Source organism: Gopherus evgoodei, chromosome 2 (assembly GCF_007399415.2).
Source record: "Gopherus evgoodei ecotype Sinaloan lineage chromosome 2, rGopEvg1_v1.p, whole genome shotgun sequence".
NCBI classification, from domain to species: Eukaryota; Metazoa; Chordata; order Testudines; family Testudinidae; genus Gopherus; species Gopherus evgoodei.
This window is the reverse complement of record NC_044323.1, coordinates 277626382-277698470: the sequence shown is the minus strand read 5'-3', so window position 1 is coordinate 277698470 and position 72089 is coordinate 277626382. Positions and strand designations below refer to the sequence as shown.

At 44.0% G+C, this 72089-nt stretch overlaps 1 protein-coding gene and 1 long non-coding RNA gene across 3 annotated transcripts; one reads left to right on the top strand and one right to left on the bottom strand.

Moving 5' to 3' along the window:
* Positions 1 to 13019: 13019 nt before the first annotated feature.
* LOC115647106 lies at positions 13020 to 61087 on the bottom strand. The gene is made up of 3 exons (XR_003999212.1): positions 60992 to 61087; positions 45096 to 45184; positions 13020 to 13642 (listed from the first exon to the last, which is right to left on the bottom strand). It is a non-coding gene; the product is annotated as an uncharacterized LOC115647106 (long non-coding RNA).
* On the top strand, positions 60339 to 68049 carry LRATD2 (LRAT domain containing 2). Of its 2 annotated transcripts, none has more exons than XM_030553822.1 (2): positions 60339 to 60547; positions 61465 to 68049. In XM_030553822.1, the coding sequence occupies exon 2, from the start codon at positions 61470 to 61472 to the stop codon at positions 62367 to 62369; it is 900 nt and encodes a 299-aa protein (XP_030409682.1). In that variant the 5' UTR covers positions 60339 to 60547; positions 61465 to 61469; the 3' UTR covers positions 62370 to 68049. The 2 variants fall into 2 exon arrangements, with proteins under 2 accessions (XP_030409682.1, XP_030409683.1); XM_030553823.1 differs by lacking the exon at positions 60339 to 60547 and adding an exon at positions 60619 to 60653.
* Positions 68050 to 72089: the final 4040 nt, after the last annotated feature.

Here is a 72089-nt window from a genome sequence, read left to right as displayed (position 1 = left end):
ATCAGAAACTGGTCCAATGCATCGTGATTATATCTGGGCAGAAATTTGATGGTGAAAACTGTACATTTGGTGATACTGAAACATTTTGTGAATTTGGCTTGGTTTTACCAAATTGCTTTTCTGAATTTTTTTTTAAAAAAATAAAGAAGTCCAAAAATTTCATGTCAGCATTTTTAAATGAAATGTTTCAATTTTTCAAGTTGAAATTACTTTTTGTTTTGAAATTCCTTCAATTTAATTTTTAAAAAATGCTAAATCTTTTTTTTAATAAAAGGTCAATGTCAAAATGAAACATTTTGTTTGGCCCCAAATTGAATATTTTTCAACTTTTCAATTTGCCAGAAGTTCTGAAGAATTTTGTTTTCAGATCAATCCCATACAACCATCCCCGTTTTTCAGAACTGCCAGAGAACATTTTCCATTATTCCCCCACCTCTAGTCATGATTGCAAATGCTGAGGGGCAATACATTCCATTCCAAAGGTTGCTTATTCAGCCACACTCCTGAGTCCTCAATCTAGTACAACTCTCAGTGAAGTCAACAGGACTTCTGACTGAGTGACAAGTGAGTAAAGAATTCAGGATTTGCCTCACTGCTCAAAGAGTTTGTCCTACATTTCGGTCAGAAGTTTGGAACAAAGTTGGTGCAAATTGGTGTAGCTGCATGGAAGTGAATGAGGTTGCACCAGTTTACACCTGCAATAATTTAACCCCAATCATCAAGTTAGATATAAAAGCAAACCCTTGAATAAAGAATATTTCCTGAACATGATACATTCCACTTCTATTTCAATAGCATTTCTGGATCTCAAGTATTTTGAAGGCTATAAAAATTATGTTGCGATAAAGAAGGAAGAAATGAGATTTATCACAATAGGGCTTAATATCCCTAAAGCCCAGATATAGTAACCTCACATCCCAAAGAACTGTACAAAACAATTCTGCATTATATTAGCTACTGTTGCATCCAGAACGATGATTATGTTGCTACTGGGAAATCTTTTCATTTGGATTTCTGTGACAGGTTGCTTGCTAACCTCTAGTAGTTAGAATTGTGAGTAGGTGGAAGCCAATTTGACTTGGCTGAGTGAGAAAACTTTTCCGTTTGTGTGTGTGTGTGTTTTGCTTATTGGCTAAAAAACCTTCTCTGATTTTCTTTTGGGCTGCTTTTATTTCTCTTTCACCCTTTAAGATCACTTTTCCAAAAGAATAGGTGCTCAGTTTTGGAGCTGACTAGTGTGGTGGAGTAGAGTAATTACAGAAAGAGAGAAAGCTTGTGCTCAGATACTGTTGTGACAAGGCCATATAGGCAGGGAGAATATTTTCTACCAGTAAAATTGCTGTTTGTTACATCAGCTTCAGGACACACTGCTTCCTAAGTGATCTATCTATGGCACTTATATGGCCCTCATCATCACAGTCTCTGAACACCTCAGAATCTTTAATGTATCGAGTCTCACAATATCCTTATGAGGAAAAGAAGTACCGGCGCCCCCATCTTACAGAGCAGGCAAAGAGACAGAGAAAGACAAGGTGATGCCCAAAGTCACAGAGAACATGGCTACACAGCAAGCAGCAGCCCACAGCAGCAAATCTCAGGGCCCGGGTCGACGGACTCAGGCTTTCAGGGCTCATGCTACAGCACTAAAAATTGCTGTGTAGATTCAGGCTCTGAAGCCTCAGGAGGGGGTGAGCTTCAAAGTCCAAGCTGAAAAGCTATTTTTAGCACTCTAGTGCGAACCCCACAAGCCCAAGTCTGTTGACATAGGCTTTGAGCCATGCTGCTGTGGGCTGCCACTGGCTGTGTACAGGTACCCACAGGAAGTCTATGTCAGGGCAGAGAATTGAAGGCAGGTCTCCTGATGCCTAGATGAATGGTCAAACAACTAGACCATCCTTCTTGTGCCCTAGTGCTTGACCTCCCCTGAGTGTAGACTGTTCTCATGTGCTAACTAAAGCAGTTTAATAACGCATATAATCAGGTAGGGCCAAATTGTGTCTGGCTCTGACATTGATACACAATATGTGAGGGAGCAGGGGAGTGCTAGGTGCCTTCTTTTCCATTAGGGACAGGTATCAGGGCAGTCCCTGTGCGACAAAGAAAGTCAAAAAGGACAAAAGAGGCAGGGCATAGCTTAGTCTTTTCATTCCCTACAACAGCTTGCATAGCGCAAATGGAGGATGCTGCCCAGAGTGGGATGTAGCAGCAAGGACGTAATCTGATGGGATAGTACAAAGGAGATGCAGTGTGGGACAGAATGTTCCCCAAATATACAGATCATTCACTACTTTCCTTTCAGATTAATGAATTTAACACCTACCGGGTCTGAAGACTGGTCCAATTGAAGATCTACCATTTTATTTTGCTGGCACATCTCTTTGGATGCTAAATGCCGGCTTATCGCTACTTCAAGCAGAAAGATCACAGGGCACAAGAGCATCACCTTCATTAAACCTGGATGCCCACACCTCACGTTACTCCAGGTAGTGGGTTGCTTCTCTGCTGCCTTTTGCAATAACATAAGCGCGACTTCTTTTTGACTTCTAAAAATTCTCTTTGGCAACTTTCTGATACTGATATAAAATGCCTCGTGCACACACATGCATTTGGCAGGTATTTATTCTCCTATCAGTTACTGAAGATGGATGGAGAAGTAAAAGCAAAACAATCACAGTTGATGGTGATAGATGATATGGTGGAAATAATGAACCAGGTGGGTAACACACTACATTCGTAAGGATCCAAGCTGCTTCTCACTAAGACTATACAGTGTGTAGCCATGACATCTCATACAGTGCCTGACATCCTCTTGTGGCATAGCTAAACCAGTAACACTGTGCAATCCCTTCCATTAAGGCAGAAGGCACTTTGAAAAGAAAATGGACTAGAAAGTGCATTATAACTTTGATAGCACTTGTTGTATGTGAACTTTTGACACGACTATCCCCTGCAGTCATTAACCACATGCCACATTCCTTTCCTTTTCCATCCAGATTTCAATCAATCTGTTCCACACAACCCGACTGTTATAAGAGCAAGTGAATTCAAGCACTGTAGATTTTGAGCAACAACTGCATGTTAGATATCACTTCCACATTTAGGCCTTCCGGGTGAGCATCATTCATTGACCACAGTTCAGCCATTCGTGTTCCGTCCGAGTGTTTGGGAGGATCTTAAAATGACCCGATCCGACTTTTCACAAAGAATCATGGTGGGTTAAAGAGGTGGCCAAAACACAATTTTAGCACCCTCAGTACGTGTCAGATCCGTAAAAGATTGAAGCTCCTATTTAAGCACCTAAACAGGCCTAGATTTTCAAACCTGCTCAACATCCAACAGCCCCATGGTGATACTTACAGCTAGATTTTCCATTTGGCGCTATTGGGAACATCTGGCCCCAGTGGTGGGAACTGAGTCCTTCTGAAAATTCCAGCTGTATAGTATCACTGAAAGGACTCAGGAGGAAGTCCTGAAGCCTGAAATGAAATTTAAGAAATAGGGGCACAGGGCTGCAACCTCCACTCATATGAGTCATCCTTCTTTATGCCACGAGTGTTACTGAAGTCAAAGACTAGTAATTATAGCTGACCAACAACTTCTGTCAATGTTTTTTGGAAACGTGGTTTCCATAAAATCAAATTTTCTGTTTCTGGTTTTTTTTAAAATTTCTGAGCTTTCCATGGGGAAATTGAAACAAAGCCTTTGTCCATGTTGGCTCAACCTGAATCAAACATTTTGGTTTGTCAAACTGAATCAAACATTTGGTTTTAAGTTCAGTCATCTTGATCTGTGTCTGCCTGAGCTACCCTGGTGCCTCCTGGGAGTTACAGTTTTGGTGCTTCAAGCCCCCCTCCTCCTCATGAACTGGGCTCCCTAATTGGACTACATCTCTCATGGTGGTACTCTGGCTCCCCTTTGGGTGCACTAACATGGTGCATCATGGAGTTGTGTGACCAACGTGCATTATGGGAGATCTAGTCCAGCTAGGGACCCGCCCATAGCAGACAATGAGGGCATGGGGCACTCCAGTTACAATTCAGGGGAACACAGATTAATGTTGAATCAAGCAGAAATGAAATGTTTCAGTTCAGTTCAGCAAACTGAAAAGAGACAGTTTGATTCGGGGATATTGAAATGTTTCATTTTGATTGGAAATATTGAAGCAAATATTTGGAATCAAAATATTTTGGACTATTCTGCTCATTTTGCAAAACAAATTCAATTTTTCAACTTTTCATCCTGAATAAACTTCAAAATTAGAATTTTCTGCTCAATAGAATTTTGACTAGCTGTGCTGGTATTGGTTATTGGACAGGGTATCTAGCTTTGCATATTTAAGCATGCACACATGCTACTTTAATTACTTTTGGAGCTCAGTTTACATACCCATTTACGGTACTTTGATTTTATAGCACTATATACAGGGCCCTACTAAATTTACAGTCCCTTTTGGTCAAGTTCACTGGCATAGGATTTAAAAAATTATAAATTTCATGATCTCAGCTATTTAAATCTGAAATTTCATGATGTTGTAATTGTTGGGGTCCTGACCTCAAAAGGAGTCATGGAGGGGTTGCAAGATTATTGTAGGGGGGTTGCAGTATTGCTACCATTACTTCTTCAGTGCTGCTGATGGCAGCACTGCCTTCAAGCCAGGCAGCTAGAGAGTGGTGGCTGCTGGCCAGGAGCCCAGCTCTGAAGGCAGAGCTACCATCAGCAGCAGCACAGAAGGAAGATGGCCTGGTATGGTATTGCCATCTTTACTTCTGCGTTGCTGCCTGCAGAGCTGGGCCCTCAGTCAACAACTGCCATTCTCCAGCCATCCAACTCTGAAGGCAGCACAGAAGTAAGGTGGCAATACCATGACCCCCCTAAAATAATCTTGTGATCCCCCTGCTCTCCCTTTTGGTTCAGGACTCCTAATTTGAGAACACTGGTCTCCCCATGAAATCTGTATAGTGTAGGGTAAAAGCACACACAAGACCAGATTTCACAGTCCAAGACATGTTTTTCATGGCCATGAATTTGGAGGGCTCTAATGATCTTACTTTGGAGGGTATTGTGATGCACTCTGGGATGAACATGGCAATGGCTTACCAGGGCACAACACCACCACTTAAAGGTTTAGAAAGGAAGTGGAAAATACTGTATGTAATTGAAACTTCTGGGGGGATTTACATAGGCAAGATGTTGGGGCATCTTGTGGCACTTACACGTATTTATTAGGAAGTAGGCTAGAAGGAGCATGGAGATAGAGATTTGGGGTGCTCTGAGACATACTCTGAATCTGGTTTAATCCTTTATGTTGCTGATGTAACTGCATTTTACTGAAAACTCAGACTCCTTGCTTCCTTCGGAGAACTCCAGTGAGAATCCATGTTAGAATGTAGTCAGGACACCAGGACTAGCACCTCTACTCTTAGAAAAACTGCCATGGGATGTCTAATGAGTATGAGGGGAGGATTTTGATTTGACTTCCTATTATTATAGGGGGCCAGCTCTTTGCAGCAGGGATTGTCTTTATTTTTGTGCATTATAGAGCAGCAAGCAAATAATAAATATTACTCATTATTGTGTTCTAAAAGAAGGCATCTCCAGAAGCAAATATCCTCTAAAACCAGGCTGGAGCACTGCTTCCGTGTTGACTCAAAGTCGAGCAGAACTCTTGCTGAATCACAGACAAACTTCCTGTAGCCCTTGGATTTCCCAGCAGGACTTTCTGTTCAGCTACTGCTGAACGTGCCCCTGCTTTGCTTTACGAGAAGTGATCACAGCCCAAGGTGTATGAATGTCCCTTTTTAAAATTGGCTGATAAACAGTTGAGTACTAATTCTTGTATTGTTCTTTATTCCCTATAGGACAGAAGGCATGAGCTAGAGGTGTAAACTTCAGTGTGAAGAACCCGACTGGAGACACACGTCCAAAGAATCAGTAACCATATGGGAAAAGTTTTCTACTGCAAGGGCTGTTATGCCCAGATGGTCATTAATCCCATGTGGCAAGATCATTACTACTCTTTATGTGCAGAAAAGAAATACTCATAGGTTATTTAGGCGTGATGGAGTTTCATTTGGTATGAATATTACTCAGTTAGATTGCATGACAACTACTCAGCATTAATCTGTCTTGAAATCAGAGGCTCATTTCAGCCCTGGTATCGGGTAGGGCAACTCTCAAGTCAAAGGAGTTGTACCTGCTCATATCTAGGGATGAATTTGTCCCATTGTGGTTAGTGTCTCCCTAAAGGAAACATTTCAGATAAAGCAATGGGAATCAGCTGTGTGCAATATTGAGGTCCTGGTGGAGACTCCTCTGAAATAAACCTGTCATGCAGACTGAGAGGCCAATCCACCCAGGGGACTGAAGGGAAAGAATTCTCTAGCAATAGCCAGTCAGAGTGAAAATGTTTGGGGGAAAATCAGTGCTGTAAATAGTGAAAGCATATAGAACCCAGGTTAAATGTGCTTTGTGCCTAATGCATCAGAGAATTACTCAAAAAGAACTCAGCTGTGAAAATATGGCCCCGGCATTCCTGCCAAGGTGAGTGAGTCCTGTTATGATCTGCGGGTAAATGCTAGTTGTACAACCTAAACCTGCTTGAGTGAATCTTTAATGCACATACAGTTCCCCACTTCCCCTCAAGATTTAAATAAGGGAAAGAATTCAGTATCTGAACATGAATTTGTTTCTTGGATTATCCAATTCTTTTTATTCCTTTCTTTGTAATAGCTGAGAGGCAGGACAAGCTATTCAAGCCCTCTTCCCCCTCCCAACCTGAACTGTTCTCCCAAGATGTGCAGCAGATAATAGGAAGCAGAATGCATATTTTTCATTCAAACTACCTTTAAACTTGGCAAGATTCAAGGTGTAAACAAAGGCAGGATACAGCCTGAAGAGTTGTAATGAAAAGTACCTAATGGGCTTCTGTGGGATGTGAATTAATCTGTTTCATGAGAGGAAAGGTGTTGGATAACTCAGTGAATATTCTAGCAGGGATTCATTTCACACCTACAAGAATTTACTATTCTGCATACTGCATTCGGTAGAAATACTCCCATTGGATTTTACCCTCTAATGTCTATATAATAAAGGTAATATATATTCTTAGCACATAAGCAATACATAGGAAACATTCGAAAAGACTGTCTTCCAGAGGAAATTCTTGATCTTATGGGATACACATTAGTTCCTACAATAAAAGAACACAAATCAAAACCAGCCACTCAACAGCGGACTGAATGATATCCTGGGCTTCTAATGACACCATACTATGAAAGGCATTAGAAAGATTGATTAGAGTTTAGTTAGTTGACACCACTGCCCGCTGTGTCCGTTGTTGTAATGAATCTACCCAGAAATATATCTTTGAGAGTGTGTGTGTGTGTGTGTGTTTTGCTGTAAGTTATGCATTGCAGGCTCTCTTATACTATAGTAAACAACGATTTGTAACTCTTCACACTTTCCATGCCACTGTGAACATGCTTCCAAAGTGTGGCTCCCAAAATGACTCATTTTCCGAAAGTCTGACAGTCGTTTCAATTAACATTTACCAAAGTATTTACAACAGGCACGCCTGTTTAGAAGAAAGCAAGATGAATCAAGCCTATCACCTAGGTGGTTTTCAAAAGCAATGCTAAATTAAATCATTGTCACAAGTTACCATTGAGGCTAAGAGCACAATATGATTAAAAATAAGGACTGGCTGATTGTATGGATAATGAGAGCATTCAGAGTTACAGTAGCAAGGATTTTAAAATAAAACCAAGGGCCAGATCCTCAGATGGTGCAAATCAGGTTAGTTCCATTGACTTCGGTAGAGCCAGGCTGATTTACACCAGCTGAGGATCTGGCCCCAAGAGTTTTGGAAGGAACATAACCCTCATGCTTTAGGGCATAAGACAATCTCTAATTACTGGGGGCTAGGAGGGGAGAGGTTATCTTATAACTGCCCACTGCAAGGTCCTTGCATCTTTTTTTGTGTACTGGCCACTGTGAGAATCAGGACACTGGGTTGGATGGATCCCTTGTCCAATCCAGTTTGGCATTTCCTGTGTCCCTTTATCTCACAGTGTGCATATCCGTAATAAAGCTGGTGACATTACACACATCATTATGATTTCCGTTAAAGGACACTATTATCTGAAGCATTTTTAGATGGTGTTAAATGTTGTGTATTTTCTAGCTTTGCGAATACATCTCACAATAAACCCATCATAGGATCTGCTTCTGATCCCATTGCAGCCAATGGCAAAACTCTTATTGACTTCCATTCAGGCAGGTTCCAGCTGGTTGAGGCAAAACATGTGTCTTGAAATAAACAATACAGTTTATTGTACAGTGTGAATGGAGATGAAGGTCATTGTTGTTTGTCTCCATTTCTTGTGTGTTACAAGCAGCGCAGTGCTCCCGGACTATCTACTCATATGATGCTGAGCTGTGTTGTAACTGAAGGGCAGGTTCTATGGGCTTGGCTACATCTGTCTTAATTTCCCTTTATGCAGAAATGGGGATAATACTGGCCTACCTCATTTCCTTGGACAAATTAGTTAGTTAATGTACGTTAGAGCACTTCAGCACCAGAAGTGCTACCAGTATTATTAGCTCTACGGGTGTGCTTATGCCATGGACGAGAGGAAGAATGGCTTTGTTGAATGATGCAGCAGGATAAATTAGCTGTTTAGCGCCGCTGGTTCTTCAAACGCTAGCCTTTTGAGCAAAGACACTTCGGTTCTGAGGTCATTAGGGGCCTATGAGCAGCCAGAAAGATGGATAAGAAAGTACTTCAGGGAGCTTTGGTGAGACAGGCTTTTCAATCTGTTTTTCACAGGACTTGTGGGATGCCATCTTGAGATATGCAAAGTGATGATAAATATCATGCAAAGGAAGCTAATCTGAACTGAGAAGGCTTGGCTGGATAAAAAGATGCACAAAATCCTAGTGCAGTGCCGACCAGTATACATTCGTTTGAGCCTTGGCGCTGCCTCCCTTTTCGCTAATGAGAAAGCATTTCTATTTAAATAGGAAACCAAGTGACTAGGTGCCCCAGTCCTTCTATCTCACCTGGAATCGAAGAACTCTGATTCTCCTTTTACTTACACCACATTCACACAGATGACACTCCACTTTCTTCAGTAGCGCTACTCCTGATTTACACCAGTGTGAGCGAGAGGAGAATTAGATCCAGGGCTTACCAGGGTGAAGAGCGAAATGGCTGTGAGAGCTTGTTCAGATTCTGCCAGGATATCAGCGATTCAGTGACTCTTTCCAGCACTTATTTCCTCCCTTGGTGAGAGCGCTGCGTGTGGATCTCACCTGCCCCATCCTCTCAGCAGCTCTGAAGAACAGTTCCAGCTCTCATGGACTCACTTTTTGGGCTGCTTTTCCTCATCAGGGGTGCAGCCCGTGGGGAGCTATCACCCAGCTGTGTGCAGCAGCACAGCTGCAGCGAGCGAACAGACGGGAACCTCTCTTGAACTGTCAAAGCGACAGCTACAGGAGTACTTTTAACACAAATAGACTTCTCCTGTGTGCTGCCAGGCAAGCTGTGCCTGGCCTATTGCCTTGAGTAGTCCCTGTATTTGAAATTCATGCTCAGGCAAGTATTCAGCCAAATCCTCTCTGAGTGTCTGGATTCCTTGTTTAATTATGAAATTTCTCAATGGCAAATCAAGCCACTTTTCTGGACCCAGAGGCTTAAAAATAAAGTTATGCCAGCAGAAGGAACATAGTGAGGGAAAGGGGCCTATACTCTTCTTGTTACTGGAGATTGCTGTATTCCACATTGCCATCAATATGCAGGCTTTCCTTTCCAACTCGCCTGTAGAAATGTGTCAACACTGCTGGCATATCCTTCTGCACAGCTTGATGTTGACAGTTGTGCACACAAATCTGTTCTGTTCTTATACCATGCCCATCAACATGGTATCTGAGCACCTAAGTCTACCTGATTTGTATCAGACAGGTGCCAGCTTTCACTGCACATGAAAATATACCAGTTTTTTAAAATAAATTAATAGATTTCAAGGCCAGAAGGAACCATTATAATCATCTAGTCTGGCCTCCTGTACAGCAAAAGCTGGAGAACTTCCCCAAAATAATTCCTAGAGCAGATCATTTAGAAAAACATCCAATCTTGATTTAAAAATTGTCAGTGATGGAAAATCCCCCACAAACTTTGGTAAATTGTTCCAATGTTTAATTACTCTCCCTGTTAAAAATGTATGCCTTATTTTCAGTCTGAATTTGTCTAGCTTCAAATTCCAACTAGTGATCATACAACCCAATGGGCCCAAAGTTTCAGCTAAATTATGTCTTCCCTACAAAGCCCCGTGTAAGAGGCAGTGTTAAAGTGAGCCACCCTTAGGAGCAGCACAGGGGAGAGGAAGTATGGGTCAGCTTAGCAGAATGGGGCCCCAGTTCTACCTGGCTGTAAATAAATAATAGAGAAGAGATTGTCAGGAGAGCTGTCAGTCATAAGACTGACTGCCCTTTCTACCAACCAGAATCGTGGACATTTTTTTTTTTAAAGAAATTATGTATTTCAACATTTATTTAAAAAATACAACAGAAATGTAGCCCTTATTTTTTCCAGAGTACAAGGGGTACACTGGCTAATGGGGAAAAAATCTCACTGACTGCTAGCAAGAAGAATTATATTTCATGATTGTGACACCTTCTGTTGTCTCTTTTGTCAACAAATAATGTTAATCCAGCAGGACTGCAGCATGCAAATGAACTCAAGTTATATAGCGGTCCCACAGGGCAAACTTCCTCTTTCCAGCAGGCACTGAGGCCAAGGAGTGCATGGGCCATGGAGACTGAACACCTCTCTGCCCATTAGAGCTAGTCCCTCTAGCACAAGATAAGGCAATTAGTGGGAAAATGGGGATGTGATGCTTCTTCACTTGCTATACCAGTTTGGAAAGGATTTCATCCCAAGGCCTGTCAAGCGAATACTTCCCACCAGCACTAGAATTCCTTCTAGCAGAGTTTTAAATCACCGAGAAATTGTGTGCTGATATGTCACCATCCTGCCAGCCAACAGTTCCAGTAGATGGCAGGAGCACGTATATGGCGCACAGTGAAACGGGAAGGAGGAAAGCACCCACCAGCAAAAACAAAAGTCAAAGCCTGTGTCCAAGACTGCCATGCAGTCTGATTCTGTTAGGGAACCTTTCTGATGCCACACTGACACGAGCTGCCTGCATAGCTGCTTTTGCACTACTGCCCCTCCTTGTAGCTGATGTGGGAGCATGGCCAGGAAAAAGGGGGAAGTGTGGGTGTGGTATCCCTGTGCTCTGGTATGTGCTGGGATAGCCCATTGGACCATTGGCTATTGGTGTAAATTAGAGAAGCCCATCAGTGGACTGAACCAGAAAAGAGAAAAAAACAGCATTGATAGAGACAATGTAAAGAAGCTTCAATGCCCCTTTGCCCCTCTTTTCAGCTGCAGTAGGCACCCTACACAACTGAGGATTATGGGGTCCTTCCACTGTAAACAACATTTGAATCCATTATTGTTTTTTATTATTTACTATCTCAAAGTTATTTATATGGTCCCATCAATACAGTATCTGAACACATGTTTAATGTAAGTAGCCTCACAACACCCTCATGAGGTAGATTAAATGCAATTAACCCATTGTACAGATGGGGAACTGAGGCACAGAACGGCTAAGTGACTTGCTCAAGGTCACACAGGATGTCTGTGGCAGGGAATTGGCCTTTCATCTCCCAAGACCAGGCTAGCACTCTAACCCTGAACATACTTCCTATCTTACTCTTCCCTTAATATTTGTATTGTGGTGGTATCCCAAAGACCCAATCAGGATCTGTATCACATTATTCTAGGAGCCATATAAATGCAGTCCCTGCTCCAAAGAGCTTATAGTCATAGGCTCCAATCCTGCAAAGACTTACAGATGTGCTCAGCTTTATGGGAAAATCCCATTTGTTACATGCTTTCCTTATAGCGCAGAGGGACATGAAATAAATCATTCCCCAGTCCCCTCCTGATTCCTTTTAACCCTTGAGGATTTGATGCTTCCAAAAAGTCTGAAACCTGTTGGTTTATTGTTTATTGTTTTCTTATTGTTTTCAGGTTTGGGAACATAAGATCCAATACACCTCAGCTCTGCACCTTGGGGAGTTTTTCAGCCCAGTGCAAAGGGAGCGCAAAAAGCTACCACTTTTTGACTCCTTTGCATGGGTGTCACTTATGATGAGATGGTGAATCTCGTCCCAAATGTTCAACTATTTTTAACCAAATTTAAAATCGCAGCTACCGACAAATGGATTTTCTCCAGTTTAGATGAGCAAAAAATGATGTGATAAAATTGTAGCAAAATAACCCCAATCTTGAGTCACTGATTCAGATTATGAATAGACTAAATAAAAATAATTTTGCTAACAACTGATTATGCAATATTAAAACACCATTATCACATTTATGTTTACCAGCTGGAGTTCTAATTGAAATTTGTTCAGAACTCATAATAGCATTAGGTCATGTTATGCTTACAGCATTAAGCAACGATTACATCTGTGGCTTTTGTTTTTAATTAGCTTTTTCAGTTATCTGGAAGAAATAGGCCTTACAAGATCATAATTCACTTTTGTTTACAATGGAAAACAACCCAAGCATTGCTCAGAAAGTGTGCGTGCATATCATTTACACAACTGACTCTGGGGTTATTAGATCTGACTGTATTTTGATTCCTATGACTTATCAGTTATGTTATTTGCTTTTTGATGGAAATAAGGGGCTGTCATTTGTACATTCATGGATCTAAAATGACTTTTTTTTAATAAGAGACGTGCCTGTATTATGTCTTACTTTTCCTTTGGCAAGACAGGAGCATTGGCTTCAGGTTATTCAGCACGATGAATTCCACAACAGGCAGCCTCAGATTAGCCTCCGGGAAGAGTTTAGCCAAAGATGAATTTGAATGAGGATTCGCACTATGAGGTTAGGGATTTCAAAGCTAGGGCCCTGATTCTGCAAGGTACGTAAGCATGTGCCTAACTCTGAACACATGAATTGCCCCACGGGGCTACTCACCTGCTTCAAGTTAGGTATCTTGCTGAATCTAGGTCTATATAGGGGAACAATGCAAGTCTTAACAAGCAACGTGCCGTTAAGATGGGATTCTGTTATAGGCTCTCCCACCCCAGCAAGTGCTTGTGGGTAGTCAAATGGCTGCTGCATAATTTATACATGCTGCTGCTCCTGGTGCTGTCATTCACAGGACGAGTAAAACAGCCACTGCTGTTTCCTCTGCACCCTGTCTTGGACTTTGCTGTTAATTTCCATACTTGGGAAAATGGACAGGGACAAACCATGGATCTCCACCTGGCAAGATGGGGGATAATCGTCTTTAATCCTCCAAAATAAAACTACCAATAGGAAAGAACAGTTAGCCCAGCTAGTTGTTTTGTGGCACTGGACTCCTGAAGGGGACTCCTCTGAACGAAGCACACACACAAGTATGTGGATCATGATCCTGCGCGGCATCGCTGCTCTGAAACAATGAGAATGGGAGGAAGAAGAATTTGCACATGTTCAGCCAGGGGAGAGTCCTGGCATCATCCCCTTCAAAAGGTGCATGAAGACAACTTGGATGGATTCAGGAGACTTACATTCCTGCAGACAGAGGAAAAGAACAAGGTCGTTTATTCCAAACACTCCGATAAAAGTGTGACATATGGTGGTGCTGGGGGAGGTCTGGCTATGGAAGCAGGCTCTGAATGAGCTCTCCCCTGACAGCTAGTTGGGGAAGGGAAAGGCTTCAGGACCATACTGAATTTACATGAACACACCCACTCTGCCTAGGTATCCAGTAGACAGAGCTGTGTTTCCAAAGTGAACAACTTTGGCTGGTGTTGGGTTACAAATCACTCCACCATCCCTACAACTGACACCAACTGAGACTGGACATCGTCATCACTAACAAGGACCGGAAGAAGATCATCATGGTGGACTGCACAGTGTCCTTCGAGAACAGGACCCTTGCCTTCCACGATGCCCAAACTCAAAAGGTGGAGAAATACATTCCTCTGGCCAACACCTTGAGAGCTAGGGGTTCAGGTTCAGACATAAGCGCTGATCGTCGGAACCCTGGGTCCATGGGCCCCCAGTAAACAAGCAAGTGTTGAGAGAATACAGAATCGATCAATGCTATGCTTGGCTGATGTGGCAACTCATGGTGTCGGAAGCCATCAGGTAGTCGAGAGACATCGACATAGAACACATCACTGGACATTGACAATACTAGGAGGGATGAGCTGGAGTGCTGATGAGAAGTGCAGTAAGGAAAGAAACTGAAATACTTCTCTGATAGATTTATTTTCTAAATGGACAACCTACCCTTATTCTCAATTACTGAGGGACAATCTCCATGCATTGACATATTTTGCTTTCCACAACCAACTCCCTGTACAACTCTTCATGAGTGATGTACCCAACTATTCGGATTCTAATATCTGAACTGTATTGTTAAATTTAATTCACCTAAATTTGGGTTATTGCTGCTTATGTACTCTATGTATCATATGACTTTTAAAAACAAACTCTGTATTTGTGGATAAACTACCTACTGTACCCAGATGTACAGAGACTCTTTTCTCAACCTACGTATTACATAATTTTTTTAACATTAGCTTTAATACAAAATTTTAAATGAAACCTTATTGTATGAGTAAAGGGCAGGTGGAACTGTGCTTAGCCTGTCTTGATTGAGGGGGTTACCCTTAACTGGATTGAACTTGCTAAGCAGGGGGCTCGGATGCCAGACCCCATCAAAGAGAGGGTGTGGGGGCAGGTGTTCTTGCCAGCTATGTTTTGTTAAGTGATCACTAGAGCTGAATTCACCTGTGAGAGGACAGTGTTTCTGCCCAGCCTATTTCAGCACTGAAGTTTCCCCACTAAAAACTGAAAATCACTGAGAACTAACAATCACTAAGAGCAGGGTGGACCCTCAGGAGACCAACCTGCAGAGGCCACACTAGAGAAGCAGGTGGCCAGTGGAGTGGTGATGCCAGAGCAAGTGCTCAGATGGTGGAGTGAGCAAGATGCCTTTGTCCTCCCCACTCTCAGGGGTGGGAGGTGAACTCACATAGATGCACCTGTGAACTCCAGGTCTTCAATGACCAAGGAGAACCACTGTGAGTGAGGTGAGATGAAGGAGCAAAGAGGGGCACATTAAAGGAAATTTTGGTTGTTAAGCTCAAGAACCTGAGACAAAAGATGCTGTCCAACATACTCTGGTGTAGGTGTTTTGCTCACGGTTGAATTCTGCTGGTGGTGTTTTCCCAAATTAATACTGGGTGGCTTCCCTCCTTTCATTAAAAGTTTCTTTTCTACACTCAGACTCTGTGCTTGTGAGAGAGGAACTATTGCCTCTTAGATTCGTCCAGGGATGGTGTGTATTTTTCCCAGCTTACTGGGTGGAGGCTCAAGCCAGTTCTGTGTTGTATTGTTGAAAAGGAAACCCTAGATATTGAACCTGCCCTGGTCTCTGCTGAATCCAGCTGGCAGAAGGGTTACATCTACACTGCAAAAGAAATGTGCTGTTAACTTGGGTTAGCTAACCTGCAGTAAGCTAACCCTGGTCAAAATAACAGTGAAGACACAGCAACTCGGCTTTTAACTCGGGTTAGCAGCTCAAGATCAACCCCAGATTCCCCTAAAGGCTATAATTAGAGCTGCTCACCAGAGTGAAAAGTCGAGTTGCTGTGTCTTCACTGCTATTTTAACCTGATTTAGCATAACACGAGTTAGCTAAGAACAGAAGTAAGAACACACCTCTTTTTTTCCGCAGTGTAGACATACTTTGAGCCCAAGACAGCCACATGTCCTGGATCCGCTTTCCTAAAAGTCATATTTGTATCACAGACAGGGGTTAGAATTCTCACTGTCTTCACAGGCTATTGATTTACCTCCGGCCTCCTCTATTTCTTTAAATCACATGCAAATAAAACTTAATATCATCCAGACCCAATGACAAATTGACACAGCCAATTAATAACCTCTACAAATGGACATCTAGGTAGGGGTCAAAGCGCATGGCCTAGCCCTGGACATATGATAAAATTACCCTGCCTCTTATTGACATACATCATTAACTACCATTCCTAAATCTCAAGGGCTTTCCGATCATATGCCAGCCTCTTGTTCTTGAAACAGGTCCTTCTGCAATGGCCTGTTCAGCTGCTATAATGGCGCTGCCCCCAGGCCTATGTTTGCTGCTCCAGGTGTTTTTTGTCTGTGAGCAGGGGGGTATGTGCTACTCCTATCAGAGCGTGAATGCTGGCATTGGCATTCCGAATGGCCTCAAAAACCAGAACCAGTGTTCTCCTTAGTTTTGTTTAAATGTCTTCTGTTCCTCCTGTAGGTCTGGCCCTCCAGGGGGGATTATAATGTATGACTTTCAGACAGATGTTCCAGCAGTTTCCTCAGCAGGTTGCCAGTTTGGGACCAAACATTCTCTCCCAACTGCAGTGGCATTGCTTTTTTGGAGTATTTCTTCTGTTCTAACTTCCTGCCACACAGATCTTCTGTAACCCTTTTCGGGTTAATGGTCTTTCATTGACATTGGTACCTGGCTTGTCACCTTTGTGCCCACAGGTCTTTGAACTGGTGACTCTAACAGAACAATGTGAGGTGCATCCCAACAGTGCTCAGTGCGGATCTCTTGAATCTGCTAGCCCCTTTTTTTGGTAAAAAAAGAGTTCTTTGCGGACTTTTTTGCAGCATCCTTAGTAAAACAGCAGTTCTTATATCAGAGCTGAACAGACGTTTTCGTTGATGCATCGAGCAGAATGGAATCCAGCACATTTGTGTTAGTAAAGCCAGCTTGGACTGACTGGAAGACATGCAAGGGAGCAGACATACGGTAAGACTAGGCACTGAAAGCCTGCGCTGAAGCTCACTGAGGGCGCTGGAAAGACTCTTGTTGAGTTCAGTGTTTTTTGGATCAGGCCTTTTGTTACACTGGTGAAATCTAGGGTAACGAGAGAGCAGAAAGGTTAAGATTTCTCCTTTGTGTAGTTCCACTGAGGACAGTAGAGCTACCTGAAGGATAAAGGTGGCTGGGAGGAGATGCAGTTCCTGTCCTCAGTCACATCTGTGAAAGTTTCACTGAAGCCACCAGTAAAGGTGTATGTGTATTGGAGAGCCTCTGAGCCCTCTCAGAGACACCAGAGCAGTGGGAGTGCAGTGGTGTCACTAAAAGAAGAATCTGGCCCAAAGAATCAGAGACACAAGGGCTTTAATTATTTCCATTTTTACTCCTCAGCAGCCTCATTAGGACTAAAATAATTGCATCCCTTCCCTTTTACTCTGTCTATGGAGCAGAAAATGACATGCACAAGGATTTGTCTGCTCTCTCGCTGTTGTTCCTTCGTAGGTACAACAACTATATTCAGTGGCTTTCCTCCCCACACACAGCAGGCACTGAATATGCCTCATTCATATGAATGCTAAAACCAGAAGCACATGGGTGGGTTTCCTTTTTGCCTCAGCTCTGTCCTTTAAAAAAAAAATCAGCTAAATTGCAGATGGCACAGTGGCTGCCTTTCTGTGTATGTGTGTCTAGATAGAAAAATTCCCTACAGCTCGTGCAATTTTCTTAGCTGCCTATAGCTCACCTCTACCTCCTCATTTTCCTCTTTATATGGATTCTGTATTCTCCACGTTGCTACCGGTCCTGTGGAAACGAACACATCAAAGCCATAAGTATTCATTCTTTCACTGCTCCTATGTCCTCTCCCCCCTCCCCATCTGCCTATACTATTAATATTAATAGCTCCTGTACCTTTCTTAGCAGTTGCTTTATTCTTGATCCTCAAGGGAGTAAAGTCTTTTCTTGGACTTTCGGCTAGAATGAATACTTGTTTGAAGGAGTGCCAGGGCATGCTGGGAAACACCACAGTGGGTGATATAATGTTGGGCCAAACAGCAGAGGCATTAAATGTTATTGTACTGTCAGAACAGTCAAATGCTGTTTTTCCCCCCATGCAGTTTTCTCTAGCAGGGACAGATATACAAGCAGGCTAATGAAGCCAAGCAGAGGATTTTTAATCATTTTGAAATCCCCAAGGAAGGGAAATAAAATAAAAGGTCTTGGCATTTCCTCTGCTGTCCCACACGGCTGCTAACTGGTGCGCAAAAGAGCAAGTGTATAAGTAACATACTCTTTGTGCTTCTGTTGTACAGACAAACACACATCCACATTCTAGTGGGTCATGCCAGCAGCAGCAGCAACTGTTGTGTATTGAATGATATTAATTAGCTCTCCAGATCTTCAAAGGTTGGTCAGCCTGTTGCTGTTCTTGGGCATGTATTTTGAACTCCAGTAGTTTGCTTTGGCCATGATTTCACACTGTATTCTGCGAGGCGGTTATGTGCCTGGAATACCCTGGAGAAAATCCTCGGGGCTTCTTGCTGAGACAGCAGTAGAGCAGCATAGCAGGACTGCGTCACTTCTGCTCCAGGAGGACTGGCCAGGCTGTGACCAAGCTGGGGGCCGAAGAAAAACCGTTAATTTACCACTGCTGTTTTCTTAAGGAGCACCTACCGTCGCAGGTATGGAATTCATTGTAACACCAGGATCGGGGCTTTGAATGAGCCAGTCCAGGTGTGAGCTCTCATTGGGCAGACACACAGGGCATTGTTTGTCTCTCACCTACTAACTACAAACTGCTCCTGATCCTTTGAATTCAACAGCAATCTTTCATTGATTCAGTGGTGCAGGCTCAGGGCCTAACGGGCAGCAGTGACTTCAGGCACCAGAGACCCAAGCATGTGCCTGGGGGCGGCAAGCTGCTGGGGGGCGCCCTGCCGGTCCCTGTGAGGGCAGCAGTTAGGCAGCCTTCGGCAGCTTGCCTGTGGGAGGTCCGCTGGTCCCGCGGATTTGGCGGCAATTCGCAGGGGGCACGCTGAAGCTGTAGCACTGGCAGACCTCCCGCAGGCAAGCCGCCGAATCTGCGGGACCGGGGACCTCCCGCAGGCAAGCTGCCGAAGGCAGCCTGACTGCTGTGCTTGGGGCGGGCAAAAAAGCTAGATCTACCATTGCTAACGGGTGCAGAAAAGGGCTTTCACACCCCTTGCATAGCCCGACCTGGTCATCAGCAGATGGGATTGAACCTAGGACCACTGGAGTTAAGTGCATAAGCCTCTACAGCGTGAGCTAAAAGCCATCTGGCTGTTACTTACAGCAGCAGACTCATTTTATCGCTCATCTCTAGGTGGTCTGGGTGCCACTAGATGGGACAGAGCACCACACTCAGAAGGTGTGTGGGTTACACGAGGACCAGGCACTAGTACAGGGAATGCTCCCTCTGCACAATCCCCTTATGCCTCACAGCGCAATCAGGCCATGACCCAAAGCCCATTGAAGTTAATGGAAAGATTCCCATTGGCTTTAACGGGCTTTGGATCAGGCTTTAAATGGGGATTAGGAGGAGATGGAACTGTACTGGTGCCCCTCACAGGCACAACTGGGCCATCAGTCCTGGAATAACACCATGGAAAAGAATTAGAGTCACATGGGTATACAATTGCTGCAAACAGGAGAAGAATCAGCCCCCAATTACTCAGGTATAAGCCTTGTGGCCTGAAGCCTGACAGAGAAGGGAGATCACTGTTGTCACTCTGCTAGAATCCTTGAACTCCTCCAACCCAGGAAAACTTATTGTGAGTGAGAAGCTAGGGAGTAGTGAAGCGGCTGGATTGCGTTAGCAACTTGTAAGGATATGGAAAAATTGGGACGAGTCCAGCGGAGGGCAACAAAAATGATTAGGGGGCTGGAGCACATGACTTGAGAGAACTGGAGGGAACTGGGAATTGTTTATTCTGCGAAGAGAAGAATGAGGAGGGATTTGATAGCTGCTTTCAACTACCTGAAAGGGAGTTCCAAAGAGGATGGATCTAGACTGTTCTCAGTGGTAGCAGATGACAGAACAAGGAGTAATGTCTCAAGTTGCAATGAGGGAGTTTAGGTTGGATATTAGGAAATACTATTTCACTAGGAGAGTGGTGAATCACTGGAATGGGTTACCTAGGGAGATGGTGGAATCTCTTTCCTTAAAGGTTTTAAGGTCAGGCTTGATAAGCCCTGGCTGGGATGATTTAGTTGGGGATTGGTCCTGCTTGGAGCAGGGGGTTGGACTAGAGCAGACAGGGAGCTGCAGACAGGGGCGTTTGGAGAGGGATTTTGACAGAGGGAGGCTTACGATGGTTAGGAAACCCGCAACACTTGTGCCAGCCCTGCTTCTGTCTCCTCCACCTGCACCTGTGGCCAGATAGAGCGCCTGAGCATGGATGCGTCTACCCAGATCCTGGTGTGGGTTTTGCAGGGACTGTAACCTGCAATTTCCACTTACTGATATCCAGGCTGGGGGGGACATCCAATGTGAAAGGTTGCCTACCGTGGAATCTCTCAGGCAGCAGGTGGGGAGAGCTACAGGAGGAGGTGGCTAGGTTGAGGAGCATCCAAATCCACGAGCGATTCCTGGACAGTGTCCCATGTGGAGACAGCAGAAGGAGCTGTCCCAGTACACAGGACTGCTGACACACCACTGGTGGATGAGGAGATGGCTCAGGGTGGACACTGGCAGCTGGTTACTTCTGGCAGCAGGCAAGTGCTCCACCCCTGCTCCGAACCCTCCTGCTGTGGTAATAGGTAACCGTTATGCTCTTCTTGATACAGGAGAGAAGGAAATCACCCCCTACAGTAAAGGAGGAGAAGCCTCATACCCCTAAGGATGGGAGGTCTGCTGCCAGCACTGCGAATAGGAAACGTAGGGTTTGTGGTGGTCGGAGACTCTCTGCTGAGGGGGACAGAGGCGCCCATCTGTCGCCCTGAACATTTCATCTTAGGAGGTATGCTGCCTGCGGGGGGCCTGTATCCGAGATGTTACGGAGGCATTGTTGAGGATTATCCAGCCCTCTGACTACTACCCCATGCTAACTCATCCATGTGGGCACAAATGATACTGTGAGGTTTGACACTGAGCGGATCAAGAGTGACTACAGGGCTCTCAGAGTACCGGTGAAGGAGTTGGAGCACAGGTGGTATTCTCTTCGATTCTTCCTGTTAAAAGTAGGGACCTGGGCAGAGACAGATGAATCATGGAGGTGAATGCCTGGCTGTGAAGATAGTGTCGCCAAGAAGGCTTTGGCTTCCTCGACTATGGAATGCTATTCGAGGAAGGACTGCTAGGTTGGAGATGGCATTCACCTTTCGAGGAGGTGAAAGACCCTATTTGCACACAGACTGGCTAACCTAGTGAGGAGGGCTTTAAAACTAGGTTGATGGGGACAGGTGAGGTCAAAGCCTACAGGTAAGTGGGGAACATGTAGACCTGGGAGATGGGTTGGAAACAAAAAGGAGCATGGGCTATAATGGCAGAGAGAAAGAGGGTCAGGGGGGCAAAACTGGGGAAAGGCAAGATCAAACCAATAGTCTTAGATGCCTATATACAAAATGCAAGAAGTTATGGGTATAAGCATGAAGAACTTGGAAGTGCTAATAAATAAATACAACTATGACATGTTGGCATCACTGAAACTTGGTGGGATAATACACATGATTTGAATGGTGGTGGTGGATGGTTACAAGCTTAGCTCAGGAAGGATAGACAGGGGAAAAAGGGAGGGAGGTGTTGCCTTATATATTAAAAATGTACACACATGGACTGAGGTGGAGATGGACATAGGAGACGGAAGCGTTGAGAGTCTCTGGTTAGGCTACAAGGGGTAAAAAACAAGAGTGATGTTGGTGCTAGGAATCTACTATATGCCACCTAACCAGGTGGAAGAGGTGGATGAGGCTTTTTTAAACAACTAACAAAATCATCCAAAGCCCAAGATTTGGTGGTGATGGGGGACTTCAACTATCCAGATATATTGGGAAAATAAGACCGCGGGGCACAGACTATCCAATAGTTCTTGGATTGCATTGCAGACAACTTTTATTTCAGAAGGTTGAAAAAGCTACTACGGGGGAAGCTGATCTAGACTTGATTTTAACAAATAGGGAGGAACTCGTTGAGAATTTGAAAGTAGAAGGTAGCTTGGGTGAAAGTGATCATGAAATCATAGAGTTTGCAATTCTAAGGAAGGGTAGAAGGGAGTACAGCAAAATAGAGACAATGGATTTCAGGAAGGTGGATTCTGGTAAGCTCAGAGAGCTGATAGGTAAGGTCCCATTGGATCAAGACTGAGGGGAAAAACAACTGAGGAGAGTTGGCAGTTTTTCAAAGGGACACTATTAAGGGCCCAAAAGCAAGCTATTCCGCTGGGTAGGAAAGATAGAAAATGTGCAAAAGACCACCTTGGCTTACTACCAAATCTTGCATGATCTAAAAAATAAAAAAGGAGTCATGATATAAAAATGGAAACTAGGTCAGATTACAAAAGATGAATATAGGCAAACAACACAGGTATGCAGGGGCAAGATTAGAAAGGCAAAGGCACAAAATGAGCTCAAACTAGCCACAAGAATAAAGGGAAACAAGAGGAGTGAAGTTCTGGAACAGCCTTCCAAGGGGAGTAGTGGGGGGCAAAAGACATATCTGGCTTTAAGACTAAGCTTGATAAGTTTATGGAAGGGATGTATGATGGGATAGCTTAATTTTGGCAATTGATCTTTGATTATCAGCAGATAAGTATGCCAGTGGTCTGTGATGGGATGTTGGACGGGATGGGATCTGAGTTACTGCAGAGAATTCTTTCCTGAGTGTTGGCTGGTGAGTCTTGCCCACATGCTCAGGGTTTACCTGATGGCCATATTTGGGGTGGAAAGGGAATTTTCCTCCGGGGCAGATTGGCAGAGGCCCTGGAGGTTTTTCGCCTTCCTCTGCAGTGTGGGGCATGGGTCACTTGCTGGTGGATTCTCTGCAGCTTGAGGTCTTCAAACCACAATTTGAAGACTTCAATAACTCGGACATAGATTAGGGGTTTGTTATAGAAGTGGATGGGTAGGGATCTGTGGCCTGCTTTGTGCAGGAGGTCAGACTAGATGATCATATTGGTCCCTTCTGACCCTAAAGTCTATGAATCTATGAATCTAAGAAGACTTTTTATCAATACATCAGAAGCAAGAGGAAGACCAAGGACAGGGTAGGCCCACTGTTCAGTGAGGAGGGAGAAACAGTAACAGGAAACTTGGAAATGGCAGAGAAGCTGAATGACTTCTTTGTTTCGGTCTTCACTGAGAAGTCTGAAGGAATGCCTGACAGTAAATGCTTATGGGAGGGGGGTAGGTTTACAAGATAAAATAAAAAAAGAACAAGTTAAAAATCACTTAGAAAAGTTAGATGCCTGTAAGTCACCAGGGCCTGATGAAATGCATCCTAGATACTCAAGAGCTAATAGAGGAGGTATCTGAGCCTCTAGCTATTATCTTTGGAAAATCACGGGAGATGAGAGAGATTCCAGAAGACTGGAAAAGGGCAAATATAATGCCCATCTATAAAAAGGGAAATAAAAACAACCCAGGAAACTACAGACCAGTTAGTTTAACTTCTGTGCCAGGGAAGATAATGGAGCAAGTAATTAAGGAAATCATCTGCAAACACTTGCAAGGTGGTAGGGTGATAGGGCATAGCCAGCACGGATTTGTAAAGAACAAATGGTGTCAAACCAATCTGATAGCTTTCTTTGACAGGATAACGAGTCTTCTGAATAAGTGAGAAGCGGTGGATGTGGTATACCTAGATTTTAGTAAGGCATTTGATATGGTCTCGCATGATATTCTTATCGATAAACTAGGCAAATACAACTTAGATGGGGCTACTATAAGGTGGGTGCATAACTGGCTGGATAACCATACTCAGAGAGTAGTTATTAATGGTTCCCAATCCTGCTGGAAAGGTATAACAAGTGGGGTTCCACAGGGGTCTGTTTTGGGACCGGCTCTGTTCAATATCTTCATCAACGACTTAGATGTTGGCATAGAAAGTATGCTTATTAAGTTTGCAGATGATATTAAACTGGGATGGATTGCAACTGCTTTGGAGGACAGGGTCATAATTCAAAATGATCTGGACAAATTGGAGAAATGGTCTGAGGTAAACCAGATGAAGTTTAATAAAGACAAATGCAAAGTGCTCCACTTAGGAAGGAACAATCAGTTTCACGCATACAGAATGGGAAGAGAATGTCTAGGAAGGAGTACAGCAGAAAGGGATCTAGGGGTTATAGTGGACCACAAGCTAAATATGAGTCAACAGTGTGATGCTGTTGCAAAAAAAAGCAAATGTGATTCTGGGATGCATTAACAGGTGTGTTGTGAGCAAGACACGAGAAGTCATTCTTCCGCTCTACTCTGCGCTGGTGAGACCTCAACTGGAGTATTGTGTCCAGTTCTGGGCACCGAATTTCAAGAAAGATGTGGAGAAATTGGAGAGGGTCCAGAGAAGAGCAACAAGAATGATTAAAGGTCTTAAGAACATGACCTACAAAGGAAGGCTGAAAGAATTGGGTTTGTTTAGTTTGGAAAAGAGAAGACTGAGAGGGGACATGATAGCAGTTTTCAGGTATCTAAAAGGGTGTCATCAGGAGGAGGGAGAAAACTTGTTCACCTTAGTCTCTAATGATAGAACAAGAAGCAATGGGCTTAAACTGCAGCAAGAGAGATTTAGGTTGGACATTAGGAAAAAATTCCTAACTGTCAGGGTAGTTAAACACTGGAATAAATTGCCTAGGGAGGTTGTGGAATCTCCATCTCTGGAGATATTGAAGAGTAGGTTAGATAAATGTCTATTAGGGATGGTCTAGACAGTATTTGGTCCTGCCATGAGGGCAGGGGACTGGACTCGATGATCTCTTGAGGTCCCTTCCAGTCCTAGAGTCTATGAGTCTATGAGTCTAGATGACCTCCTGAGGTCCCTTCTAACCCTAATATTCTATGATTCTATGAACTGCCAAAGGAGGACTGAGGTTGGGGCTACTTTTTGGCACCCTGAGGGAACTGGGAGTCTTATTTCGTAGAATGTGTTAGTTTGTTGCCAGTTTTCCCAAATAAATTCTGTTGCTCCTTCTCTTCCCCCTCCCCATCCTCCAATAAAGTTCTTTTTTTAACCTTTTGTTTCAGTGCTTGCATGTGGGGAAATATTGCCCATCAAGAGCTCCCAGGGTTGTGTATGTAGTTTTGCAAGTTTCTGGGCTGGGGCGTCAGGTGGTGGCAATTAATCACAAGAAAGAATCCCTAGAAAATTGGACACGGCCCTTTTTGCTGCCAGTACCACCTGGCAAAGGGTCACAAAACTGTTGAGTATATCAAGGGCCTGATCTAAAGCTTATTAGGAGTCTTTCCATAGACTTAAGTGGGCTTTGGAGCCAGAGGAGGATTACGGTTTTGTGGGGCCCTGGGCCAGAGCAAGTGGGGGGCCCCTTCTGCCTGCAATCCCTCCCATGCCCTCACCCGCTCTCCTGCCTGGGAAATGGGGTCAAGGCATGGGGGAGCCCATTTTTCTGGGGCTTCCCAATTGGCCAGAGCCCCTGGGCATGGGCCCCACTGGTCCAGTGTCTAATCCGCCACTGTTTGGAGCAGGCCCCCATTAAAGCCTTTGGGAGAAGGAGAGTGGAATCCTTTATCAAATAGAAGTGCAATCTCCTCCAGTGACAGTCCCAAAGACTACAGCTAAAACTAGTACTGCAGTGCTCTGAAGAACTGGAGAGTATTTCCTATAAAAACCAGGAGGCAGAAGCATCGGCATTCCTTATCATTAGCACCAACAAGCAAAAGAAAAAAAAACACCTTCTATTTGCTTGTCTGCTGCAAATAATCACTAGCTGGATATTTAAAGGCATATGCAGCAACAGCAGCATATAATTCTGATGTAAAAAAGCTGCCTTGAGTTTGCAAATACAAAATCAAAATAAAATTCCAGGTAGTGACTGATGCTAAGACGTTTGAGAGCTCTGCAGGAAACCAAATAGGAAAACTGAAATGAGGACATGCTGCATGTCTACAGGATTTCCCCAAAGGTCTCTCTGTTCTTCTAGTTTATGCGCTTACTTAATCCTGCCTACCTTGTTATGTGACATGGCTTCCTTACTAGCATGTCAGACCCTTCACTTCAGACTGTCCGCGCTTAGATTTTTCATGTATTTCTTCATTCAGTGCAACATTAAAAGGAGAAAGCCAGCTGCACAGAAGCCCATAGCCTCAATTGGGATAAATCAATGCAGTGTAAATCATTGCACCTAAATGCTCCAGCAAAGACCGTGGCTTCTGCAGCACTCTGGAGCAGCAGGCTTCCTGGTCAGCGTTGAGCTTTTCAGCGGACCTTTCTGTTCTGTGGCCCCTTCCACTTGTTTAGGTTATTTTTGTTATTTTTTGGGTGGAGCCCAGAGGACTCTTTCCATTTCACAAGCATCAAACAGGCTGGAGCAACAGTCCAGAGAGACAGGGTGGTTCATTGGTTAGGACACTAGCCTTGGAGTCAGGAGTCTTGGGTTGATTTTTTTTCCTCTGCCACAGACTCCCTGTATGACCTTGAGCAAGTCACTTAGGCCCAGATAGTCAAAGCTATTTAGGTACCTTACTTTCCATTGAATCAATCTGGATATGGGCTTAAATTCCCATCTGTAAAAGAGAGGCAATAGCATGTCCCTACCTCATTGATACTATGGTAACAGGGGCCATATAAATAGCTTAAAGAGAGAGATTTTTGTGCCAGCTTCATTTAAATATCAAAAACGAAGCTTTTAAATGAATTAAATATGGCACTGCATAATGCAACCAGAGCAGTCGCCACTGTATCATTTATTTTGCTAGCCCATTCTCGCTCTGTTACAGAGTTACCACATTTTCAGTATGCAGCAGGTTTTTGTATTGCCAATAATGGACAGTTACCAAGTGCACAAGCGCTTTCTGGAAAATGAGTATAATCTGATACAAAAGGGCTTCCTGAAATGAGAGACCTTAATACATAGGAAAATGTACGTGGTTTTAACTTAAAGATCACGATATGCATTTGGGCGTGGTACAGAAAATATATATTCTCTCAAAGGCAAACTGTTCAGCAATTCGTCAGTCACACTTTACACTAAGGTTCTATTTTCCAAGGTTTAGTATTATGGGATGTTATAAGCTAATGACAGACATGAACAGCATGTGTCATAGATAGTGACAAGTGCTTAAGCAGAAGGTGTCATAGAAACAACCTATTGACCTGTTGAACTCTCACACTCTATAACGACTGATTAATCATTAATTAAACAATTTATTAACCTTTTAGTAACTGCGAATTATTTATGAATACAACTTTAATTAACCATTTTTAAAACATCTGTTAACCATTTATTCACCCCCTATAAACTATTTATAAACTGAATCTTAACATAACGTGTGACTGATGCATTTAATTCCACAGAAGACTGGGTCTGAGGCCCCAGCATAAAATCATGGATAAGGGAACAAACTAATGCAAACATTCAGCAGTTCTTCATTTCCACATCCCACTCGGCGTTTCCATGCATTCAGATCACAGCTCCAATCCCCGTGCTCTGCTCTAGATCAAACACACTGGTCCTGCTGGGGGAGGTATTATTCTAGCCTTTATCCTGCAATCTGATCCCCTAGGCACATCAACATCAGTGGCACGTGTGTGGCCACTGCAAAAATGTGCTGAGGTCACTGGGGCCCAAAAATATCATAAGTTTGCAGATACATCTACCATGAACTGGCTGAAAGTATTTCTACAAATGGTGTAGAAAATTCATTATACAATATATTCCTTGGGCCTGACCCTACCGGTACTTACACACTGAGTAACTTTACTCATGTGAAACATCCCCCAGCACTATTCATGTGCAAGTTTGCAGGGCCAGTGCCAGATTATGAACCCTTTACTCACACTGGCAAGCAGCTACATGCATGAGTAGACCCATTGACTGCAGTGAGATGCCCAGCAGAACACTATTCATATGCCCCTGATTCACCATTGCCTTGCGCCTTGTGCTGTCATTTACAGCAGTGCAACAATAGTGCAGAATGCTAGTGCACCTGAATGTACTGTAGTGTTACATGCACTCTGCATTAGTGTAAATGGCTGTGCAAGGTGAAGGACAATAGAGAACCAGACCTATGTCAGTGTATGTAAGAGTAGCATAATTTGGTTTCAAATTTTGATCCGTCTTAGGTACTTATATAGCCCTTATCACCATAGTATGTGAACACTTCACAACCTTTATTATATTTATCCTGTGGGAGGTAGGGCAGTGCTCATATCCCCTTTTCTTCAGATTGGGGATCTGAAGAACAGATAGACTAAGGCCCTGACCCTTAAGGGCATGTAGGCGTTTGTGAAAAATGTCAGGTCTTAGTTTTGTCCTGATGTGGAACAGAAACACTTTTGAAACTGTGAAAATTCTTGTGGGATGGGAAAACTTTTTTTCTGCCCTACCCTGGTCACTTGGAGTAGATTGTGGAGAGCTTCGTAATATGATACTTCCTCTCCATTCTTCCACATTCGGCTGAGCAATGAAATAGCTAACATTTGACATTGACATTTGAAGTAGCATCATGGGCTTCTGCTTTAGTACCCACTGAAATGAATGGGGCAAGTCACATCTCAGAACTATTGTTTCAGGCTCTTTGCAAATTCAGACACACATCACTGCATCGGTTTTCCTCGGGGGTCATATCTTCAAGATTCTCTTGCTATGATAATGAGAAAAGACTTCCTTTTTTGAAAAACTGAAAGCTAAGATCTGGAGAACAATTGAGAGATCTGTCTTCTACTTGCAACTCAGTTAGTCCTTCATACCTTCTGAAGAGGACCACACTCCATATTTTATCAAAGGGATAATAACTAATTAATATTTTCCCACTAACTACAATACAGGACATGACATTGTAATGCAGTCAGTTACATTCCAAGTTTCTTTTCACTGTGCTATATTCATATTCCTGAATATTAGCCTGTGCTAGTACTTACTTTTCAATCGGGAATTATGTGCAAAACTTCTCTTCTTGCAGTTTATTCATACTCTCTGTGGACATTCTGAAGTGTTACTAATGTATTTTTCTTCCATTTCCCTTTTACCTGTCTTCTCTCTCAACAGTCTCTCTTAGTCCCACATTCCCATTTAAAGCTCTTTAGAGCATTTGGCTTTCCCAACTGCAAAATTTGCTTGGACTGCAAATGTTGAGATTTAGCTGAGAGCTGAATGTGCATCTTTGGCTCCTAAACCCCTCCCAGATGAGAGTTTGAGAGTCTGTATTTACTCTTAGTACTAGTAATTCCTCACAGGAAATTCCAGTGCAACTGCAGTTCATGAAAAGTTTGAAGCAAAGTTTTATTTTATATTCCAACTTTTTCCTACTCCCTATGACAAGAAAAGTCAAAGGCAGAGGGACCACAGTCTAGTAACTGGAATAGGAGATTTATGGATTTTCATTCCCAGCTGTGCTGCTAATTTTATTATTAATAATTATTACTATTATGGCAGCCCCCTTGTGTTTGGTATTATGCACATGTAATAAAAGACAGTCCTTGTCTCAAAGATTTTACGATCTTTGCATATGACAAGAGACAACTCATGAAGGCAGCAGATTATATAAAGTAGGTGAGAGGACAAGGTTGAAGGAAGCAATCATGTCATGTCATGTATATTTAATAACAGTGTCAGCATGCCTACCATAACTAGCTGTGTGATCTTGGGCAAGTCATTTAGACCCTGATCCTGCAAACCTATAGGAATATGCTTACTTTTATTAAACAGCAGAAAGTAGGACTCAAAATAGTAAAGGTAAGCAGGCTCCTTACCTGTGATTCTGCAAGCAAGCATGTTTGTGGGATCACAGCTTTAACATCGTGCCTCAGTTTCCCCATCTGTAATGTAGGTGTAATAACGCTTACCTTCCTTACAGGGGTGTGGTCAGGTTTAGCTAATGTTTGTAAAGTTATTTGGGATCCTCAGCTGAAAGGTGCTCCCTATAAATGAATTGTTGTTAAGACGTATAAGAAGTGTATAACTTGAATTGTGCAAGTCCTGTATGACATTTGACTTCTCATGTGCCACACAATCACAGATGCTTTTCTTTTCATATATGAACTCCCAAAGTTTCTTATAACTCCTTCAAAACAACCTGAAAAGGCAAGAAAGAAGCAGCAGAGCATAATTTTCATTTCTACCATTGCACTGTTTGGAAATAAAGGGCTGCAGGGGAAATCTTCAGAGATACACAGGTGCAAGATTAGTTACCACCATTAGTCTTCAGTGACGCTGGAGTTCCAACAAGATCCGCTTGTCGCCATATGTGCTGGCAGTGCCACTAGTGTATTAGCCACTTTCCATGTGAAAAAGACTTCATGGAGAGGATGTGCCCACACTGGCAATGGGAGAACCTGGAGGCCAATCAGGTCCCTTCTCAACTGAGTCACTTGCTGAGTCACATTCTGCCTTTAGATGCCCATGTGACACTCCTATTGATATTACTGAGAGTCCATCATGTAGTATTTGAGCAGTATATGGCTCTGAGAAGGTCACTTCCTTCCATCTACATCAAGTAGCCTATAAGCTGGATAGAAGCAGAGCATTGCTGAGAAACACCCTCCTTGCTGAAGTGAGTTGTCCTATGTGCATATATTTATATTCAAATCATATCTCCCCAGGTTGCTGAAGAATGGAAAAGGTCTTCACTTGGACACGAGTGAATTGCTAGTCTGGCTTGAGAACTTCCCCTGGCAATCATTCAAAAGCCTGTTCATTGGACACATCTCTGTTAAGACTTTTGGCTCCAAGTCTGCAGTCCAGCTCCTAATTCCTGGGAATCAGAGCAGGGGGATCTCCCCTGCATACTATTATTATCTGTATTAAGTAGCACCTGATCAAGATTGGCACCTTGCTGTTCTCAGCACTGTACAAACAAATAAAAAAAAAAGTGTCCGACACAAATAACTCACAGTCTGTACGCCGTCATTTAAGCAGGAATGTCCCAAACATTGCCTCTATCCCACACCTTCTTTTAGCAGTCAGCAGCCACATCTCAAAACTTTTGCATTTAAATGTCACAGTGCAAAATCCATACCATTGATTTGCAAGAACAATGGTGTTCCAATGCGGAGAAACTCATTTTTCTCCAGACAGTGCTTCATTTCAAAGTTCGTATGAATTGATATGAAATCAACACTGGACTTTGCTATAGAACAACTGCTTTTAAAAGGTCAATGGTACAAGATGGTTACTGCAGAGACGGGTTTGGCTCTTCATAGAATGTGTAGGTGCTTTGCTTTGTTCATAGCCATAAAGTCATCTTTATTCATAGAATCCCACTTTGAAGAAAAGGTGCTTGGCTAGCAAGTTCCCAGATAGTTTTTACAGCCTAGTGCTGTGTACCTGTTTCCTAGTCAAGGAAAGAAAGGGCTGACTCTCCTCTCACTTACACCAGTATAGATCAGGAGTAATTTCACTGCAGTTAATGGAATAAAATCATTGTTAGGTGAGAGAAGGATCTAACCCAGGAGGACAGAATTTGTCATCTTGAAATTCTGCTCTGCTGGTGCTTCTGCTGCTACAAGTCTCTTGCAGAAACCTCTCAGCAGCATGTAATTTAAATCCAATTGGACTTAAGTATGGACTAATGAAAAATTCTCTACTTCCTTAACTATCACGGCATAAGACCAAGCTGCATTCTGTCCTGGGTTCCTACAGCATTTACGGTAAATGGATGGGCAAAAACACCCCCTACAAACTTGCAAGACATTATATTAAAAAGGAAAAGGAAAATCCAAACAGCTCAGCAGGGACTAAAAATGTACAACTTCTATTGTCTCACCCATGTTGTTAGTGATTTGACTGCTGGAGATATTAAGGGCTTGATTCTGCATCTTCTGCATGAAGAAATCCTATGGAAGTTGAGTGTTGTGACCGCTGTTCATCACATAGGTAACAATCAAAAGTATATTACCTTGTAATTCCCTCCACCATCTGTTTGTTGTACCCACCTGTTGTCTCAGAGAGCGTAAACTCTTCAGTTCTCTTTTAGTTCTCTATTTGCACAGAGGAGTTGGGATCTCTAAGCACTATTGCAATACAAGTAATTCATAATAATGAACTCCCAGCAAGGTCCTCTGCAGGACAACAGAAGAATTGCAATACCAGCTGACACCACTTGTCCATCAAGAGCTGTATCTTCTCTCCACCAGTAGCTAGTACCAGATGGTTCAGAGGAAGATACGAAACTGCTGCAATTGACAGCTATGCAGGAACATGATTCACTGGCCTGAAGGCAAAAGGTCCTACAATTGCATGGTATCCATTGCCCCAGTGGGGGGGCACTGTGTATCAGGAGATACAGTGTCCCATGCAAGAAGGGGGGGCATGCATTTTGCTACACACAAAAAAACAACCAAACAAGAAAACAATTCCCTTCCTCTATTATCAGCATGGTCCCAAGAGGTACATATGCCAAAACTTGGACCATGCCCATGTCCTGTTTCATTCCATCCCCTCTGTTGTCCATCACTCAGATATTCTGCAGTGAGAACCATGCTGGCAGCACCCTGTGCCTGTGGTAATGGGAACTTGACCATTAACGGGTTTAGCTTCCCAGAGGGGAAGTGTGGGGAGGAGCACAGCAGAAGCCCAGCTTCTGTTTTGCAGAGGCACTTGGAATTTCCTCGCTGAATGAAGAGAATCTCCTGCAAGCACCTTGAGCCCAGAGTGATTCCTGAGCACGACAGTGCCCATGCGGAGCCTCTCTGTAGTCACTGAGGCCTGTCTGTGTGCATTTCATTGCAGGTTCAGAGCATTAGATTGTCAGCCCTTTATCTCTTTACATGCTCCTGTCATGTGTCTACAGGTCTGTCGCATCTTACGCTGGGGTTACGTTCCGCAGTCAGCGCGTAAAGCTATAATCAAAATTACATTGAGTGTAATGGCGGGTGGAATCGCCTGCACTACAGGCACAGTATTAAAATTGTTATTTTTCTCATTTTTTTGTTTTTTGTTTTGGTTTTTTTGCTGACCATGTAAAGCTGAAATTGCGCATGTTAAATGCGTGTAAGATGTGACAGACCTGTACTTCCATACTGAGGCCTGATAAAACAAAGATCAGTAATACACTTCCTAAAGCTGGGATGCAACATATATTCCTCTCCATGATGAGCAGATATCTTTGCTGGCCAGTGTATGGGGGTGAGGTGGGTCAGTCCATACCCTCTCCCTTCCCTTGCCACTCCCCAAGCCTTCTGCGTTGGGTAGCCTGCAGGTAAGCTCTAGTCGGGGGACAGTCCTTGCACTCAGCTCAATGCAAGGATTTTCACTGTGGCAGGTGCTCTGCACTGGAAAACCAACAATTGTGGCCTTCCCCACCAATGCATATGTGATGCTTCCCTGGAGTGAGGCACCTCACTACCACCTGACCTGAGTGGGAGGAAACCTTCTTTGTGCCCACAGCAGGTCAGCTCCCTAATTCCACCAGCCACTGGCAACACAAGCACTCCCCTCTCGGCTAATGCTGTCCCCCATCTACCAGTTAGTGATAGGCGCATTCCAACCCTTGAGCCCTTAGAGCATCTCCCAGGAGAATTCAGTCCCAGAGCCAATATTCCCAAAGGAACAGTACACCCTTACACCCTTTAGATCACAAGCCACTTAATACACAGCGCTTAGATACCTTGATAGTAAAAACAAGCAAAAGTTTATTTAACAAAGAAGAGATTAAACTGGTAGCAAGTAGAAATATTGGAAATAAAAGGTTACATGTAAAATAAAATCATAACACCTATAATAATGCCTAGCCCTAACTAGCAAAGCTTTTTCATGTCTAATGAAGTTTAGCTCACCCCAAATCCTTCCCCTAGCATTTAACAACCAGGCTGGCTGTGACCCTCTGTTCATAAGGCAAGCAGTCTGGCAGCTTGTCCCGTAGGTGAAGAAGGCAGGGTGTTTCTCTGGGCTTCCAGTTAGTTTCAACATGCTGTTGTCTTCTTTCACAACATGCATGATTTTTCTCCACTGCCTGGTTTTTCCTATAGAGAATCTCACCTGCAGACTTCATAGTCTCTTGAGTGGCATTTTGCTCAGCCTGTAAATAGGCAGCTGTTGTGAAGGACACAAAATTCACTTTCCATATAGCCAGACAGATAGCTAAGTACCTCCTGCCTGAAAGCAATTTAAGTCTTCCCTCTTGGTGATCAGCCTCAGCTAACAGACCTCAAGGACATAATTTTCTATATATATAAAAACTCCCTACATGTTATCCAGACATACCTTTCACAATGACTAGGATGACTGGTGTGACACAGGCTTTCAGTGGAGAGCTTACCTGCCACCTTTTATGACCTATTGTATAGTATCAGACCCAGGAGATCCCTATAGTCCTTATGCCTCTCCCTCCCTCCCCCATGCCCTCTCAGTTAGTACCAAGAGGTCCCTGGGTCACAATGTTTATTAGGGCCCAGATTCTGATGACCTTACTCATGCTGAATAATGCCTCCCTCTTACCGTGGCATCACTCGTTTCACCAGGACTCCTTGTGGAGTAAGGAATTATGCAATCTGAGGCTTCGGCTACACTTGCGAGTTACAGCGCAATAAAGCCGCCCACGGCGCTGTACCTCAGACCCCGTCCACACTGGCAAGGCACATACAGTGCTGTGTCTCCACCGCTACAGTGCTGTTGGTACTCCACCTCCCTGAGAGGAATAAAGAATATTCTGCTGCACTGCGGCGCCAGTGTGGCTGCCCAATGCGCTCTGATTGGCCTCCAGAAGTATTCAGCAGTATCCCATAATGCCTGTTTTAGCCACTCTGGTCATCAGTTTGAACTCTACCGCCCTGGCCTCAGGTGACCAACCATCAGACATGCCCTTTATATTCTCCGGGAATTTTAAAAATCCCCTTCCTGTTTGGTCAGCCAGGCATGGAGTGCTCTCAGCGAATCTTTCCAGGTGACCATGTCTCCATGCACCAAGCGATCCCCAGTATGGAGCAATGGCGAGTAGCTGGACCTCATCAGTGTTTTGAGGGAGGAAGCTGTCCAGTCCCAGCTGCGCTCCAGCCATAGGAATTACAATAGCTTCAGGCAGATATGAAGGGATATGATGGAAAGGGGCCATGACTGGGACACACTGCAGTGCAGGATTAAAGTGAAGCAGCTGCGGAGTGCCTACCGCAAAGCCTGCGAGGCAAACGGCCACTTGGGTGCTCCTCCCGTGACCTGCCGATTCTACAAAGAGCTGGACGGGATACTTGGGGGTGACCCCACCTCCACTCCGAGCACCACCATGGACACTTCAGAGTGGGACGAGGAGGAAAGTGGGAGTAAGGGTGCTGGAACAGGGGGACACACCCCGGAATCCCTGGAGGCATGCAGCCAGGAGCTCTTCTAGAGCCAAGAGGAAGGTAGCCAGTGGCAGCGGCCGGTATTTGATGGAGGACAAACAGAAGAGCAGGTTCCCAATAAGCGGCTTTTTTTGGGGAAGGAATTTTTTTGGTGCAGGCTCTTTGGGAGAGGAGGGTTAGGGCTGCATGCATGCCTAGATGCATATGATGTGGTCTATCACATTGCAGTAATCGGCCTCGGTAATCTCTTCAAAAGTCTCACCCAGAATGTAGGCAATGTGTTTGAGCAGGTTTCTTGGGAGAGCTACTGTGCTCCTTGTCCCAGTCAGGCTAACGTGTCCGAGCCACTGTGCCACGAGGGGCGGGGGGACCATTGCTGCACACAGGCAAGCTGCATATGGGCCAGGGCAGAAGCAGCATTGTACTAGAAGACCCTCCCTTGCTTCCCAGGTCACCCTCAGCAGTGAGATATCTTCCAGGATCAACTCCTGTGGAAAATGTTGGGACAGTGTTCAGTGTAGGTGCCCCTTGCAGCTGTTGGCTCTCCCCAAAGCTCAGAAACCCAGAGGACAGTATAGCCATGAAACAATCAGTCCCCCTTACTCACCAAAGCACGGAGAATCACCAGCAAAGCATGGATCAGCTGATAAGCATCATAGAGCGCCAAGCGACTTGATCCAGGCGCTCGTAACCATGCAGGCAGAACACTACCACGCCTGCCCACCCCCTGCAGCCCTTGTCCCAAAACTCTTTCCCTTGTGCCCCCATGACACCTCCAACCCACTTTCTCCAACATCCAGGTTCTTACCGCCACCAACTGCCTCCAACACCTGTATCTTCACTACCCAGCCCTGAAAACTATGACCCTTACCCTCTGCATGCAACCCCCATCACCATACAGTATAGCCATCCTGAAATGCAGCACTCATTGCACAGCACTCCAGACAGGACATATGCAAATCTGTGATTGTACCATTACTCACTCCACCCCCTTGCCCTTTCCGCTTCCCAAGCAGTTCCGTTTCTTTTCAATAAATGAATTTTCTTTTCAATAAATAGATTTTTGGCTTTGAAAACATTCTTTATTACTGCGTAAAGTAAAAGATACTTTAGCCCAGGAAAGAAACAGGTCAGCTTAGCAAACACAGATTCCTACTAACATTGGAACCACTACACTTCACTCCGTTGCAGGGCACCAGACGTTACTGCTCATTTTCAGCCTCAAATTTTATGTCAAGGCATCCCTAACCTTTGCAGCCCCATGCTGGACCCCTCTAATAGCCCTGCTCTCTGGCTGTGCAAATTCAGCCTCCAGGTGTTGAACCTCGGAAGTCCATGCCTGAGTGAAGCTTTCACCCTTCCCTTCACAAATATTATAGAGGGTACAGCACGCGGATATAACCGTGGGGGTGCTGTGTTCGGCCAAGTCCAGCTTCCCATACAGAGATCGCCAGCGGCCCTTTAAATGGTCAAAAGCACACTCCACAGTCATTCGGCACCGGCTCAGCCTGTAGTTGAACCATTCCTTGCTTCTGTTGAGGCTCCCTGTGTAGGGTTTCATGAGCCACCCATTAAAGGGCAAGTGGGGTCTCCAAGGATCACAGTGGGCATTTCGACTTCCCCTACTGTGATCTTCCGCTCTGGGAAAAAAGTCCCGGCCTGCAGCTTCCTGAACAGGGCAGTGTTCCGAAAGATGCATGTGTCATGCACCTTTCTGATCCAGCCTGCGTTAATGTCAATGAAACGCCCATGGTGATCCACAAGTTCCTGGAGAACCATAGAGAAATACCTCTTCTGATTAACATACTCGGATGTTAGGTGGGATGGTGCCAGAATATGAATATGGGTCCCATCTATCACCCCTCCACAGTTAGGGAAACCCATTTGGGCAAAGCCATCCACAATGTCCTGCACGTTCCCCAGAGTCACAGTTCTTCTGAGCAGGATGCGATTAATGGCCTTGCAAACTTGCATCAACACGATTCCAGTGGTCAACTTTCCCACTCCAAACTGGTTTGTGACCGATCGGTAGCTGTCTGGAGTTGCCAGCTTCCAGACTGCAATAGCCACCTGTTTCTCCACCGTCATGGCAGCTCTCAATCTCGTGTCCTTGCGCCGCAGGATGGGGGCGAGCTCCTCACACAGTACCATGAATGTGGCTTTTCTCATCTGAAAGTTCTGCAGCCACTGCTCGTCATCCCAGACTTGCATGACGATGTGATCCCACCACATAGTGCTTGTTTCCCGAGCCCAAAAGCAGCTTTCCACGGTGCTAAGCATGTCCGCGAACGCCACAAGCAATTTCATGTCATACGCATTACGCGACTCGATATCATCGTCAGACTCTTCACTGTCGCTTTGGAACTTAAAGAATAGCTCGACTGCCAAAACTGACGTGCTGGTGAGACTCGTCAGCATACTCCTCAGAGTTCGGGCTCCATTTCCCGCAGACCGAAAAGGAACACAGATCGCTTTGCACAGAAACCATTGAAAGATGGCATTGAAAGATGGTGCTAAATGTGGATGGAAACACAGGGATTGCTAGAATGTGAAGCGATGCATCATAGGGTGCTGGGACAGGACCCAGAATGCCCTGCACCCACGCCTCTTTCCCACAACCCACGGCGCCAGACTGGGAAGAGGTGCTCTGTGGGATAGCTGTGGGATAGCTGCCCATAATGCACCGCTCTCAATGTCACTGCAAGTGCCACAAATGTGGCCACGACAGTGTGGACACACTGCAGCACTTTCCCTACTCAGCTGTACGAAGGCAGGTTTAACTCACAGCGCTGTACATCTGCAAGTGTAGTCATGGTCTGAATGAACGCATCAGAATCTGGTCCTTGGTGTTTAGCCTCTTAATTACCTGCAGCAGCATCTCTGGAAGGAATTGCCCCTCCCTTCTCCTCCCATGATCCTTCTGTTTCTGAAGGAGGGAAGCTGGCCTCTTCCCATCAGACACTGCTGCAACCCCACCCACCATGAACACTGCTGCAGCTGAGCCCATTTGACCAAGTCATGCATCCTGTGTTGTACCTTTCCATCGTCACTTGATGCTTTATCTCAAAAGATCTGATCTCTGTTGTCTGCATCCATGGTCCTACTGATAGGTTTAAGACAGAGATTCTCAAATGGAGGGTTGGGACCCCTCAGGGGGTTGCGAGGTTATTCCTGGGGGGTCATGAGCTGTCAGCCTTCACCTGAAACCCCACTTTGCCTCCAGCATTTATAATGGTGTTAAGTATATAAAAAGTATTTTTAATTTATAAGGAGGGGTCGCACTCAGATGTTTGCTATGTAAAAGGGGTCATCAGTACAAAAGTTTGAGAACCACTGGTTTAAGGTAAAGCCCACTATGATGAGATGTTAATGATTAAGCTGGTGAATATTCATTCATCAGAAAGTGAAATGATGTTAATATAAAATGAACACAAGATCTACTCTGTTTTTCATTCAATTAACAGTACAGTCATGACTAACTGCCCTGTGGTGATGTAGATTTAGTCAAGTCATTAAGATTTCAGATTACATGTGGTGCTAACTCCCCTTTCTCTGCCCCGAGCCTCTTTTTCGGCCTATCACAATCCATATTGAAACAAAATCACCAGGGGTTAAAAAAGCTAAATTGGATTACAGTCACACTCTTCAGAAAATAGAGTATTCCTAGTAATTGCACTCCATTGAATAAATATCCCTACATTAGTTTACATCACATTAGTATTCTGACAATGATTATTTTCATTGTAATTTCCTTGTCCGGGAATAAGTGCAACACAGTGCATGGTGCACAAACAATTGCTGCATTCTGAGCTTTCATGTGTTAAAGATGAAACTGCGTCCTGAGTGCAGTATTAATACAATCTTAGATTTTAAAAAGACCTTTCTCTAATTCTGGAGACTTAAGAGCCAGATAACTGAGAGCCTGATCCTGCTCACTGAAGTCACTGTGAGTTCTGCCATTTATTTCAGCAGATGGGGGGTCCTTGAAAGTTATTTTTCTTTCTATTGCAGTACTCTCCAACAATGCGTTAGTAGCTTTGCAAACATACAGGACCAGATTGCTCTACCTGCACTCATATTGGATAGCATTTATTACAATGGGACTTCTTATGGTCAGACTCTCTCAGAGGTCCAGAGAGGCCCAGGCCACTTCCAGCTTTTGAGGCCCCTAGCCATAATAAAAATTAAAAATGACAACACAGGAAAACAAAATATGGCACCAGAAAAAGAGTGAGACATATTTTGAATATTTCTTTCTATTTAACAAATACTTTTCTAGCCTTTTTCTGTGCAAATCAATGCACTGATTATTGAGGAAAAATCTAGCTTTCGTGCAAGGTCACAGCTGATATCAAGCATGGCAAGCCCATTCAAATGCTCTTGTCCCATAATTGAAGGGTGATAGTCCTTTATCTGCTTCAACATGTTGAAGGTGCGTTCACCTGAAGCCACTGATGCAGCCAAACTGACAAAAATACACAGCGCAATTGTGATATTAGGGTACATGCCAGAGAGTCCACGTTTGAGTATTTCTTGAAGCAATTCCTTTGGCTTGCAATCCAATTTAAAGTTCGTTGAATATATTCATTTGAGGAAGATGACCTCGTCACTGAGATCTTTCGAGATTTCTTTGTTGGACTGTTGCTGAAATTGTTCAGCTGCAGAAAGTAGATCTTCATTACTCAGTCTGTTGAACCACCAAAGAAATCCTAAAAGGGTACAAATTAGTCGCAGTGACTCATATCGACGTGTAAGATCTGATTGAATAGAGTCAATGATGACAAGGAAGACACTGACCCTATAATGCTGCTTGGCATCGGATTCAGTAGATAAGTTTCGATTGGTGGAGAACTCCGAAGAAATGCCAATATACAGTGCTACTGATTTGGACTCAGTAAGGATTGCATCCCATGGTTCATTAATCTGTTGAATGTCATTGATAAGACTTTCAGTGTTATCCCTCTCAACATCAAGTGTAGCACTGTGTGCTTCGATTAACAGATGAGTTTGTTAGATCATTTTAAGTAGCTTCATCCACAAAGATGACATCAGAATTCATTCAAATTTGAACATGTGCTTCTGAATAGACTGAAGTTTAGTTCGAGCCTGTGCAGTGAGATTGAGAGATTCAAGCTCATTTATAGCCTTTCTCACTGAATTCAAATGCTGTGCAACTGGTTGAACACCATCAATCCATGCAGACCATCTAGTTTTGGACATTCCATGCAGTGAAACAGGAAGATATTGCTTCAGAATTTCCCACCTTTTGGGACTGCTACTGAAGAGATTGTATATTTGTTGAACAGTTCCAAAGTAAGTAATTGCCTCCTCGCATGATTCAGCACAATCAACACCTACAAGGTTTAGTGTGTGGTTTCCACAGCTGGAGAAAATACAGTTTGAATTATGCTCAAGCAGAACTGCTGGTACACCTTTGTACTTCCCAGCCATATTAGATCCATTGTCATAGGCTTGACCAATGCAGACTTGAAAATCTAATGTAAAACCTTCTAGAATTGCTAGTACTCTAGCAGCAATTTCTTTTCTAGTTTTTCTCATGAAACTATCAAGGAAAATAAACCTTTCCTCAATTGAAAATATTAAGCTGTCTACACTCTTAATATATTGAATAACCATAGTAGTCTGTTCCTTGTGAGAACAATCTGGAGTGGCATCAACAATGATTGAAAAATACTTGGCATTTCGAATCTCATCAAGAATTGTTGTTTGTACGAATGACCCACGTAGCTCAATAAACTTGTTTTGTATGTGTGTGGAGAGATAATGAACTTGTATGTGCTTTTGACTCTTTTGCAATTCTTGAACATGTTTAACATGCTCTGAGAAAAGTGGGTCATATTTGCTGAGGAGCTCAACTATGCCTAGAAAGTTTCTATTTGCACGATCACCAATGCGTTGACTGGAACCAAAGAAAGCCAATCCCCACTCCGAAAGAAAAAGGATGACATTCAGGATATGCTCAGGAAGTTTTTTCCAGTTATTCATTTCTGTAGAGAGTTCAGTCAAAGTAAATTCTCAACTGAACTTTCAGCTGATGGCTGATTTCTATGCAACACAGTTTTCTTTGTGTGACATTGAACTCTCATGTGATGGTATTTGGTCTTTCAACTTCCTCCAACCTGTGTTGATGCTCCATCCTGATTGATCAAAGAGAACTGATGTATTTGCAGCACTTTTGTTCAAAATGAAACAGAGTGCACAGTACAGAGACTGCTTTTCCATACTCCAGCATAACTAATCTCTTGTGCAGGTCTCACAATTTGGAAGAGTTTTTAATCAGCAGACGAGTAGGGAAAGCATGATTATCAACATCTCGTGGAATGTTACTTGGAATTGCAAAACAACTAATTTGAAGGAAAGATTGCATTTGGGCAGCATTGGTCTTGTCAATAATTCCAATGTCAGTCACAGTCACACTTGCAATACTCATGAATTGCTCTTGCTGCGTAAGATCTGCATCTTCCTGTTGTTGTTGAGTTTCTTGATCATACACTGGATCTTCTGCTGCATCTGTTGCCAGTGGCACCTCTTCTTGACTACTGTCCTCATGTTCAAGTATTGGCATTGAAAAATCACCTGTTGCAGTTGTGGAGTTTTCATTATCTGTAGCATTGTTTGTTGGGGAAGGTATGTTTTCCAGTGGTTTGAGGAATGAAGTTATTGGCTTGGAGCTCTTAGCTGCTGCTTCACTCAGTTGTTTTCACTGTCTCTTGCTTGCACCAATTTAAAATCTCCTCTTCAAAGTGATCTAGCTGGTCAATATGTAGCCTATCCACACTTGAAATAATCTGCTGTAAATAAGTATCTTATCTGCACTTGAAATCTTCTACTATAAACGTGTTGTCATAAACAGATAAGAAAAGTTAATAGCACAAAAGTACTTTATATCTCTTTGACTGTAAAGGGTTAACAAGTTCAGTAAGCCTGGCTGTCACCTGACCAGAGGACCAATAAGAGGACAGGATACTTTCAAATCTTGAGGGAGGGAAGTTTTTGTGTGTGCTGTTAGTTTTTGGTGGTTGTTCACTCTGGGTTCTGAGAGTGACCAGACGTGCAACCAGGTTTCTCTCCAATCTCTCTGATACAGTCTCTTATATGTCCAGAATAGTGAGTACTAGATAGATAAGGCGAGTTAGGCTTATGCTTGTTTTCTTTATTTGCAAATGTGTATTTGGCTGGAAGAAGTTCAAATGTGTATTTGGCTGAAAGGAGTTCAAATTGGTATTTTGCTGAAAAGATTTTAATTTGTACTTGTATACTTCGGCTGGGAGCGTGTTCCCAGTGTCTGTAGCTGAAAGACCCTGTACCTATTCCATTTTTTTTTAAATTAACAAAGATAATTTTTACTGTTTTTTCTTTCTTTAATTAAAAGCTTTTCTTGTTTAAGAACCTAATTGTTTTTTTTATTCTGGTGAGACCCCAGGGGACTGGGTCTGGATTCACCAGGGAATTGGTGGGGAGAAAGGAGGGAAGAGGGAGAGAGGACTGATTTCTCTCTGTGCCAGGATTATTTTCTCTCAGGAAGAGTCTCGGAGGGGGAAAGAGAAGGAGGGAGGAAGGTGAATTGTCCTCTCTGTTTTGTGATTCAAGGAGTTTGAATCACAGTGATCTTCCAGGATAACCTGGGGGGGAAGCTTGGGAGAGGCAACGGTGAGGGAAAGGGTTTACTTTCCTTGTGTTAAGATTCAGAGGGTCTGGGTCTTTGGGGTTCCCGGGCAAGGTTTTGGGGGGACTAGAGTGTACCAGGCACTGGAATTCCTGGTTGGTGGCAGCGCTACAAGTACTAAGCTGGTAATTGAGCTTAGAGGAATTCATGCTGGTACCCCATCTTTTGGACGCTAAGGTTCAGAGTGGGGAATTATACCATGACACATGTACACAACTGCTGAATGGTACACAAATGCTGAAAAGACTTAAAATGAAGGAATACTAATTAAGAACACAAAATGAAACAGTCAGACAGGTTATTATCCTTATCACTGAATCAAAACTCAAGCACGCAAGGTATAACATAACAGGCTGAATTGAAGACAAAGGGATTACATATATATACTAAACACAGACATGGATACAGACAGAGGGATAATGTCAAAAAATTTCAAACATATGTCCTCATGAAACTTACTGTACAAGACTGTCCTCACAAATGTTCACCTTGAAACTTGGCCTATAGACTACAAAAGCCTATGGTGATGGCCAAGCTACCATGCTAGGCCTCAACCAACCAACCAGTCACCTCTTTTAGCTACCATATGAGATAATAATGAGGAATTCTCACACATAAAAAATTGCTTTGTCAACTACAGGTAAAACTATAAAGACACTAAAATGCAACAATTCTCTACCTTTCAACACACACTTGATCCAGCACCAGCAGCTAGTAGTGGTTTGTTTATATAATCAGCTGATCTGAGAGGACACGTTCCTCATGGTCTAATCTTGTGCCATCAGAACCGATATACTTCTATTAATATTTATGAACATTTTAAAATCTTTAATATAACAAAATCTATATCAGTTAACAAAAAAATTGGCCACTGGTACCGGCTGGTACCGCTGATGTTAAAGCGCTGCACGGTCTCTGATGGGAGGGCGCAAAAGGGGCAACGACATTAAAGGTCTGCCACGGCAAAGGACCCTGCTTTAACGTTGTTGCCCCTTTTGCCTCCCCTCCTCCCTCCACCGGGCCGCTGATGGGAGGCGCAAAAGGAGCAGTTGCCCCAGGGCTGGAGATTTCAAAGGGCCTGGGTCTCTAGCTGCTGCCAGAGCCCTGGGCCCTTTAAATCACTGCTGGAGCCCCAGATGGCGCAGGCTAGGCAGCGCAGATGGGCTGGATGGGGGACACTGACCCCCAACCTCGCTCCTTCCTCCTAAGGCCCCGCCCCTTTCATGGGTGCCTGAGTCAGCCCCGTATCGGTAAGAGTTCAATTTTACTTTCACTCCTGGCTAGGCGTTGGGCTCTTTACTGATAAGTTATTTTCATACCTAGTGCAACACACTAAGTAGCAAGCACCCAAGGGACATGTATGCACGCCACCAAGTGGATGAGAGGGGACCAAAATGGGGTGGAGAAGCCATTATACACGTAATCATGAAAAGCCAGGGGTTGGATTGGACCAGTCTGCAGCAGCTAAGAGAGCCATCATTACAGCACTGAAGGCTGCCATCATGTACTCCAGAACCTATGTTTTAATTTAAAAATTAAAAAAGCCTCTTCTGATCCTTGTGGTTGCAAAGAAAACCTTCCAAACTTGAACTGCAGCAGTGATGTTTGTCTGAGAAGTGAAATCTGATGAAGAGATGTACAACCTGCTGTGAGCAGCATCTCTTGTTGGTGGCACAATTCCTTTTTTTTTTTTTTTTTAATAATTGGAGATATACCTATCTCCTAGAACTGGAAGGGACCTCAAAAAGTCATTGGGTGCAGCCTACTGCCTTCACTAGCAGGACCAAGCACTGATTTTCGCCCCAGAGCCTAAGTGGCCCCCTCAAGGATTGAGCTCATAACCCTGGGTTTAGAAGCCAATATTCAAACCACTGAGCTATCCCTCACAGCTTGAGAAAATACTGCATTTATTTCTTTCCAGTCTGACTCCTTGAGGGAGCAGTACCACCACAAGATGCTCCACTCAGCCCATAGGACCACAGGAACCTCTCTAGATTCCAGTATTAGAACCTAGTGGTTGGAGCTCTGCAGGTCCAGAGAGGTTCCAGAATCAAGAAAGGACAATATCTTGGTATGTCTGCTTCCAGCGATATCATTTCCTTACCTCCAACCCTTTCAGGGATTATCCAGGTGTATTGCCCCTTCTGATGCAAGAACCCCATGAGGATGGTTCAGGAGCAGCCACTCCTGAGGCTGGAACAAACAAGAAAACACAGATTTGTCACATGCATGGCTCTAATCTCTGGCAGGTCTCCAAAGATCTGAGCCACTACTAAAATCTCTGTGTTCAGGCAGAAGAACACTCTTCCCATTTCACTGAAGGCCAGGACCACCCCACAGACAGAACAATACAAAGGAAACTGCTCCTGATCTGACTCCCACTGGAGTCAATAGGAATATTCCTATTGTGTTCAATGGGAGCTGGATCAGTTTTTCTATGAGCAGGGACATTATGGTGCTAATATGTCGTGCACACTAACGGTGAGGTTTAATAGTGTTGGGCGGCAGTTAACTGAAATGAACTTTAGGTAATGATCCAAGACGTAACAATTTAGAGGTGGGAGAGGAGAAGAAGGAAACAGAGCATACAGTACAGGAAAGGGGTTTAACAATAGCTGATATACTCATATGTGACATCAGTATCTTGGCTCAGTAGCCATGGATATCATAAAACCACCATGTACAATCAGACACAATCTGTGCTCTGTATGTCATTATACGTCCAGAATGAACACAGCATGGTTATGAAATTCATTCTCCTGCCTTAGAGACCGCATGGTCTTTCCAGGGTAAGGCTGAGGTCGCTGTCTTGTGACAGCAAAAATCTTCTGTTTTCCGCCTGGTTTTTATAATCTTGCCAGCATTGAGTTAACTAGTTCGATTTTATTTTTGTATATGGCGTTAGCCTTGGGGAAAAAAATAAAACAAGACGAAGAAATGAAACAGTTTAGTACATGCATAAAAACACATAAAATGGGATGTAAACCCATAAATCTGATTAGTGCGCAAATCTGGATATTTTATTAATTAAAAGATAAATGAAATAAATCACATTTTAAATTGAACTCCACATTGTAGCTATTTTGACCATGTGTGTTTAGAAAAGGTTGCAGAGGGTCTTCAGTTGATTTTTATTTTTCACTTTAGTTACAAATTTTAAAATCTGCATGGGGGGAAAGGGGGTTGGGCCATGGGCAGTTAAAAAGAAAAAAACCCAAATCACTACGTTGTTAAAAATCACATGCAATTTCTGATCCCACTTTAAGTACAATGTTCTAAAAGCACCTTTGTTCCATTTGGCAAAAGAAAGCAATAATCCAGGCACTGGTCTTTGCTAGTAAAGCAAATTCAAGGAGCAAAAAACCCTTAATCTTAGCAACAACAGGATTTGGCTTTTTAGACCAGGAGCTTTGAGCAAAACAAAACAAAACAAAAAACAAAAACCCACCACTTTTTAGAAAAGTTAAAACCTAAGTAATAACTTTTTCAAAGCATCTTTTGGGAAAAGAATGAGGGCTTTGTTCCAGCGCAGGTGGATGAGCCCAGACATGTCCCGCACAATGCGGCTTCCTTCAAATAGAAAATGTGTAAAGACTCTTTTTTTGCCCCTCCTGCTAGTACCAACTGCAATGGCTCACGTAAAGGACTTTATTTATTAAAGGCCAGGTGCTGTGAGCTGAAACTTACACTGACACACACCTTACTCTGGGAGTAGCCATAATAAGATCAACAAGAAAGGGATGGAGAATTTGGTCCTTAAGGAATGTATTTATTTTGGATTTATAATACACATCTGTTGTATGTATAGACTTATCAAGCACACCTATCACCAGGGAGTATATACATAGTTATTAAACAATACACAAAGGATGACATTAATTCATGTGCATTGCACATGCAAGGTCCTATATGCCAGTTATATTCTGGAATCTGCACTCCACCAGGGGATGAGAGCAGAATGTCTTCCCATTGCCATTTGATGTTCATTCAGATAACCCCGCCCCCTAGAGGTCCCTTCCCCATGCATCCACAGGGTTGAGCGGCTTCCCTGCCGGACAACCAGTTTACTCCTGAAGGCCCGATGAGTAAGAAATGATGCAACTACATTATTACCTCTCCTGAGAGTTTTAATGGGAGAGAGGCCTTAGATCAGGGGTAGGCAACGTATGGCACAGGTGCCAAAGTCGGCACGCGAGCTGATTTTCAGTGGCACTCACACTGCCTGGGTCCTAGCCACTGGTCTGGGGGGCTCTGCATTTTAATTTAATTTTAAATGAAGCTTCTTAAACATTTTAAAAGCCTTATTTACTTTACATACAAAAATAGTTTAGTTATATATTATAGACTTGTAGAAAGTGACCTGCTAAAAACGTTAAAATATATTACTGGCACGTGAAACCTTAAATTAGAGTGAATAAATGAGGATTTGGCACACCACTTCTGAAAGGTTGCCAACCTCTGCCTTAGATTTTACTCAGCTCTTATTGACTCAGACTCAGGATGAAGTAAAAGCCTCAGGGTCTGTTAGGCATTATTAATAGGCAGATCTAGTATGCCTGTTGGATATAAAACTATTTTCCTGGCTTTGTTTAATCTGTGTTAGTAACCCTAAAAATGACAAGATTTCTCTACCATGTTAAAAGCAAAAGTGAAACTGACTCTTAAACAGGCCATGAACCTATCCAGACACCCTGGGCAAGCTAACAGTGAAGTGCAAAAAAGTACACACCAACCTGAATTCAATTAAAGTAGATTAGTTGCATTAATAATCCAAAGTGTTATCCATGACACGTGGATGGACACATTTATTTTGAATGTATGAGGTTGACTTCTCATCTCATTTACACTGTTTATGGTCCATGACGTTTTTTTTCTTGACAGCTAGTTTCTCTTGGATTTTATTGTTAAACCTTCGTACTGACAGTGAGTCAGTAAATAATCACATGCACCCTCAGCAAAATAATATTTGGCCTAACCTTGATCAGATTCTTCCAAGATCAGGAGATCATAGGTGTTAGAAAGGGAGGATACCTATTAGAGTTAGATCATTGAATCAATGCATCCTTCCAAGTGCAAGATATAGAACTTGCTCTATCTCCCATTAAAGTCAATGGGAGACTTTCCATTGACTGTGGAAGGAGTTGGATTGGGTTCATAACCCTCGTCTGGAGGACATATGCTAATCAAATGATATTCTACTTCCTGCTTTGATGAGTTTCTTCTTACTGTCCCTTTTAAAATAAAAAAAAATGCACTGTAACCTGGCTTTCCATTGGAATTGTTTTGCGGAATTTGATGCAGGCAAGATAAAGAGCTGATTGTTACAAGGACTTACTCTGGTAAGCACTTTGTGTTCCCTTTGTGAGGTGGGCTTTCCTTCCAAAAATAAAGAGAGCTCCATTTTTCCCATACTGAATATTTATCTTCACCTACAGCTTTGCACATTCTGTTATCTCCCTCATGTGGAACCTCAGCAAAGCACTTAAATCATGGTGAAATAACAGCACACTGCTAAGAAACAGGATCTGGTGGGGAGACAACAACTTGCCTGTGTACGGGAACTGTTTGAAATTAAACACTGCCTGTAAGTATGAACATCAAGCCCAGTCTGCAAGGCGGGGCAGCCCTTTCCCTTCCACTGTGTTGTAAACTGGGGGGGAAGATGCATTAGAATTCTTTCGCTGAACCCAGCCAGGCTGAGAGGAGTGCCACGCACTGCCCTGCATCTCTATGCTGTGACAGCCTGCAGAGAAGGATGAACTGCAATGGCTAGAGGGCTTCCCTGCAGCTGCTGATGAGCTAGTGTCAGACTCCTGTCTGGCAGACAGCCCTCAAAAGTAAAAGAAAAAAAAGAGAGAAATGAATGATAGCGTCTCCCTCACTCTCCTGCCCCCTTCCTCCACTTGGAATCAATTCACATCACCAGGCAAAAGAACATCTGTCTACAGGAAGGAGAACGTGTACTGTTGTCAGTTCGAACAGGTATTAAAATCATTATTATGAGCACACACATCATTATCCGTGGGGTACTTTGTAAATCCAATCCTGCGGAGCCATCAGGCAGGCCAGCAGTTTCCTCTACAGTAGATTCTACCAGGGATATGATTTTCATCTAACAAGTTCCCAGGGCTGGCGGAATATCCATCTGCACCTGCCACTGCTCCCTGAAGTGTGTGCTGCAAGAGTTTACCGTGAGAACTGGATAATACAGTTGCTTGCTTGAGTCTCGTGCTGTTTCCTCATCACATGTCCTCTTGAAAGGAATGGTAATTGTTTAACACAGCAGCCATCGCGCAAGCGCCTTGTATCAGAAAGCGAGCTGATTGTCTCCAGACTCAAGCTCAACTGAGATAGAAAATTGTCATTAGTTAGTTGCAGTGATGAGTGAATCCTCCCAAGCGACATAGGGGTGGCTTGTCCTAGTTAGTCACCTGCGGTGTCTGAGTGTACGGCATCACTGCTATCGAGCTGCAGACTCAGGGATAGTTCCAGACCCACAGGAGTATGCATGAATGGGTTGCATTTGTCCTATATGTTGGTATTGGTGGCCAGGACTACATACTACTGGAGATGGGCCTGAATAAAGATTCAAAGACCTCCCTGAACACGGTGGAAGCTGGTGGGCTTATCCAAATTCTGAGGCTCCCATCTCTGAAACAGGCTGCACCTAGGAATTCTTCTACCTATCTATGGAACATTTATGGGCCCCATTACCATGATATCTGAGCACATCGCCATCTTAAATGTGTTTATTTTCCCTCACAACACCCCTTTGAGGTAAGGGAAGTGCTCTTCTCCTCATCTGACAGATGGGAATCTGGGACACAGAGGGCTAGATCCTCAAAGGGACTTAGGCTCTGCATTGCACCACCTAAGCACAAGGCCTCCTGCTGCCTAGTGGACCCCTCAGCCCTGAGTTAGACGCTCTGGCTCCCTATGCAATGCATGGGCTGAGATAAGCACCTAAGAAAGGGATCCTCAGAAGCCAAGCAGAATGGGTAGCTGCCTAACCTAGACAGGGGGGAAATGCAGAGGGAAGGGATGAGGCTTAGGGCCCAGCTCTCTTTCTCATTGATCTGGGCCTTTGGCACAGGACTGGAGTTGGGCACCTGTTATAAACAGATCGCTAAGGGTTAATGTCTCTTTCACCTATAAAGGGTTAACAAACAGAGGACCAATCAGGAGATAAGATACTTTCAAATCTCCTGGAGGGAAGCCTTTGTTTGTGGGTTTTGAGTTTGGCTTTGTTCTCTCTGGGTCCTGGACGGGACTAGAGGTGCAACCAGGTTTCTGCCAATCTCCCTGCTACAGTCTCTCATCTATTCAGACTTGTGAGTAAGAAAAGGCGGTCATAGTCTTTTAATTTGTTTTTTGTTTCATTTACATATGTGTACTTGCTGGAAGTAGCTTAAATTGTGTTTCTGCTGGAGAAAGTTTCTTTCTATTGTTTATAAGTTGAAAGACCCTGTAACTTTTTACCATCTAAAGTGCAGAGATAAACCTTTTACTTTTTTCTTTCTTTTTTATTAAAAGTTTTGCTTTTTAAGACTTGTTAATTTTTTTCTCCTAGTTAAGGTTTAAGAGAATTGGTGGGAAGAAGGAAGGATAAATTTTCTCTTTGTGTTATATTCACGCAGCTTGTATTGCCTCTGGGTGAAGGGGAAGGTAACACTCCTCTCGGTGTGGTGATTCAAGAAGTTGAATCAGGCGATCTCCTAGTGTTCCAAGGGCGGGAAGGAGCTGGGAGGAAGAAGAGAGGGGGAAGGGAATGGTTTATTCCCCTTTGTTGTGAGACTCAGGGAATCTGGGTCTTGGGGTCCCCAGGGAAGGTTTTGGGGGGACCAGAGGGTATCTAGCCCTGGAAAATTCCTGATTTGTGGCAGCATATCAGACCTAAGCTGGTAATTAAGCTTAGGGAAACTCATGCTAGTACCCATATTTTGGACGCTAAGGTCCAGAATTGGGAATTATACTACGACATGTTGGCAGTGGTTGGAATAGTAGAATCCAAAAGCCAGTAAAATTATTAATTTTCTTTTTTTCTGTTAGCTGCTTGTAAGCAGAGAGAAGGGTTTGTTTTTTTTAAACCTACAGCCAGAGAATTTTGTTTTTCCTTGCTCCGTTTGGCCGTGCATAGAAACGGCCTCAGGCAAGGGCCATTAAGTTTAGCAGGGGTCTTTTGTTAGACAATAGAACTCCAGCTGTGAGTCAACTACACCAGCAGAACACACATGCAAAAGAAGGTTTTCCTTTTGTTCTAGTTTTATTCGGGAAGACTTGTTAGAAACACTCTGTTGCTTAGCAACAGAGCAGGCAGCAGAGGAACAGTAATTCAGACAGTAAACCAGCAGAGGGCACCCCAACACAAGAAAACAGGAACCATGACTTCCAAGGCAAAAATGGAGGCAGAGATACAAATCAAAGAAGCAGACCACAGGCAACAAATGGAAAGAAGACAAAAAGAGGTGGAGCTGAAAGAAAGGGAAGAAAACAGCAAACTGGCAGCCTACAAAAGAGAGCAAGCAGCCAAAGATGCAGCCCACCAACGAGAACTGGAAAAACAACAAAATTAGAGTGAAGAGAGGGAAAAAGAGAGAAAGCATGAAATGGACTTGGCGCGGGCCAGGCAGGATGCTCCAGCCAATCCTAACAACCCTGCGCCAATGATTGTTCCACATCACAAGAAATTTCCCACCTACAAGGCAGGTGATGACACTGAGGCCTTCTTAGAAAATTTTGAAAGGGCCTGCCTTGGGTACAGCATCTCTGAAGACCAGTACATGGTAAAATTGAGGCCACTGTTCAGTGGACCCTTAGCAGAGGTGGCGGCAGAAATGCCTAAGGAAAAAATGAACGATTATAAACTTTTTCAAACCAAGGCCAGATACAGAATGGGGATAACACCTGAACATGTCCGTCGGCGGTTCAAAAACCAAAAATGGAAACCAGATGTGTCATTCCCCCGACATGCCTACCACATTGCAAAGAATTATGAAGCCTGAATATCAGGAACAAAAGTTAACAGTCTGGACGAGCTGCACCTCCTGATACAAATGGAGCAGTTCTTAGATGGTATTCCTGAGGAAATAGAGAGTTACATCCTAGATGGGAAACCCAAAACGGTAATCGAGGTGGGGGAGATTGAAGCCATATGGATAGAAGTGGCAGAAAAGAAAAAAGCTATTGTCAAGAGGAGCGACTACCCCAGGGTGCACACCGACAATAAACCCTACAACCGAAGGCAGCCAAAGACCCCACCAACAACCCAAGGAAAGCCACAGAAGCCCTATTCTTCCACCTCACCAGTCTCCAGTAATTCACCTCGACCCAGTGACCAGTCAGCTGGAAGATGCTTTAAGTGTAATGAACTGGGACATATAAAGGCCAACTGCCCAAAGAACCCCAACCGAGTGCAGTTCATTACACCACCATCACCCCAAAGATCCCCAGGCCCAGATGCCTCTCAAATACCCTTGGAGCGAAGGGAGATTTTGAGAGTGGGCGGAAAGAAGGTTACTGTGTGGAGAGACATGGGGGCACAAGTGTCAGCTATCCACCAATCCTTCGTCGACCCCAAATTCATCAACCCAAAGGCCCAAGTGACAATTTACCCCTTCATGTCACAAGCGGTAAACTTGCCTACAGCTGAACTGCCTGTCCAGTACAAAGGCTGGTCAGGAATGTGGACTTTTGCAGTCTATGACAATTATTCCATCCCCATCTACTGGGGAAAGATTTGGCCAACCAGGTGAAGCAGACCAAGAGAGTAGGAATGGTTACACGTAGCCAAACCAGGCAAGCTTCCAGACTAATTCCTGTACCTGAGCCGTCCACAGAGGCCCCATCTGTGTTACGAGAGACCCAGACAGAGGTAGTGGACCCGGATCCCATGCCAACAACGGAAACAGCCACAGTGCTTCCAGTCCCAGACCAGGAACTGGAAAAGCAGCCAGCACCAGAACCGGTGCCAGCACTGATGACAGTGCTTGCAAATCCATCTTCAACCCCAATGCCAGAGGGCTCCAGCGAGCCTGAACTGGCAGAAGCAGCAGACAACCACACCCAAGAGGCTCAGCCAGAGCCTGAAATAACCCCTGGTGCACCAGTGGAAAGCGGCTCACCAGCAACGGAAACAACCTCATCACCTACATCGCTTCCAGAGGGACCAAGCCCAAGTCCCCAGTCTAAGGAAGAACTGGTGTCTCCAGCTTCAAGGGAACAGTTCCAGACTGAGCAGGAAGCAGATGACAGCCTTCAGAAGGCTTGGGCGGCAGCACAGAGCACCCCACCGCCTCTCAGCTCTTCTAATCGATCCCGGTTTCTTCTAGAACAAGGACTTTTATACAAGGAAACTCTTTCTAGTGGACACCAGGAAGACTGGCATCTGCAAAACCAGTTGTGTTCCAATTCAGTACAGGGAAAAGCTCTTAAGCTTAGCCCATGATCATCCCAGTGGCCATGCTGGGGTGAACAGAACCAAAGACCGGTTGGGGAAGTCCTTCCACTGGGAGGGGATGGGCAAGGATGTTGCCAAGTATGTCCAGTCTTGTGAGGTATGCCAAAGGGTGGGAAAGCCCCACGACCAGGTCAAGGCCCCTCTCCAGCCACTCCCCATAATTGAGGTCCCATTTCAGCGAGTAGCTGTGGATATTCTGGGTCCTTTCCCAAAAAAGACACCCCGAGGAAAGCACTACGTTCTGACTTTCGTGGTCGTTGCTACCCGATGGTCGGAAGCAGTAGCTCTAGGCAACACCAGGGCTAAAGTTGTGTGCCTGGCCCTAACAGACATTTTTGCCAGGGTAGGATGGCCCTCCGACATCCTTACAGATTCAGGATCTAATTTCCTGGCAGGGATCATGAAAGAACTGTAGGAAACTCATGGGGTGAACCACTTGGTTGCCACCCCGTACCACCATCAAACCAATGGCCTGGTGGAAAGGTTTAATGGAACTTTGGGGGCCATGATATGTAAATTCGTCAACGAATACTCCAATAATTGGGACCTAGTGTTGCAGCAGTTACTTTTTGCCTACAGGGCTGTACCACATCCCAGTTTAGGGTTTTCACTGTTTGAACTTGTGTATGGCCACGAGGTTAAGGGGCCATTACAGTTGGTAAAGCAGCAATGGGAGGGGTTTACGCCTTCTCCAGGGACTAACATTCTGGACTTTGTAAGCAACCTACAAAACACCCTCTGACACTCTTTAGCCCTTGCTAAAGAAAACCTAAAGGATGCTCAAAAAGAGAAAAAGGCCTGGTATGACAGACATACCAGAGAGCGTTCCTTCAAGGTAGGAGACCAGGTTATGGTTTTGAAGGCGCAACAGGCCCATAAGATGGAAGCATCATGGGAAGAGCCATTCATGGTCCAAGAGCGCCTGGGAGCTGTTAACTACCTCATAGCCTTTCCCAATTCCTCCCTAAAGCCCAGAGTGTACCATGTTAATTCTCTCAAGCCCTTTTATTCCAGAGACTTACAGGTTTGTCAGTTTACAGTCCAGGGAGGAGATGACGCTGAGTGGCCTCATGGTGTCTACTACGAAGGGAAAAAAGACGGTGGCGTGGAAGAGGTGAACCTCTCCACAACCCTGGAATGTCTGCAACGGCAACAAATCAAGGAGCTGTGCACTAGCATCGCCCCATTGTTCTCAGCCACCCCAGGATGGACTGAACGGGCATACCACTTATAAGCACCTAAGAAAGGGATCCTCAGAAGCCAAGCAGAATGGGTAGCTGCCTAACCTAGACAGGGGGAAAGTTCAGAGGGAAGGGATGAGGCTTAGGGCCCAGCTCTCTTTCTCATTGATCTGGGCCTTTGGCACAGGACTGGAGTTGGGCACCTAAGCCAGTTAGCCCTGGGGAAGAAGAGACAACCCCGCCCCCATTCAATTCCATGATAGCCAGTAGCTCTGGGACAGGGACTTGAACACAGATCTCCCATGACAGTGCCCTAACTACCAGCTGTCTCAGTTAGTCCTGTTTAAACTGTTCTACTTTGTATTAAATAATTAAAGAGTCACTGGGCCTGAGAGCGAAAGTGAGAGATTTGATGCTATAGCCCTTGGCATTTGAGAGACTCAGGCTCAAGTCCCTGCTCCACTAAATATTTAGTTATTGCTACAAACTGGAACAGCTTCAACAGGAAGGACTAATCAGAGCCCACCAATAGTGTAGTAGTTGGGACTGGGAAGTGGCAGCAGGCTTTGAAGCAAGGTCTCCTAGATGAGTGCCCCAACCACTGGCCTATTCTAGGGACACACACACCTCAGCCTGAAAAACAAACTCCCAACCTGCTCGTCCCCAGCTGCCTTTTGTGCAAGGTCAGATCCGGTGTGCGTACTGGGTCTGGCTCTGCTGCGGAGATAGGCGGGGAATGCTTCATTTGATAGTTCAGCTGCAGCATGAGCGGGGGCTCCACGCAGCTCATCACCTGCAGGGTGACAAGAGGGCTGAGGCAGCTTTGTGCATGACCACGGGAAGAAAGTCCAGTGCCTTGGGGACTAAGCGCCTACAGGGCTGGGAAGTGCTTTTGAGCATGTCAGTGGTGCCTAAATATTGGACTCAGGCACCTACATAGGCAGTCAGGCACCTAGGTACCTTTGTGGATCTAGAGTCTGAGAGACTAAGGCCCTTGAGAGGATCTGGGCCCAAGTAACTTGACCAGGAAGCCTGTGACAGAGAACGGGGATGAACTCAACCCCCCAGCTTGAAAAGTACTTTAAGATCCTAATCTGAAAATGGAGAAGCATTTTCCAAAGCTGAGAATACAAGATGAGTACAGGAACTATGTTCTATTCCTATCTCTACAACTGAAACCCTTTCTATCCCTGGGCAAGTCACTTCACCACTGTGTACCTTAGTTTCCCCATATTTAAAATAAGGATAATAACACTGGCTGATTTACCTCCCAAGCATGTTGTAAGGATTCATTAATAAGCTAAAGTTTAGTTAATATTTAATTGCTTTAATATTTCATATTTAATTAGTAAGAAGGAAATGAGAGATGAGGCGGCTCATTTCCTTTGCTGAATATTTTCTGTTTGGGGCCTCCCAGTCTGGGCGCAGTGGTGTTTTGATTGCTGGGTCTGTATTGAATCCCCTGCAGCTGCTAGAGAGCACAGCTATCTCACCTTGACTATACAATGAGGTGATTCAGATGGGATTACATACTATGGAGGGAGCCCACATTCCTAAATTCCCAGACCTCTGCTACACCCTGTATTTGGAAGAACAGTGCAGCACCATCTCTCTCTGCTCATCCTTTGACCACTTTAAGAGCCCAGTCTAACTCCCACTGAAGTCAAAGGAAGGGCTCCTATTGACTTCAGTGGGCATTGGATTGGACTCCTCCATCCAAAAGCCTGTTGCCTCTAATTCTGTGATGATGGTGGTGTGGAACCATGCCTGATGAATAGAGGAAGTACAGTCAGGATGTTCATGTGCCCACTGGAGCATAATTAATGTCAGTTCTCACAGAGCTCTACTGGAAAAGAGAAATAAAACCTGCTAAATAACTTCATGCAGTGATAGCCATTGGCAGAGGGACACCTGCAGAAACAAACAGATTTATGGATCCTCTTGCTGCTGGCCATGTCTACACTAGGAGCATTTTGCTGGTCTGGATATACCAGTATACTATACCAGCAAAGTGCTCCTAGTGTGGATACAGATTACACCAGCAAAACTGCACTTTTGCTGGTAAAATTGTCTGCACCCGGGCTTTTGGTGGCAAAGCTATGTCAGTCACGTGTCACACTTCTTCATACCCAGTTTACACAGCTATGATGGCCAATGTCTAGTCATGGCCTGACATTCTGTCCTTCAAAAAAAGAACTGAAGGGATATGAATGGAAGTGATATTTTGCCTTAAAATGCATCTCCTTAAAATAATCTTAATTAATAAATATTAATGCGAGACCAGATTCCCAAATCCAAATAGATCTGAACTTTGGGAGGAACTTTAAATCTGGATCCAAACCAAGACCTACATTTTTAATCTTTAGTTTCAAAGAAATGCAGGAAATGTGTGTGTAAGGTTGGAGATGGCAAACTATTCATGCCCACCAGCAAAGCAGTGGGCAAGGCACAGGGCTGGTAGGCAGAACAACTAGGTTTTGTTTCCAGTTGTGGCCCAGATTTGGTGTGTGACCTGTGGCAAGTCAATTAACCTCTTAGGGCCTCAGGATCTCAACCTATAAAATGGAGATAGTGAAACTTACCCTTCTTTGTAAAGTGCTTTGAGATCTATGACAAAGTCCTAATTATTACAAATAATTAGGTATTCTGGTTTTCAGTTTCTGCTGGATTTATTTAAACCAGATTTTCAGTGTTTATTTCTGGCTACATTCATGTCTTGTAAATCCATAGATAAATTATTTTTGCCAGAATTGTGTCCTGCAGCCATTAAAAGAGAAATCAATTATTTCATTAGGAATGAAATAAGGTAAAAAAAAATTGCAAAATGGAAACACATAAAGAGATGAATATACTATAAAAATGTACAGACAGGGATATGTTGTAATAAAGGGGAAAATAGGAATTAGTACATATAAACCTCAGACTTGTTTTTATGAGAATGTGTATTTAATAGACTCCAGATGTTCAGAAAAGAATATCTTGTTATGTTCGAAGGGGTAAACCTCTCATACGTGTACATCACCACAAGGAAATTTATCCAGTGACTGACATGTGTCTAAGCAGTCTTTCCAGTTCCTTTTGTAGTTTTGATCTTCTCCCTGTTACCCTAACTCAATAACCCATAGCTTTATTCCAAACATGTTCTGAACCGCCTTTCCTTTCCACCCAACAACTTACTGATTCTTCCCAAGGCCTCCAGTCCTCTAACGAGATGTCAGAAATTTACTGCAGCCAAGAGTATTCACACTCACACCAATTATCTCCCCAGTGCAACACTCTCAGTGTCCTTCGTGGTCTGATGTCTTCACTAGCTAGGTTAGCTCTCTGAATCAGATTGTAAGTTTCTTGAGGGAGATAGCACCTTGGCTCAGATCCTCAAAGGTTTTTAGGAGCCTAACGGTCATTGAAATCAATGAGAGTTAGGCACCTAAATATCTTTGAGGATCTGGCCCTTATTTTCTGTTTCTGAAGCACCATGCACACCTGGTGTCAATAACACTAATCACGCTCTACTATCAATCCACTTTTTTCCTGTCACCTGGAGCTGTAACCCACAGGGGATGCCTTTACTACAATAACGATGCTCCCATATTAAATTTTTTTTACAATCCATCTAGGATTCTCTGCCTGTCTTCTATAAAATATCAGATGCAGCTAGACTATGGATTCTGGGTGCATGCTCAGAAAGAAAACAACCTTGCAGCAAAGGGATGAAAGTGGAAAAAAATATCTAACAAGGTGCTGAAGGCTGATGAAAACTAACAAGTGTTGGTGTGAGTTGCTGAGCCAGGTAGGAGGAGATGAGCACAGAGCTGGATAAAGGTCTGAGATGAGCAGCAATGAGTTTTGTACATCTGCACAAGTACAGCCACACATGAACTGAAGCTGATTCAGATGATAAACCCTGATCCAGGTGGACATATGGCCCTTAAAATGATACTGCCAATCCCTCAGGACCAAAAATGAATTTCTACATAAGTGCTAGTTAAGCAAGTTACAATTGGCTGGATGTTGGCTAATAGTTTCATGATCAGAATGGAGGAAAGTGTTTTATCTCTTTGAGTCAGAGCCCTTTTACTAGGATCCCGCTTTTCCATTGTAGTATTTGTATTACCATAGTGCCTAGGGCCCCCACTCATAGACCTGGGCACATTGTGCTAGGGGCTGTACAAACAGAACCCCTGGCTCCTGACCCAGAAAGCTTATCCACAGTCATCTCCCTCCTTCCAGGATTTAGCATGTTTCCCAATACAGAGATACACAACTCCAGAAGGTTCTATGAAGAACACAATTCTCATCTCACATGCAAGCTGTGCTGGAGAAGCAGCTAATCTTACCCAACATCAGTTGTGTATTTGAAATCAGAGATGTAGGCCATTTGAAGGAAACTATTCTATTCACAAAAACAAGGAGTCCGGGGGACCTTAAAGACTAACAGGTTTATTTGGGCATAAGCTTTTGTGGGTAAAAAAATCTCACTTCTTTAGATGCATCTTTAAGGTGCCACTGAACTTCTTGTTGTTTTTGTGGATACAGACTAACACAGCTACCCCCTGGTACTATTCTATTCTATTCAAGTTCTTATACAGTGCCCATCATTGTAGTAATGCAGGGCCATTTTGGCTCAGCTTATGCTCAAAACCTGAGCTGAATATCTGGATTTGAAAATGACAAGACAATAAAGCTTTTCTTTCAGCTCCCAAATATTTCCTCTAAAAGTTCTGTATTAGATTTATCAGCATTTACCAGCAAGTCCTAAAAATAAACCCCCCACCTAATAAGAAAGCAGAATCTTGTATTACTTCCTTCAACAAGGAACTAGAAGGAATATTCCCACCAGCCCTGATCATTTCTGTCTAGAAGGAAAGACCAATAATGCTCTGCATTGAAATAGAAAAAGGTGTCCTGTCTTTTAAAAGTAAATATAATAAGAAATATGCACTCTTAGCGATGGAATCTAACAAATCAGGCCAGCCCAGGAGAGCAGAGGTTTTCTATTTTGTTTCTTTTACAACTGTTATTATTTTGGGCTGTGTCAAAACAGAAGCAGTGCATGTGTGGTCTGACACCGAAGGATCTCACACTCCAGAGACAATACATACAGGAGCCACTAAACAGGCGGGGCTCCCTTCCAAACAGCAATCGATAGCCCATTGCAACCTGAGTTATTTATCACCATTACAGCTAAGCCCACTGGTAAAAGGCTGATCAATATTAATCTGAAGAATAACAGATCAGCTAGAGGGGCAGCAGCAGGAGCTTTTTTCTTATTAAGATGCCAGGGATCCTGCCAGCAGCGCTGGGATTTCCTGTGACCGAGGAGGAGAGGGAAGGAGGGTAAATCAATGTCCGGCCGCTGCGAGTTTGGTCGTCCCAGGCAAACTCCAGATCCCAGTGAGTTTCCCCCACGCGGGCAGGTCCTTCGGTGGCGCCTCGCCCTTAAAGATACAGCTTGTTCCAAAACCCATCAGCAGCCCCGGCGAGTGCCAGCCGCCGGATCCAGCCCCTGTACGGCGGCCAGCCGGCTGCCGGTCACGATTCGGCTGCCGGGGGAGCCCAGATCCCAGGCCCGGGCACAGCGGGGTGTGCTCGGGAGCGGGAGGGCAAAGGGAAAAGGCGAGCGGTCTCTTTAAATGCTGGGGGCTGAGCTCTCGCCGGGGAGTCCACAGCCGGATCTAGAATCCCTCCCCCACCCCCCATCGCTCCGGCTCCAGCGCTTGTTGCTCAGCTCGGCTGGAGAGGAGCGCAGCCTGCGGCTGGCCAGTGCGCTGGGGGCGGCGGCCAGGTGAGAGCGGGGAGGGGGCAAGGAGACATGAGCCGGCGCCACGCCTCGCCCAGCGCTAGGAGCAAGGCGGCTACCGTCCCAGCCAGCTGGCCCTAGCCCCGCGCCCGGGGAGCAGCCGAGCCCTTCTCAGCACGGTAAGTTTCCGGGCGACCAGGTGGAAGAGGAGGAGGAGCCGGCGGGAGGGAGGGGGGATCAGGTGCGGGCAGGCGCACCTGGCCGGGCTGCGGCTGGCAGAGGAGGGTGAGTGGTGGCAGCCCCTCCCGCAACGCGGGGCTCTGGTCGGGATCTGAGCCGGGTTGGGACTGCAAAGCCCAGTATTGCCCCCGCTTTCCCCCCCCCCCGGGTCCTGGCGGAGCAGCTCCCTGCAGCCTCCAACAGGTGGGATTGCACCGCCCCGGCCGGGCCCCCTCCCGCCCGGCCAACAGATGGAAATGCGAGTCGCACCCTCCCTTGCTAGTGCCGCTCCCGCTAACAGGTGGCCCTGTCCCCCCTCGCCCGCCCCCGTGCGTGCCCCGCTCCCTGCTGCAGCAGCCTGGGGCTGCCCGCAAAGTCCAGCTCGCGCCTCCTATGCCACTAACCCGGTCCCGGGGGCTGCGCCGCGCGCGCCGCGCTCTCCCCTGCCTTTGTCTCTGCCGAGGGACGGCAGGGATCCGATCGGCCGGTGGCCCTGATCCCCTTCGCCTCGTGCCCCCTCTACGCTTAGCAAGCGGAATTGCAGCGTGTTCCCGGGGGCCGCCCGGCTCTGCCGCCTTTGCATTGCACCCCGCCCCCCCAGTGCACGAAGCAAAGGGATCAGCGCTTCCACCCAGCCTCCTCGCTCCCGAGGGAGCAGAGTGTGTATTCCCGCCTTTGCTCTCAGAGCGATGGCCAGGGAGACATAGGCGTTACCAAAGCGGGGGAAAAACCTTACTAGTTATGTCACTGCACTGAGAAGATCACAGCCAGGGTAGTAAAGTTTGAGGGAGGTGGGGCAGCCCTGTCTCCTTCCTCCTTACACGCTCTCCTATCCCTGTGCCTGTTGCTGATGGCTGCATATTGCTTATGGTTGCAGTGGGCATGGGGAATCAGGTGGAGAAATTGACCCACTTAAACTACAAGGAAGTTCCCACGACCGACCCGACGGGCATGGACAGAGACGAGGGTCCCAGGATCGGGGTGTCCTACATCTTTTCCAGTGATGACGATGAGCTGGAGCAGCAGCAGCAGCAGGACTCAGTGGCTCAGGATATGGGAGGCGAGCACCCTGCACTGCAGCCCTATGACCCTTGTTTGCAGGAGGTGGAGTGCTCAGTTTATTATCGGGATGAGTGTATCTACCAGAAGAGCTTCTCTGGGGGTGATACCACACCAGACGAGAGGGATGGAGGAGGTGGGGGGCAGCTGAGCACTTATACCCCAGAGAACCTGCTGAACAGATGTAAACCAGGTGACCTGGTGGAGTTTGTGTGCCAGGCCCAGTACCCACACTGGGCAGTGTATGTTGGCGATTTTCAGGTAGTGCACCTGCATCGGCTGGAGGTGGTGAACAGCTTCCTGACTGATGCCAGCCAGGGCAGGAGAGGTCGCATTGCCAACTATTTGTACCGTTACAAGCCCCTGAGCCCGGCCACGGTGGTGCGGAATGCCCTGGAGCAGGTGGGCTGCAAGGATCGGGAGCTGAGCTGGAGGAACTCTGAGTGCTTTGCTGCCTGGTGCCGCTACGGGAAACGGGAGTTTAAAATTGGCGGGGAGCTCCGCATAGGTAAGCAGCCCTACCGGTTGCAGATCCGGCTGGGGGACAAACGCAGCCACACACTGGAATTCCAGAGCCTGGAGGATCTGATCATGGAGAAGAGGAGGAATGACCAGATTGGTAGAGCTGCTGTGATCCAGGAGCTATCCAGCCATCTGCAAGCTGCAGAGGAGGAGGAGGAGGAGGAGGAGGAGGATCCAGGTGCCCAGACTGCTGCTGAGTAGTAGCAGCAGTACCATCATGCTGCTTGGGCTGGGTGATGGGGATTAAAACTGAAGGCTGCGAAATTGAGCTGTTATAAGCCCTTTGGGCTGCTTCAGTGCAGCTTCATTCCAATCACATGTGAAAGGAAGGGAGAAAGCTGATTAAATGTCTATGCTTTAGTACTTAACTCCTTCAGTGCTTGGTAAATCTCTGACTTATTTGTAGAGGATAAAACTTGGGGAGATTCCACCACCCCCATATATTACCTTCATCCCCAAACCATCAGCTCCTTGGCTGCCAGCAGGTATGGATCTTATATGGTGCTGAGTTCTTTCAGTTTCTATTGAGTTCAGTGGGAGATGAGGGCATTCAGCAGGAATGGAGCCAGCACCTTGTAGGATAGGGTCCTGTAGCTTTCAAATGCATGACTGACTGTCCTAGCTGGGAAATTCATTTCCCCCCACTCCCTTCCCTTGTCTCCTCTCCATGTAGTTATCTTGTGGTTCCTGTTAGCATTACAGCAAGCCAGACCTTTGTGTCTTCACACCCAACCCCCAGTCCTCAAAGGATGTAAGGGATAAATCACAGTTAACTTTGTGAAACAGGGTTTGACATGCACAGTGTCATCTTAATTAAAGTAACTTGCAGACTGGCTGGGGGAATCTCTGCCTGCCTGTTTGTGTGTGGCTAAATTGTCCTGATGGGGGTAGGAAATGACCCAAAGTGGAGGTTTGCTGTGATCAAGATTGCTGTCTATGCATTGTAATATACTGAAACTTGTCACTAACACCAGGCTTCACTGCATCAGCATTCATTAGGGGGCTTGATCCTGCTCCCACTGAAGTCAATTGCAAAGTCCCCATTGACTTCTGTGGTGCAGGATTGGGCCCTATAAGCAGCTTCTTCATACGTTTTTAGTGTATTTGGGTGAGCCAGGGATAAACTAACCTAATCTAGCATTTTGGCTAAGCTCTACCAGAGGTGGAAGCCTCTAGCCAGTATCAGCACTGTGTCAGTCTTGGTTTAAGTCTATAGTACAAATAGCACTTTGATTTGTTTGTTTAAACACTTAATCACAGGGAATAAAGCAATGTCTTGTATCCCACTGCCTGGAATATGTGGGCTAGTGATTAACTGGTAAAATTTCTAGTGGTAGGGGTCAGGAGAAGTTGCACACTGTCTTTGCACCATGATAAACTGCTGTAACAGGAAGTGATTGACGGGCGTGAGGGGGAGAAGACCAGTGCAGAGGGGAAGGAAATACATTCCCTAACTGGGAAGTTATTGAAAATTCAAAGCTGGGGAAATTCTTGGTGTTCTCCCACTACAGATAAATCCCTAATGAAGAGTAAGTTCAAGGTTGTGCTCTGTTTTTGGTGGGTTTTCCTGGTACATTGCTGAGTGATGCCACTAGAGAAGGAAAGAGGGAGTAGTCATTCTCCTTGTGTGATCCATCTCATGAAGGTTGCTCGAGTATTGTACTCCCATCAATGGATGCATTTGCAGGAGGGCAAGGTGCTACATGTATCTAATATTACCTACCAAAGTAGCAACTCTTTTTTTTTTTTAAATGGATCACTTCTTCCCTAGTCTCCAATGCCCGGTAATACCAGATCATGGATTCTTAATCTGTTCAGTGTATATTTTCCTCTGGACTGTTAATATAAACTTCCCTGCCCTTTAAAACACACTAGCTACGAAGCTAACTTGAGGATGAGCTAGAGTTCATTTAAATAGTGGAAATCAATATTTTAAAGTAAACACGCAGTGTAATTAAGCAGTGTATTAAAATGACTGTTTTCCCTGCAGTTGTTTACTTCACTGCTTGCAGCATAATTCTACTCTACAATCTCTGTTTTTTAAGATTAGGGCGAGAAACCAGTCAATCATAAATAAGCAGATACCCAACCTTGGACTATATTAAGACTATATGAAGCAGCTTTCATGTGTATGAAAGGAACCTAAGCTCCAAATAGACTTCCACTGTTGTGAATCTTACTTAAGTGGACAATGCAGAGAGAGGTTTTCTTTGTTTTCCCCCCTCCCACCTCCTTAGAAAAATTTTGTTGATTATTGGGGGGAGGATCAACTTATGGGGTTACACACTTAAAACCCATTATACCTTTTCCCTTAATAATTTCTATGCTTTAATTTTAGGATATGGAATTCTTGGCTTCTACGGAGAATTTGTTGAAACAAAGCTCCTTTAGAATGTTGTAGCTCAGGCTTTTGTACTGATGAAATCTTTCCTCAATATGGAGTTGAGTCATACTCCAGTTACTGTGATCGTTAAACAAACATGCCATGTTGCTCAAGAAGCATGAGAACTATCCATAGCTGAGCTGTGATAAGGTTAACATGGCTATTTCTCCATTCAGCCACCTTTAACTGTTTAAGATTGTAACAGATGTATCCCTAAACAGAATGAAGGAGAGCTTCTCTGTATATCGGCTATTCTAAATAGAATAAGACAGATTTAAGATCACCTGGACCATGAATAAATGGTCCAGGTGATCTTAGCTATTGTTCCTAGTCCTGAAATTTTGTACAGAACCAAGTTTATTCACTATGTAATATATATGTATGTAAAATAATATTTTCTTACAAATATTTTTGAAAGTTAAAAATAATTCCATCATGAGACTCTCTTACATTTTTGAAAGTAAGTTATGCACATTATTCTGATGTCCTCTGAATGGATTTATTTTTGTCATTAGTGATCTAAAGAAGTTTCTAGGTCCTACAGGATGGAAAGTGCTGTAGATGTCAAACATTTTGTATCGGAAAGGTACTGAACTGTGTGTGTGTTTGTGAAAATGTTTTCCCGTTATGTTTGACACATCAGAATGAACGCTCAAACCTCTCTTCCTTCTTCTCAGACATTTAGTCTGTTTTATTTGTTAAAACAAGACAAAAGCTGAGAACTGAGAGCAAAGCCTGTTAAGATCTACCTGAAACTATTTGTTGTCTCATGTAGTTATTAATGCACACCTCTACCTAGCACACAGCTTGGTACAAATCCACACACTGGCAGAGAGATTGTGAATCAAGCTTGAGATATGGTGGTAGAGCTGAGCAGGGAAGCTTGCCTAATAGTCAAACATACTAACGTATTCCTTATCTACTACTTTTTGACCTTCTTCCTTGAGTTCAGTGATGCTTATGCTATGAAATATAGGCCATCCCATGTATTCTCTTTGCACCTAGACTAAATATTTGCTTGGCATTAAAACATGCAGCTAGAGAATGGGTGTAATTGGAATTCATAAATGTGACCTGCAAAGGATTTTTAAGAGGGGATTTGTACTCTCTCCTGCTGCTTCATAATATGTGAAGAATGACTGAAAGTTTTGTGTTAAAGCTTTTGCTGCTTCTGCTTTCCCTTACTAAGATCAGCAAGGTCAAGTCTGCTTTTCCTGGGTAGTATTAGAGGATTGCTTTGGGCAGGGCTGGGTCATGTGTATTAAGATCAGTCACACCTTTGAAGGGATGTCTGTTGAATCTTTAACTTAGAAAACTTTTCTCCCAACTGTTGAATAGGCAATGTTATTAAATAGATGCTAACTAGCACAAGCAAACCAGGTTTAAGCAGGCCAGGAGTTCACAGCAGGAGAAGTAATGTTGTTACTCAGCTTTCAGTCTCCTGTGACTTTTTTCCATTTGCCACAGCATCTTCCAGGGTAAACTAGACCGGACTTTCTAGTGTTTATATTTAAAACCAAAACCAGGAAAACACTTTTGTTCAAGTCTTTCAGGCCTTCGTTATACAGCAAAGAGAAGGGAACAAAATGAATCCCACTTCTAATTTTCTTTTGCAGGTTACATTTAAAATATAGAAAATGCTGGCCTGATTCTTCTACTGTGCTGCATTAAGGCCTTGATTTAGCAAGGGCCTTAAGCATGCATCTAACGTTTAGCTCATGAGTAGGCTCCCTTGAAATCATTCAACGCTTAAATTCCTTGCTGAATCTCGGGGCTTGCTGTCTACACTTTGACCCACAGTGAGAGGGGAGCCCTGAGGCTGATGATCTGTTTAGGGATGGGAGGGAGAAGCAAGGGGAAAAAGTCCCACTGAGGGGTGTTTTTAAAGGGGGAATTTTGCCCAAAGAAGGTGCTGAGGAATCAGGATCAGAATGGACAAAATTCTGCCCGCAGTTGCATTCTGAAATCAGTGGATGGCACAGGTTCAGCAGAGGGCAGCAGCCTACCCAGCAACTTACAGCTGTAAATTAGAAAGTTAACACTGCAGAATATCTTCCAAACTCTTCTGTCTGGTCATGTTAGAACCTTCTCTTTGCATTTTGAATACTGAAGTTAACAGACTTCTTCTTTTTTTAAAAGCCTTTTGATCCTGCAAACACTTAACCATGTAATGTGAATTTACTCACATGAGTAGTCCCATTGCCACTGAGGGAGCTACTCTTGAGAGGATCATTATGCCTATACTTAGTCTACTCTAGGCCCCAGAAGTGTAAATGTGACTCCAGTTAGGAAATGCAGATGAGCCATCTATTTCTCCAGACTGTCAGTGTTTTTTATGCAAATAACTTTTTTTTCTTGGAAAAGACCTAATAAAACCTCCAACTATTTGCTTGATTAAGTTGTTCTAAAAACATGATTTAAACAGTTACCTTCCATTAGGAGGGGAAATAAACACACTTAGAACTATTTCAGGTTACCCATTCCTGATTCTCTTTGAGGGCAAAGTATTGATTACAGCAACTCTTCAGAAGTTCGGTCAGGAAGGGTGATGGTCTGCTTGGTTTAAAAAATATATATATTAGCAATTTCAGAAACCATATTTTCTTACCTGAAAAAAATATTTTTCTTCAGAGTGAAAGAATCCAGACAGTGGATTTGAACTCCCAGCTATACACAACAGTTTTGTATAAATGAAACATGTCTTTTTTTATAGTATTCCGATTTAATTTCAATGTTTTGTTTCAGTAGTAAAATAGGTAACAGATTGGAATAAATTTCTTCCAGTAAGATGAAACTTTAAATGTGAAAGATTTTTGGTCTTTATGAAAAACTTGTCCCTGGTGCATGTGAGCTTTGTCAGGTGCTTTGCCACCTGTGCTTTTTGACAATTAGCTGCACCAACCATAATATTACAGCCATGTGGGAATATATATTTTTTGAAAGCAGAATTTTAATTTTATATGAAAGATCAGCTATGAAAAATTAAGTAATTGTAGGGAATTGGATAATTTCTAAATGCAGTTTCTTATTCTTAAAGGAATGTACTGTATCACTTATGTACTTTTGTTGAATCAAACAGTCTTATGAATTGAAGTGCAGTGAAAAATCTGATGAGGTCACATCACTGCTGGCTAGTTTTTATGCTATTAAAACCACAGACTTGCTTGTAAATTTAAAAAAAAAAAAATCAGGGTAACTTCAAACATCAGTGGTCCAGACAATTCTTTTCCATTAATGTTGAATTAGAAGTTCTCTCTACACATACCTGAAGTTTTTATTTAACATTGCAACACTCCATGAAATCATCACAATAACAAGTGTAATCGCAAAGTGATTTTTTTCCCTCCATGAGCAGTCTCTTGTCTGTAAATGTTGAATTGTTAGTGCTAATATCACTTCTTTTCCTGAGAAAGAAGTACAGACTCCTGATTGTACCATTTCCTTCAAAATGAAGGGCATTGCATAGTAACTAAAATGAAATAAAAAATTTATAATATCTTTCAAAATCTCTTCCTTATTTGAACTATATTTGTTTCCTCATGCTTGTTTGGGAAATTGTTGTGATCGCTCTCAAAGTGGATGTAGCTGGTACAAAATACTTGACAATCCAGATGCCTCTAGATTTCGGGTAGAAATCAAACCACCCTTGGTCACACTCTAGGGCTGAGGGAGAAAAGAGTATTCTCTAGATAGGGCTGGATCACTCAGTTGGTCTAATTGTCTGTGACTCCACTGAGTCTGAGGATCTGGCCCATAATCTAATTCTAAAGGTGGCAATGACATCAGCAGAAGATCATATATTTCTTGACACCCATGCGTGTCCTGGCTGCCAATAGCTGTGAGAGTGAGAAATGGGAGCATATGGGCACTTCCTGAGAGTTTACATGAAATCGTCACAATTGTCAAACTAATTGAACATGTCATGTCATGAATTTTGAAATTTTGGAGACCTTATGGGATCTGTATTCTTCCCTCTAATAAGAGTTCAGATCAGGAACAAAAAGTTTAATAGTGAAGGTTATGAGGACTAAGGATAATAATAAGCCATGATATCCCTACGGTGAATGTTCTTATTACAATTTGTCATGTCCTCCACTGCACACACTACTAAAAAATTATACAAGTAGTCAAATGTACTTGTGCCTGGCTTGAAAGAGTTTTTTGTCTCGCACAAATGGACTGAGTCTGGTTATACAAGAATGTTTTGTTGAATAAAAGACCACCCAGAGTAAGTTTATATGCAACATATGTTTTCTGTAGCAAAGTGTATCTGATAACCACACTAACAGAAACCTCGTCACAGGATCTCAAGTTGCCCTTGGTAGTCTGCATAAAGAATCACAAATACAGTTAAATAAATGGGATTAAGGAAGGATGGCGCTGGACTAGACCTCAGGAGGCCTGGATTCAATTCATAGCTCTGCTACAGCTTTTTCATGTGTCTGTAAGCAACTCTCAAGCCCAGGTCCTCAAAGGTATTTCAGTACCTAACTAAATATCTTTGAGGATCTGGGCCTTAGGGTTGCCAGTTTACATTGAATATATTCCTGGAGGTTTCCTTACATGCCAAACTTTAAAGACTCCTTTTTAATTCCTGGAGACTCCTGGAGTGTTGGCGACCCTAACCTCAGAGTACAATTTTCAAAGGAACCTAAGTCCCATTTTCAAGAGTGACTTAAACAGTGAGAAGCCTGCGTCTCATGAAAGTCTGGGAGCCCTAAAATGGGGATGATACGTCCTTTCTCCCATATTTTGCTTTTGTGTCTTTTGACTGGAAGCAGTTTTGGATCAGAGACGGCTTTTTACTCTGTACAGTGGCTGGTATGAGGAGGCCCTGAGATATTACCATAATTAAAAATCAGAATTGCCAGAGGAAAGAAGAACTGTAATGAATAGGGCCCTACCAAACTCGTGGCCATGAAAAATGCACCACAGACTGTGAAATCTGGTCTTTTGTGGGCTTTTACCCTGTATTATAGAGATTTCATGGGGGAGACCAGAGTTTCTCAAATTGGGGATCCAGACTCGAAAGGGAATTGTAGGGGGTTATTTTACAAGGTTGTTGTAGAGGGGGGTGCAGTTTTGCTGCCTTCTGCGCTGCTGCCTTCAGAACTGGGAAGGAGTGGTTTCCCCAGGAATTGAAATTGCGGGGGGAGGTGTTCGAATTTACAGAGGGGGTATCGGGTCCAATGAGATATATAAAAGAGATATGAATAAAGTAAATGTTTTGTTAGGATTATGCAAATTTAACATAAGGAAAATGCAAGTTACACCAAAACACAAAAAGATCTAGATTTCTAACAGAAAAAAAGAAAATTAAAAAAAATGTATTTAATTTAAATTAACTTTTGAAAAGTAAGCCATCATGGGATAAGAGGGCAGTCCTCTCATAGATCAGTAACTGGTTAAAAGATGGGAAACAAAGGGTAGGAATAAATTATCAGTTTTCAGAATGGAGAGAGATAAATAGTAGTATCCTTGAGGGGTCAGTACTGGGACCAGTACTGTTCAACATATTCATCTGGAAAAATGGGTAAACAGTGAGGTGGCAAAATTTGCAGACGATAAAAAACTATTCAAGATAGTTAAGTCTCAGGCAGACTGCGAAGAGCTACAAAGGGATCTCTCAAAACTGGGTAACTGGGCAAAAAAATGGCAAATTAAATTCAATGTTGATAAATGCAAAATAATGCATATGGGAAAGCAATCTCAACTATACATACAAAATGATGGCATCTGAATTAGCTGTTAACACTCATGACAGATCTTGGAGTCATTGCAGATAGTTCTCTGAAAACATCCACTCAATGTGCAGCAGCAGTCACAAAAGCAAACAATGTTGGGAATCATTAAGAAAGGAATATATAATAAGACAGAAAATATCACATTGCCTCTATATAAATCCATGGTACGCCCACACCTTGAATAGTGTGTGCAGATCTGGTCACCCATCCTAAAAATATATATATTGGAATTGGAAAAGGTACAGAGATGGACAACTAAAATGATTAGGGGTATGAAACAGGAGGAGAGATTAAAATGACTGGGAATTTTTAGCTTAGAAAAGAGATGACTAATGTGGATATGATAGAGGTCTACAAAATCTTGACTGGTGCGAAGAAAGTGAATAAGGAAATTTTATTTAATCCTTCACATACCAGAAGAACTAGCAGTCACCCAATGAAATTAATAGGCAGCAGGTTTTAAAAAAACAAAAGGAAATACTTCTTCACACAATATAAAATCAACCCAGGGAACTCTTTGCCAGGGGCTGCTGTGAAGACCAAAACTATAACAAGATTATAAAAAGAACTAGATAAATTCCCTGGAGAACAGGTCCATCTGTGGCTATTAGCCAGGATGGTGAGGGATGCAATATCATGCTCTGAGTGTCCCTAGCCTGCTTTCCAGAAGCTGGGAATGGGCAACAGGGGATGGTCACTTGATGGTTACCTGTTCTGTTCATTCCCTCTGAAGCACCTGGCCTTGACCACTGTTGTAAGACAGAGTACCGGGTTATATGGACCATTGGTCTGAGCCAGTATGAGCATTCTTATGTAAAAATTAATTATAATAATATAAATGTTTAGTACAGAAACTCCTCAATATAATGACCTCCCAAGATAGCAACAATGTGAGATAACAACCTTGGCAAATAATGCATTTTAAAAATCTTGGCCTACTAGGAAACATATTTATATAAATTTCCATTCCCAGTCACAAATCTAGCATTCTGGAGCAAAGTGACTAAAATATAGTCCAACAAACAAATGTTTATTTAACATGCCCCTCACTTTTCCCTCCACCGCACTCCACTCACCAGTGTTGTCCTTGGTCAGTGGAGACTCAGAGTTCAGAGGTGCTTTCACGTGAGTACACCTTCAGGTAGGGGACAAGAAGGCACTTTGCTTGTTCCTCCAGCTGCTCACTGTTCGCTCTGGCCATGTCTGTTCGTTGTGCCACTGTTCACTCCACCACTCTGTTGCCAGTGGCCATGCACAGTCACCTTCGGCTGCAACCTGCCACTGTGACCTCTGCGAGTTGGTCTCTTGAGGTTCCACCAGCTCTCAGTGATTTCAGCTGAGCTCTCAGTGTGGGAACCTCGCTCGCTGCTAGTGCAGTCTGGGTTGTCTCTTACACAAAAACACTGTACCCACAGGAACACTGTCCCCACAACAGGACAAAGCACTTAGACCTGATTATCAGTGATTTCAGCTGCAGTGGTCACTTAACAGAACAAAAGACTATCTATGGAGCCTAATCAGCTCTGTCTTTAAACAATGGAGAGGGACAGGTCCCCACCCTCTCTCTTGATGTCTTCATATCATCACAGGCTACAGTTCTACTGCCCTTTACTCATACAATAAGAACAACATTTCATCTCCCATACCCCAACTTTCAAGTGGTTTGTTACCCAACCCCAGCCAAAATCTATCACTTGGACAACACTGCTCTGTTTGCTGGATACCTAGGTAGATTAGGTGTGAATGTAAATATAATCTGGCCCTGAAGTCTTTCCCCGCAGCCCCAGCTCATCA

Coding starts and splice junctions, on each gene's coding strand:
- LRATD2 (XM_030553822.1), top strand. CDS start 61,470: ATGGGGAATCAGGTGGAGAAATTGACCCACTTAAACTACAAGGAAGTT.